Here is a 69,675-nt window from a genome sequence, read left to right as displayed (position 1 = left end):
GATGGTGATGGTGGTGATGATGGTGGTAGTGACGACGATGGTGGTGGAGGTGGTGGAGGAGGTGATGGTGATGATGATGATGATGGCAGCAGTGATGATGGTGGAGATGGTGATGGTGGTGTTGATGGTGGTGTTGATTGGTGGAGATGGTGATGGTGGTAGAGATGGTGATGGTGGTGGTGATAATGTTAAAGGTGGTGATGGTGATGATGATAGTGGCAGTGATGATGGTGGAGATGGTGATGGTGGTGTTGATGGTGCTGTTGATGACAGTGGAGATGGTGATGATGGTAGAGATGGTGATGGTGGTGTTGATGACAGTGGTGATGATGGTGGCAGTGATGATGGTAGAGATGGTGATGGTGGTGTTGATGGTGGTGTTGATTAGTGGAGATGGTGATGGTGGTAGAGATGGTGATGGTGGTGGTGATAATGTTAAAGGTGGTGATGGTGATGATGATGGCGGCAGCGATGATGGTGGAGATGGTGATGGTGGTGTTGATGGTGCTGTTGATGACAGTGGAGATGGTGATGGTGGTGATGATGATGTTGATGATGGCAGTGATGGTAGAGGAGGCAGTGGTGATGATAATAATTATTCAAGGACAATTGTCACATGACTAAAAAGAAAAACTTGTTATTTTTCCTTTCCTCATCTTCTTTTTTTAAAAAAAAAAAACATTTTTTTATTTGAGAGGGGTGGGGCAGACGTGGAGAGGGAGAGAGAGAGAATCTCCAGCAGACTCCACACTGAGTGCAGAGCCCAATGGGGGACTCTTTCTCACGACCCTGAGATAACAACCTGAACTGAAACCAAGAGTCAGATGCTCAGCTGACTGTGCCACACAGGTGCCCCTTCCCTTTCTTCATCTTAACATTAAAACACACTTAAATCTTCAGGGTCTTCTGCTCAACCTGTTCTGGTCACCCATTCCTGAGTGGGAATACCTCCTAGAGGGAGCTGGGTGGCCTTTGAGGATAGGCAGGGTAAATAGCAGAGGGTCCCTGGAGTGGGACAAGGGCAGAAAACGGGGCTCTGGGTGCGAAGATGAAATTCCCTCCCTTGGTCTGCCCTCCACTACATTCATTCATTCATTCATTCATTCATCCACTGGCAAGTTTTTACTGACCGTGTCTGTGTGCCTGGCCCTGTGTTAGGCTCAGAGAATTCCCACAGGCTGCCAGCAATCTGGTTCCCCCTAGGGGAGGGACAGTGGCACCACCTGCTCGCATCTGGACTTCAGAGAAATGCCTGGAAGGCATCTGTAGTTCTGCTCTGCCAGTCTGCTGATCTAGATAGTTAAGTCCCCACTCCAAAAATTTAACAAAAGGAAAACAGGCATAATTCCTCCACTGCATGCTGCTGGAGCTTGGCAAAGGAATAGAGATGTCAGTCCAGGGTGACCAAGTCTTGGGACAATTTTGGGCTTCAGACTTGGGCCTGGGATAAGGAGTGAGGGAGGAGAGATCAGGCGGGTGTAGCCAGGGGTCCAAGAGGGCAGTGGTCCTGGGGGGCTGGAGTGCCCCCTGCTGGCAGGGCCCCACGGCTTGGCACAGGCACGCCCCAAGGATTGGCACAGGCACCTTCCTCTTCCCTGCAGTGTTTGGCCCTGTTTGGAGGTGCAAGGCATGGCCGCTGGGTCTCCAGCCTTCCCGACTTACTCTCTTTCTCTCTCTCTCTCTGTTGGAAGGGATAAAATGTGTCAGCAGCTCTCATCTGCTACCCTGGAGGGTGACAGCGACAGCCATCAGCACTTTTTCAGAAGATGAAAACAATCGGCCTCTGGGGGATTGTGATCGAAAGCAGTTTTTTTTTCTGTCACTTTTTGGGCCACTTGTGATCCTGTTTCTATTCTGTCCTTCCTGGCAGTTTTTAGAACAATGCCCTGAGCCTACGTGTACTTGAACTTCTCTTTTCTTCCAAAGGGGTCTGGGTGCTGGAGTGTTGCATAATGTCCCATTCTGCTGGGCTGAGCCCACCACCTGCACACCTGTCTTGCCACCCACACATCTGCCCCACCGACCTGGTCCCGTTCCCCAAGCAGCCCCTCGGCACACTGGTTCCCTTCCCAAAAGAGAAGCAAAGGCAGCTTGCACCGCAAGCTAAGTGCTTATCTCCCAGCCCGCAGCCCACCATCCAGCACACCCCCCACTCCGTGTGTGGCTCCACCCACATCTCTACAAGCATTCCGGCCCCACGAACATCCACGCTCCCCACTCTAGGCCTGCCCTTTCTCTTGGAAGCCCCTCCCCTTCAGCCTCCCCACACATAAGCCCTTCAAGTCAAATTCTGCCGCCTCCTGGAAGGCTCCCTGATTCCTTGATTGGAAAAGGCTGCACCCTCCTCTTCCCTGCAGTGTTTGGCCTGCAGGTCTCTGGGCACAGATCACAGGCTGTCTGGGGCTCATCATTTCCTCCAGGTTTCAGCACCGTCTTCACCCTATGAATGTGCATGTCTAGTCCGGGTCGTGGAGATGCACTGCCTTCAGCCCGGGGGAAGGTGACAGCAGACGGCATCCAGCTGTTGACTCCTTTGGGGACCACTGCTCCGCAGGCAGGCAGCATCCTGTGCCTGAGTGAGGTGAGATTGAAAAGCCCGGCTGTTTGAACCCAAGAGGGGCCAAGCCCATTGGTCAGTGTTCCTTCTCCAGCTTGCGAACTGGTCAAAGCCGCGTCGGCCGGCACTGCTGTTCCACATTCCCCTCTGCCCTTCCTGTCTCCTCCCACTTCCATTCCCAGGGGCTGATCCCCACCAAGCCTCTTGTACCCCAAACTCGCCCTCAGTGTCTGCTTCAGAGAGACCAGCCGACAACACCAGGCCTTCTCCCGGACTCCCTCATTCAGCCTTCCAGTCTGCACATCTGGATGGAGCCCTGTGCGCAGACACTGGCCTGGGCAGTTGAAATCTGGCAGCCAACAGCACAGGGACCCAGACCAGAAATGAGCACATGCAAATGCCGTGTGAATGCACAAGGGGGGGAGTCAGAGAGTAACCTGGGGGTAACCGTCCCAGACAAAGAGGGGGAAAGCTTCTCTAGGGAGAAGATGTTGGCGTGGAGTGCTGAAGGAGGGGAGGAAGCCAGCCATGGAGAAGCGGGTTCTTTTTGTCCGACAGCCTCTGGATAGCTCACCAAACAGTCCCAGGCCCCGGGTGGCCCAGGGGGCCTCCCCCATCCCCAGTCCCTCTTCTGTTTGTGTGCCCGATCCCAGCCCTGTCCACCAGCCACCCAGCCCAGAAGCCTACAGTCACACCGCCCCCTCCTGCTCCCACATCACCAGGTCCCAATGCCACCAATCTCTTGGGCTGACCGCACTCCGAAGCCAAAGGGCTTCTGTGCCACATTCTGGCACATTCTGGCAGGCCCTTGGCACGGCCGTCCGCTGTAGACTCTCACCTGGCAGATGGCCCTTCTCCATCGGGAAGCACTGTCCTCGCTCTCGGGATCCAGACCCAGTGTGCCTGTCTACCCAGCCCCGTGACTGGAGTCCCCCCGACTCCTGGAACACACAGCACCCGGTATGTCCGTGTGCTGGGGCCACCGTAACAGAACCACAGACTGGGCCGTCACACAACAGAAACGGGTTCCCTCACAGTTCTGGAAGCTGGAGGTTGGAAATCAAGGGGTCAGTGGGGCCAGGCTCCCTCTGAGACTCTGGAGAGATCTCTTTTGTTCCTCTTCCCAGCTTCCCAGCCCCAGGAAGTCCTTGGCGGAGGGGGGGGGGGGAGTCCCTTGGCTTGTGGCTTCCACACGCCAGCCACTGCCTCTGTCATCCCGTGCTGCGTCCCCCATGTCTGCTCACGTCCGCTCCCCTCTGTGCCTGTCTGCCTCTGTGTTCCAATTTCCCCTGTTTTGGAAGGACACCAGTTACACTACGACCCACTCTAATCATGTCTTTTCAACATGATTACCTCCGTAAAGATCCCATTTCCAATTAAGACCACATCCTGAGATGCGAGGGGTTAAGCCTTTGATGTGTCTTTTTCAACCCAGGACACCTGTCACGCCTCTTCCTTAGTCTGACTCACACCCTGGCATAATATCCTTCCCCTGGGGCCACTCCCCTCCCTGTCCTCATTCTGACACCCAGGTCAATGGTCTTCAACTTTCTTGGATTTTGTAGCACATTTATTTTTTAACAACATAATTTATACACTCCTCTGACATCACAAACACAGAGCGGAGGTGTTCTCTGATTCAAAGGGACGGGGGTGAAAATTGGAGGTGACAGCCCCTGCTATGGCACCTTCACTCTCTGGCCCCTGAGGAAGTTTGGGGAGCCATGGAACATGCTGGAGAAACACTAGCTGGACAGCAAGATCTTTGGTGATGAGCCTGGACCTTGGCTGAGTGGAGCCCTAGGACCCCAGGTCTGTGTCCTCCTTCCTTGAGCTTCTGGCCAAATACCAGCTTTAGCGCTGTGTCCCCTGGTGACCCAGTAACAAATCTTAATGCCCTACTTTTACCTTCTGTTCCTGCTTTACTTTCCTCCCTGGCACATGCTACCCTATTTCTTCGTTTGTTGTCTGTCTCCCCTCCCCTCACTGTCTGCAAGGACAGGCCTCTCCGTGCCATTCCTCCAGGGCTGGAACGATGCTGGTGGGTGGGTCGTAGACGCCCAACAGATATTTATTGGATGGGTGGATGCGTGACTTTTTCTTTTAACGGCTTTATAGAGAAATCATTAACATTCTATGCAACTTCGACACTCAGTGTGCACCATCCTGTGGCTTCCAGCATATTCATGGAGGCTGGGAAACTCCACGGGTCATTATCATGGGGTGTCTTCCTCTGAATGACACGAGAAAGAAAAAGAACCTTCTTATTACTGGCATAACAATCAATTACACATATTAGTGCGTAGAAAAGAGAAAATTGGGGGTTTAGGCTGTGAGACAAACATGAACAGGGAGGCTTTTGTAGGTCATAATTTTCTTTTCTTTTGTGAGAAAATCTAGGTGTTATACAGAGAAATGGAAGAATATATATAAGTGGAAAACTTATGCATAGATATGAAAAGTTGTTATTTAATTAAATGCTGCAGCCTCATTAACTTTAAAATAATTAGATAGCCATCGTTGACATCTATGGTTTCTGTCTGCTGAGAACCCCCTGTTCCAGAAACTTCCCAATCCCCATCTCTGGGTCTCTATCATTACCCTGGCAGCTGTTACGTGATACAGCATGACCCCAAATTCAGTTTATTGAATTAGCTGGTCCCAGAGGAGCTCCAGATGCAAGCTGGGCCCCTCAGCCTCCTTCCCCTGGGATGTGGAGTCCAAACTGATTCCTGCTCAGTCTGATGCACTCTGGAATAAAGAGCCCGGAGCTCTTGGTGGCTTTGCTCCGCCCTGTGGACAAAGAAGGGGGATAAACCTGTCGTTGGTAAGAGAGAAAAAGAAAGCAGCACAATCTGAGGGGTTTGAAGTGGCGGGGGGGTGGGAGGTTGGGGTACCAGGTGGTGGGTATTATAAAGGGCACGGCTTGCATGGAGCACTGGGTATGGTGAAAAAATAACGAATAATGTTTTTCTGAAAATAAATAAATTGGAAAAAAAAAAAGAAAGCAGCGGAAGGAGGAAAAGGAGGTGGGGAGAAGGAGGAGGAGGGAAGGAAGAAGAAGGGGGAGAGGGCACGATGGGAGGAGGGCATGGATGCAGGCGGCTCAGCCTGGGGCTGCTACTAGCCACGTGTTCTGCGAGCCGCCCAGAGCTGGCCTCTTGCGGTCCTCCCTCGGGACCCCATGGGAACGTGGAAGGTCTGGGCTGAGAACTCGAACACCATCTCTTCTGCCTCAATCTGTCGGCCACACCTGAAATCAGGATCGGGTGTGAGGACATGGCAAATCTATGTGCTGAGGGTATGCACTGCGTGGGGTGGGGCTGGTGTGGAACAGGGGCTGTGTTTGCGGGCTATCGCGCAGATGCTTCACTGAGCCGTGGACCTCTGTGAATGGAGGACTAATGGCACCGATCCTGGAGGAGGGGCTTATTTTACCTGGCATCATGATCCTTGCCATCCATGGGAAGTAGTTTACAGAGCCCGGGACGTCGTAAAGGGGGTCGAAGCTACTGTGTTTACTGCCACAGACAGACAGACTGCTGCAGGACGTCACAGATCACAGATTTCCACTTCTGCCCGGCTCCCAGATGTAAGCACCCCTCCACACACTGTCACAATCCCATCCAACGTGCCTCGGTTCTCCACTGCGTCGATGGGGGTGATGTGCTAACCACTCTCTGGGTGGAGCTCTGGGCTGGCCTCCCAGGCTCACAGCCCCGCTGGGATCCTCAGGGACTCCACAACTAGTGCACCCTTCTCCCCTGCACCATGACCGTCCCTTTCCATGCCTTCCCAACCTGTTGTTCTAGTCTCATCTCTCAATTTTCTGCCATTTCTCCCCGGTGGCTCTGTCAAACCAGATCACTAGCCCTTCCCTCCCGCACTGGCCAGGCTCTACCACCCCCCATGTGAGCCTCTGGCTGGCTGCTGGTTTGGCTGCACACTGTCTTCACTCTGAGACCCAGAGGCCTTCCCAGATACCGCTGGTAAAGGAAAAGAAAGGAGAGGAAAAGAAAGGACTTTGCATTTAAGCGGAGACCCGCATGCCAAGAAAGATTCACTTTGGAAGGGTGCTTCTGTCAGGAGGAATAAGATGGTTGTGCAAAGGTCCTGAGGTGTGACTAAGCTTAGCATTTTTGGAGGAACACAGAGAAGAGTAGTGAGGCTGGAGGGATGAAGTAGAGCGAAGGGCAGTAGGAGGCAAAGCAGGAAAGTAGGTAGAAGCCTGGTCATCCTATGCCTTCCCGGGCATTGTAAGGACTCTGGGGAGCATCTTAAGTGAAACAAGAGGCCATTGGACATTGGCGTGGCAGAGCCTACTCCTTCCTAAACACCTGTTGGAGGTTAGCAACCTCACTGGCTCTGACCCCCTTGGCTGTCTCCCTGTCCGGGGTTTCTATGGTGAGTGAGGAAGAGAGACATCGCGGTCTTTTCAAGGTTTCCTTGGCAACATGTAACTCAGATGCCGCGCCCCATGCGTCTTGGCTACTGGTGCTCTTTCCTCAACCACACTTGTGTCTAGGGTGTGTCCGTGACTTTCTCGGGTGAACTGCCCCCCTCCTCGGGGCGGATCCTGACTCACATCCCGGATCAGTCTCTACCTCCTCTCTCCTCATCGTATTTCTTCTGGCGCTGACCCCTCTCTGAAATTCTCTTGTTTGTTTATGTGGCTACTGTCCATCACTCTGGCAAGAACGTACGTTGCATGAGGGTGAGGACCTTGTCCCGCTCAAGCCTCAGTCCCCAGAGCCTTGCGCGGTGCCTACACACAACAGATGCTACCCGGAGGGCTGAGGAGCAAACTCGGGCACTCACGCTCGCTCTCCAGACCTCCCCTTCCCCATCACGAGAACGTCGTCTGTCCAGGAGTGGTGTCGGGCTGTGGCCTGGAGCTTCCGTAAAGGAGGTGAGCTGTGTCTGTCAGGTGAGCTGTGCTTCGGAGTTTCCAAAAAGAAGAAGGAAAAAGAGCAAATATTTAAAAAGCCTCGAGTCTGGGACTGTTCGAACCATCTATGGCACATGTAAGAAACGACCCCAAACCTCAGTGGCTGAAAACAACAATCGCTTGATCTGCTTGGGATCCTGTGCGTTGGGAATTCAGGCAGGGGTCAGCCCGGGGGGTCTCCTGGTCTGTGGGTTGCTGGCCAGGGTCAGTCACTCAGAGGCACTGAACCATGTCTGGCCTGGACCGGAAGGTCCTTGGAAGCTCCATCACATGCCCGGTGCCTCCGTCATGCGACCTCTCTCTCCGTTGGTTAGCGTGGGCTTCCTGACCGCACGGCGGTCCCGGGGAGTCTCCTATGGCCGCTGGTTTCCAAGAAGGGACGTTCAGCACGTGAAAGCAGAAGCTGCCAGTCTTGAGGCTCAACCTCAGGAAGTCACACAGCACAACTGCAGCCTCCATATTATTCAGACAAGTCACAAGGGAAGCCCTGACTCAGAGGGAGGGGCTGTAGCTTGACCTCTGGACAAGAGGAGCAGCGAGACGTGGAAACCATATTCACCACAGAGACGGATCCCTTCCCAGGCCCTGATCGAAGGACCTGGATTGTTCTGCTCCAGGCACATGGGGTAGGGCCTCACCCAGTGCCACTACCTTGATGATTATGATTATTCACACGGAACATAAGCCAAATGATGGCTAAGCTATAAAGGATGGGCTTATTGAGCAAACTCACACGCAGGACAAAACTGACAGGGAACGTCGGCCCGACTTAAAAGAAAATCATCTCCTTATTTGTAAAAGAGTTTAATAACTGGGCTAGCTACACCCCTTTTGGCTGCCAAGAGACTCAGGACACATCCACAAAGGAGAATTGACTGGAAGGACTGGAAGACTGTCAGAGAACCTCATGGAATCCAAGATAAGGCAGAGCCACCAGATCACGGGAGGCACAACCCTAGGACTCAGCCATGGCGGTCTGGGGACTGCTTTTCTAGCTTTTGCCACAACCGAAACATCACTCAAGACTCCGGGTCCTTGTTACTCCATTTTCGGGAGAAGAACCCATTGCCCTCTGACCAGTGACACGATCGGTCCCAGCCTGAGGGGCAGAGGCACAGAAGACAGCCCGGTGTGTTGGGGGAGGAAGGGTCATTGGGAACCAGAGGCCGGTGAGACTCTGTCCTCGTCAGCTCAGGCTGCTTGAGCAAAGCACCACAGCCTGCGGGCTTAAACCACAGACGTTTATTTTCTCATTGCTCTGGAGGCTAGAAGGCCAAGGTCAACGTGTCCATAGAGTTGGTTTTTTCTGAGGGCCCTAAGGAATCGATTCATTCAAGGCCTCTCTCTTTGGCTTGTAGATGGTTATCTCCTCTCTGTGTCTTCACGTGGCCTCTCCATCTGTGCGTGTCTGTCCCAGTTCCTCTTCTTATAAGAACACCGCTCGCACTGGATTAGAGCGATCCTAATGACCTCGGATTAACTTAATTACCTCTTTTAAGATCCTGTCTCGAAATCTAGTTCCATTCTGAGCACTGGGGGATGTGGGTAGGACTTCAGTAGGCGACGGCGGGGAAGCGGTGGGGGTGCCACACAGTTCAGCCTCTAACCCATCCCCACCTGACATTTAGTGTGGACGTTGAGTGGGGACGCCACATATCCACTCAGGGCACGAACAGGTTAACTACTTGCATAATGAGGCTTTCTGGGGAGACTAGGGCAGGCTCCCAAGATGGCCCAAAAGCAGCTTGAGAAAGGATGGAAGGCTGACTTGGGGTTTTGACGGTTCTTGTTGGGTGGGGCTGGCTGAGGATTCCCAAGCACGGTATGAACTACTGCCAATGGGAGTTTTTTCATCGACTTGCCCAGAAAGGAGCAGAAAAGGCAAGATGGAGGGACAACACTTAAAAACCGTCAGCAGCCAAACATCATCTATCACAAGGGCCTGCTGTAAATCCTCCACACCCACACAGTCATTTATAAAACCCAGTCCTTCCCATTATCCCACAATGCTCATCAGCCCTAAAGTGCTGAGATCCAGGGGGCTCTGGGCTAAGGGATGCCTGGGTTCATGGGCAGGGGTCTCAAAGCCTAAACTTTGCTCTGGGGTTTACAGAACTGGCCTTGCTTGCAGAAGAACCTAGAGTGGGCCGGAGCCATGCTGGGGAGAGAGAGTTTGGAGGGCAAACTGTCCCTTAAAGAGCAGAAAGTCCTCATCCCTTCCCTTCCCTCTCCAATCAAAATGATTTTTCCCTTCTAGAATAATTTGCTCAGGGTCAGATAGAAAATCCTCCTAGCTAAGATGATAGCAGCTCTGCAAAATCAGAGAAAGGAGCCAAACATCCTTAAATCAAACCAAAGTGGGTTCAACCTAGATGTCATCTCCTCCATGAGCTTGCCCTGGTGTCACCCTTCCAATCCCTTGCCCTATGGCTTATGACCTTGCCTGGGGCTATTCTCGTGTTATTGTCGTTCCTGGTCAGACCTTATCTCCTGCCCCCTAGGGTCAAGGTTTTATCTTAAGCACCTGTGTGTCCCTGATTCCCACCTGTCCCTGTCCTTTCCCACTGGCCTGCCTTTCATGTCGTGGCCCCAGGGACACTGCCAACTTTGCATCTCTCGTCATTCCATGCCTCATTCTTCTGCAAGACACTGCAGTGCCGCTCTCCTTTCTAGAACCCTGTACTCCACCGCAACCCCTTGCTTTACCTTGGAGTCATCTGCTTAGCTCCTGTCCATTCCTCAGGAAACCCCTCCTAATCTCCACCTCCTTCCCCTGGTGACAGCAAATCCCTGTACGGTCAATGCCAACTCCTGACTTTCCCCTTCAGAACTGCATCCTCGTGTGGCTGTAGCTGAGTGTTTGCCTACCCTCCCCCGGGTCTGCAAGGGATGCCACAATAATGTTGCTCACGATGATGGAGCTCAGTAAATAGCTAGAATGATTGAGCAAGTCAATAAAGGAATGCAAGGACCAGTGGGTCTTTCTATTTCTCCTTCAGCCTGCAGTCAAGTCTGAGCTCGGAGGGGAACGAGGTCTGTGGTAGTGTGTGCAGGGCTGTGCCTTGTTTTCTGAGACCAATTCTGCTAGCTGAACTGAGACCATTTACTTGCTTTAGACACGTGCCGTCCCTCCCTGAAAGAGGAGGCGTTTGGCTAAATGAGCTAGCTTTAATGCTTTTTCAGAATAGCAGAGGAACAGCTGTGCTTTCCTAAACACAAACCCCTTTTTTTTTCAACCAAAGCCCTTAGTTAAGCATTACAGGAATGTCTGACAGTAGAGACGCCTGTGCGATTAAGCAGTGGTGGCGCGCCCTCTCGTGGTGAAATGTCAAACCGCAGGGACTACACCCCGCAAAGTCCTTGCTTCCAGTATTGGGTGATTTTTTTTTTTCAGGACTCATTTGGGGGAACTCATGAAAATGCAATTCCTGAACCAACTCTACACCGGCCCCAAGATCCTTATTCAAGAAACTTGAGGGAAAGCCTGTGGTCCTTCGCTTTTAGCAAGTACCCACTTATGGAGGAACCCAGCCCACATATCGAGGAATGTCAGTCTTAGGCACAAAGAAGTGAATCCTTCAGTTTCCCAGCCTCTTGTGTGGTCTTACCAGGGAGATGTCTCCATCCTGTGACCTTGAGTGTGACTTCAGGAATCAGCAAGGTCAGGGTCACACACGGTGTCTCCCCCAGTGTCTGTCAGTTCCCAGCATCGCCAAGTTAAAGAAAACTGTGGGCACTGGCTGACCGCTATGCAAAGGTTAATCACCCCATTTCTATCAATAAGAGTCAAAACTGGAGGCTATCATCTTGGGCTTTGGAATCAGTTATCCCTGGGCTCAACCCCAGCTCTCCTGTGTACCAGCATTGTGACCACAAGCAAGATATTTAATCTCTCTTGGCCTTAACTTGCTCTTTCAGTTAGTAGGAGAAAGCATACCTTGTAGGATCCCGTGAGAGCATAACATGGTTAACCCACCCAACACAAGACCCTCACACAGGGCTTGTTCTGGGCTGAGCATCGAACATTAGAGGGAAGAGGACAGACACAGAGGGGAAAATGAATAAAATCCCAACCCTGTTTCCAAAGAGCCCAGAGTCCAGTAGGGACATAAGATGTGGTGGTTTGAATGCCTGCTGTTCTTTTATGCCCCGAAATTTGGGGTGGTTTGTTATTGGTGCTACATAACATGGGTGCATGCGTATCCACCTGGCTCAAAGCCAGGCAGGAAGTGATGAGGCAGAGAGGAACAGGAAGTAGACGTTGTGAGTCCCCAGAAGTTGGACCAGCCCAGCGGCACCTGGCGGATGTTTCAGACAAGTAACAGGCCCCAGCGCACTGGGCCCCTCTTAACCATAAGGGTGCACGTTGTGTTTATGATTGCCCCCACGGAAGGCCCTTTTTGTGGTCTAAAGGTTTGTGCCCTCCCCTAGTTCACAGGTTGAAATCCTGGCCTCCAAAGATGATGATGTCAGGAAATGAGGCCTGTGGGAGGTGATTAGGTCAGGACGGTAGAGCCCCTGTGAATGGGATTAGTGCCCTTAAAAGTAAGGCTCTGGAGAGCTCCCTTGTCTTTCATCATGTGCGGGCACGGCAAGAAGCTGCTGTCTGCAAACCAAGAAGCGGGCCCTCACCAGGATGGGACCAAGCTAGCCTTGAGACCGTGACCCCACTGGTATTGACAGGGTGGAGGCAGGGGGTCTCCCCTGTAATCCCTCTCCTGGTTGCACCTTCTCCCCACTTCTAACTCTTCATTCAAGCCAATAAAGGATTTAAGCATCAGGAGACCAGTTCTTGACCCCTTTTTGAGAAATTTCTGCATGGTAGGAAGTCCTCTGGACTGTATCACTAATAGTGATAATGAGGAAGGGCCTCATTGTTGATATTCTGTATGTGCACACACCCATTTTTTTAAAAAGACTAGAAGTAAATAAGGTAAATCTAACTGTGACAGCTTTAGAAATGATTTTTTTTTCTTCTTTAGACTTCGTAAGTTCCCAATTTTTCCTAGCAACCATTATTACATTGACCGTCCATTGAAAAATAATGACAGCCTCTTTTGAGGGTAAGAACCTGGCTCCCACTGGAGTCCAGGAAATAAGAAAGGAGTCGGGAATGGTGAGGAGGAAGGACAGCTTACATTGTACACCTGTGATGGTTTGGGAGACCAGGACATCCACAAAGGACTGGGTCTCAAGCTGCAAAATGACAGAGGAAGGGTCCCAAGGGAGTGAGACTCTTGACTGTGGGACAGCTCAGGCCACTGTTCAGATGCTGGGAAAGCAGCTACCCCTCAGGGACCTCGACGCTGCCTCTGCAGCATCCCCACATGGAGCAGTGAAATCCACTAGCATTTCTGGGGGCAGAGATAAATGGTCTACCCCCTGCTTCTCCACTTCCACCTTGGACTTCCAGGTCAGGGAGCTTTTCTTCTATTTAAACAGGTACTTGCTGAGATCATTGCTGTTTTCAGGTGCGCACCCCTACCCAAGCTTTGAGCAGAGTCTCTGCTGTCCATTCAATCATTCCTTCACTCATTCATTCCCTGACTTTTATGAGGCATCTTCTATAGGCCAGTCCTATTCAGATAGAGAGATGCAAATTTGACTGTAACATGATCTGTGGCCCTCTTGGACCTCACAGACAATGAATGAGAAACTCCTGGCATTCCGGGATATACCTTGCAAAGTTTTCACACTCATTATGCTCATGCAGAGGCCTGGGGATAAGGAGCCAGATGCTGGGCGAGAGTGAGCTCTGAGCTAGTGGCCGATCCCGGCCTGCCGCCAGTGCTGCCAGCCATCGGTCCCTATTTTCCAGGCTCTCAGGCAGTGACTCCTTTAAGGATCTCAAGGTCATTTTTATACTTGCATTTTGTGGGATGCTTCCTGTGGGAGAAAAGGGCTCCTAGCACACAGGGAACCCACAGGCTTTGTGCAATTCAAGAAACTCCCAAACTTGTAAAATTTGAGAGTATGTGCATGTTTTAGAGAGAGAGTCCAGGGCTTTCTTGAGATGTCAGGACCACAATGCAAAAAAAGTTAAAAACACAGATTTAGCTATATTTACACATTTAGGGATAAATGAACAGTGTACAAACTGTTAAAGTAAGACAACAATAACTCCCACTTACATGACACCCTTGTTGCCGACACTTTACTCTAAGCACTTTGCAGACACGAATTTGTTGACTTCTCATGACAAGCCTGAGATTTGGAACAATTTTTGCCCTCGGCTTACAGAGGAGAAGCGGAGGAAGCTAACGCAGCTGGTGGCGGGGCCAGGACTGAGGGCCTGCAGTCCCTACGCTTCGCCTCTGCAAGAATCCAGGAGGAAAGAAGGAAACAAACGCCACTGAGCACGAGGGGGAACCCAGCACATTTGGGGATGCCCGGTCCCCTCACATCTGCCTTTCCAATTAGTGATTGCTCCTGATTTGAAGGGAGAGGGAAGTGAGTTTCAGAGAGTGGAGTACTTGCCCCGGGTTCACCAGCTCAGCAGAGCCGTGTCTGTCTGACTTCGGAGCCCAGCTCCGTCCAGAGCATTGCAGGGGCAGAGTCCAGGAGCCAAAGGGCAGTCACCATGAGCTCACACTGGGTTCAGGGCACCTGTCCTTCCAGCTGTCCCAAGCACAAACTGTCCCCCCGGAATCTGCTTCATCAAGCTGAAACTCACTGCAGAAGCCAGGCTAAGGAAGGAAAACCCAAGTTGCAGATTCCGGAAAGGGAATAATTGACTTTCACGCTCAAGAACCCATCACCATCTTGCCTTCATTCGTTTACTCAGTGACTATTGTTGGAGCCCCTACTGTGTGCCACATGTATTCTAGCAAGTGGGTTTCTGCTGAGAACAAAACCAGAGCTGTTATTCAAGAAGAACGGCAGATTTCTCCAAGCAGAGAAAGAACACGGGCTTTGCTCTAACCCTGGAATCTGAGCTGGCAATTTCTCTGGGCTTTTGTTTTCTTATCTGTAAAACGGGATAAAGACAGTCCTCCTGGGGTGTGTGTGCATGTGTGTGGTGACAGAGGAGGACGCAAATGGGCAATGGGTTTTCACTCTTACCTGGCATGGCACGTTCCTCTCTTGCACTGGTATTGACGCATATCTGTCGTGTGAACTTGGACGTGGCCCCTGAACGTCTTGGAGCCCAACTACAGGCTAGGATGGAGACCTCAGGCCAGCTGCCTCCAAGCCTGTGCTTGTACTTCCCCTGCCACTGCTCTGCCCAGCTCTGGGCTCCCAGCCCATCTTGGTGCTCAGTGGTACACATTCCAATGAAGTCAAAGCCCCAAGCTCCTGCAGACACATTCAGAAAAGCCAACTAACAGAATCCTGAATGCCAAGGGCATCTCATTCAGGACATCAAGGGCCACATCTCTTCCATCCCCATCAGGCTTAAGAAACAGCTATATGTCACCCCATATTCAACTGCCCCCGAATGGTCCAAGGGTGCCAGGCTCACCAATCACTGTACATAAAGCAGCTTCAAGATCCATAATTAAAAAGGAAGTGTGCAGTTGGGTTCCTGGCCCATGGAGGGTTTTGCTCCTACCCCATGCCACCCCTGCTCCTGGGTTGCATTGTCCTCGAAGGCCAAAATGTGGCATCTCAGAGGGTTCTGTCACTGACTCATGTACCTTTAAAGCTGGAAGGTGTCTGGGCAATCACATAGTCCAGGATTGCAAACTGAAGGCCCAGGGCAGGATCCAGCCCCTCCTAATGGGTCCTGATGGTTGCAGAGAGCTAACCCTCTCTAGTTCCTCATGCCCACCATTCCTCATTATGTCACCCTGGAAGCAGCCTTGCCAGGTTTGTGAAGGCACTGGGGTTCACTGCCCCTAGTCTGGTCCAACTCTTCATTTTATAAGAGGTGGTGGTGGATGGGATAGGAGGCCCAACAAACCCAGAGAAGGGAATAGGTGTGCCTGAGTTCACATGGCCAATGACGGGCAACATGCAGACTACATCTACTAATGAGCCCCCTGGGCCTCAGGGAGAAGGATGTGCCAGGTAAACCTCAGTGCATGACATAAACAGCAAGGGGCGAACTCTGTTGGAGTCCCCCTGGAGGGAAGGGGGGGTCATCCCTGAGAGGGTTGAGCCAGCTTTCAGGGGAGTTTCTCTGTGTTGAGACTCCATGCTGCACCCGTAGGTCTGTTCATTAATAATTACCTAATAGGGGAGGTGGCAGGCAGTGCTGGTGGAGCTGACAGGTTCTGCCAACCTTCCTGGGCTTCATAAAGCCAGGCCACGTTCCTCGGATTCCTGTAGCACTCAGACAGCTGCCTCGGGGGCCATACCAGGACTGACCGTGAGTAACGCTCTGAGGGCCACAGTTGAGACTTGAAAGGGAGGGTGATAATCATCCCAGTTTGCCCAGGACTGGGGCTTCTGGAGCATAAGAACTCCAGTGCTAAGACCAGGAATGACCCAGAGGTGACACCTCCTGGCTGGAAAGACCCTTACACGTGACTGCACAACCTTCTCATCGCACCAGTGGGGGAACTGGAACCCAGGCCCAGAAACAGCCTCATGCAAGGCCACACCTGACTTAGGACCCAGGTCTTCTGGCTCCTGATCCAGGTGCTTTCGGAGGGTGCCTGGCAGAGTGGAATTCTGGGTAGCTTGCTGCAAAGCCAGAGAAATACACGTGTTAAGGTTAGGGCGGGAGAAGGTATTATAGCTTGGTAGGAAGTCATGCTTTGGGGACGGGTGTGAAGTTGGTGCGTGAAGTGGTCACTCCAACTCTTGGGTGGGAAACAGAAGAGAAAGACCAGGTAGGAAGCAACAGTGGTCTAAGTCAGGGCTCAGCAAACAGTGGCTTGTGGGTCAAATCTTGCCCACTGCCTGTTTTTGTCTTGCCCCTGAGCTAAGAATGCAAGATATAACATAAATATAAGATATAAACATAAATACAAAATTTGTTTTTTTTCTTTTTAAAGATTTTATTTATTTATTTGTCAGAGAGAGAGGGAGAGAGAGCGAGCACAGGCAGACAGAGAGGCAGGCAGAGGCAGAGGGAGAAGCAGGCTCCTCGCCGAGCAAGGAGCCCGATGCGGGACTCGATCCCAGGACGCTGAGATCATGACCTGAGCCGAAGGCAGCTGCTTAACCAACTGAGCCACCCAGGCGTCCCAAAATTTGTAAATGGTAGGAAAAAATTAAAAGGAGGACAATATTTTGTGACCCATGAAAATCATATGAAATTCACACTTTATTGTCCATAAATAAAGTTTCACCAGAACCCAGCCACACACAAGCATGCCTTGTGGGTGACCTCTTCTCAGCCAACACAGCCAAGCTGGACAACTGTAACATGACTGTATGGCCCGCAGAGCCAAAGACGTTTAGTCTCTGGCCCTTTGCAGGAAAAGCTTTCTGACCCCTGGTCTGGGTGAATGACACTGGAGGTCTGAGTGAGGGTCATAGCAGTGGAGAGGCTCAGGGGTCATGGGAAGACCCTGCCAGACATACAGAAAGATTGAACGAGGTGGGGAGGTGGAGAGCCAGACACAGGTTAGGGATGACAACTGGGTTTGGGGCTGAAAACCAGGGAAGCAGGGCAGATTTGGTGTGGAAAATTGAGCACCCTATTTTGGGCAGGTGAAATTTACTAGGAGAAGAGACCAGTCCTTTTTCTGGGACTTTGGGCAGATCAGTTTTTGAACATCAGAGATCTTATCTGCATGGAGCGATGGTAGGAATGCCCATTCTACTGACCTTTACCAAGATAAGAGGGTCAAACAAAATGGCATTAAAATGATGTTGTAAACTGTAAAGCACACAACGGGTGTTGGTGGAGTAGAAGTTAAAATAACCTTTGGTGTTTTGCTGCAGTGGGTCCCTGGGCTGAAGGAATAAGTATGAATGGTAACAAGAGCTCCAGGCTGAGTCTGGAGACTTTGTGCTGTAGCTCAGACACTTACTAGTTAGGTAATCTGATGAAGTCATTTTTGGAGTCTCTGGGATGAGAAAAGAGGCAAGTGCCTTGCAGAGCTGAGGAGGATGGGAAATGCAGGGGGTGGTCATGAGGAGCAGGCTTTGTTCATCTAAAACACTGCTGCAGAATATGATCTTTGCCACACTCTGGGAAAGTGCCAGGTGTTTGCTAGCCTTCTGCAGGGTCATCTGCACAAGTTCATGGTGTCACTTATCACCCTGCTCTTGCCCGACTTCTCAGTAGGGTTGAGTATTCTGTAGGGGAATTGCCTGGGTACTCTCTTTCCTCCTATAGTTGGGAAAGCTCAGAAGATGCATCTTGCCGATCTCCTGCCCTTCCTTCTGGCCGGACTGTTGGTCCTTTGTCATGGTCAAGTGAACCCTGAGCGCTATCGCCAGGATCATACGGGCATCCCCCATCAGGAGGCTTCAAGCACAGGTGAGGGCTCCCCCAGCCTCAAGATTGCCCCAGGCAATACAGCCTTTGCTCTCCATTTCTACCACCTGATGGCTTCCCAAAGTCCTGGGAGCAACATCTTCTTCTCCCCACTGAGCATCTCTGCCTCCTATGCCATGCTGTCCCTGGGGGCCCGCTCCCACAGCCAGACCCAGATCCTTGAGGGTCTGGGCTTCAACCTTACGGAGCTGTCTGAGCAGGACATCCACCGGGGCTTCCAGCACCTCCTGCACACTCTTCACCTCCCGGGCAACGGGCTGGAGATGCACATGGGCAACGCCCTGTTCCTGAGCCAGGACCTGCCGATCCTTCCGGGATTTCTTAATGACAGCATGGCCTTCTATGAATCCAAACTCTTCCTCACTGACTTCCACAATTCTGTGGGTACGACCCAGCTCATCAATGACCACGTCAAAGAGGAAACTCAAGGAAAGATTGTGGATTTGGTCAGCCACCTGAGCACGGACATCACAATGGTGCTGGTGAATTACATTTACTTCAAAGGTAAGACTCGGTTTGTTGGTAGATCCTCTAGCTTCTCTCTTCTTCTGATTTGTGGATGGATTAAGTATTTAAAAAAGAGAAAGTGGATTAATGGGGTCAGATAGGGTCAAACAATCCTTAGCAGATTCACGTGAGAGCATCAGGTATTTAAGATTGTGTAGTATTGAGGTTCCTCAAGCCTTTAGATATATTTTCTTATTTTCTTTGTAACAGTAATGTATGAAATGCACAAGGTGAACTGCTGGGTTCATAGCGAAGCTCTGTCACTTACCGATGGTGTAAGCAGGGCGGGTTGTTTGCTTGAAGTAAGGATAATAAGAGTCCTTCCTTCAAAGTTTTGTTTTGAGGATCAAATTATGTGACATTTTTGTGTACTCCTTAGAAGAGGATCTAAAGGGATAGGCAAACTACCGCCCCCAACCACATCTGATGGGCCATTTGTTTTAGTCAATAAAGTTTTATTGGCACACAGCCATGCCCACTCATTTATGTATTGTCTCTGGTTGCTTTCACACAGCCACAGAGATAAACAGTTGCCATACAACCTAAAATATTTGCCTTCTGGCCCTTTGCAAAAGAGGTTTGTCAATCTCTGACAATTATATATTCTCAATAAATAATTAGAGTAATTGTAATTTATCTAATGATAACAGTGCTCATTTCAAAGACCCTTGAAAACACATAAAGGGGGAGCCTGGGTGGCACAGTCAGTTAAGAGTCTGCCTTCAGCTCAGGTCATGATCTCAGGGTCCTGGGATTGAGTCCTGCATTGGGCTCCCTTCTCGCTGGGGAGCCTGCTTCTCCTTCTTCTCCCCACTTGTGCTCTTTCTCACTATCTCTGTCCCTATCTCTGTCTCTCTCAAATAAATAAAATCTTTAAAAATAAAAAAATTTAAAAACAACATAAAGATATAAAAGAGAAATAGAAATTACCCATAATCCTACCACCCTGAGGCAACCAATGGTAACATTTTCACCTAATTCATTCTCGTCTTCTGTTCACACACATATATTAACCAGTTGAAATCACAGCATGGGGACAGATTTGTACAGTGTGTATCATCAGTGTTCCATCAGAGGATCAAAGACACCATGATTATTAAGAGAAAGGGGATTGTTATAGGAATTGGACCTCACTCAACTCTAGGCAAATGAAGACCTAGAGGAAACAACGTTGGATGGACAGAGTAAAGTCCTTGGTGCAGGTGAAAGTTTGGACCTTATTAAGGATCTATATGCCAGGCACATCCCACCACCACAGTGGGTCCATGTAGGGGGAACTTTGGAGAGGCCCATGATAGGCACCTGGTGGTGGCTTAGGGACACATTGCTCTGCAGGGCTAATGTTGGACAATGAACTTGGAGGACAGCATGGACAACCTGGAGGACAGAGAGCTCCACTAGGTCTGTCCATCATCCAATCTTCCTGGAAAGACCTTCAGCATGTGAGGGTTGTTTTCACATCTACCTCCCAATCTCACAACTGTAACCACCTTGAACCCAGAATCTATAGGGAACAGATTCTGGAAAACAGTCCCAGACTAACAATTCAGTCAAATCAGTCATTGCTTGCATTCTACACATGGAATTATTTATGTACCACTGAAAATTTTTTCAAAACCCTTTTTAATTCTGCAATGACCATAAACTTCTAAAAAGTTGCAAAAATAGTCCAGAGAGATCCTGTGTACCTTTCATCCAGGTTAGATAACATCTCACATAACTGTCATACAAAAACAAAACCAGGAAATTGACATTGGTGCAATCTACAGACTTTATTCAGATTTACCAGGTTTTACATGCATTTGTGGGTGCGTGTGTGTGTGTGTGCACGCACAGCTTTATGCTATTGAAAACTTTATTTAGATCTTACTTTAATGGCTTCACAATATTTTATAGAGCCATTTCAATGTAGAGTACACACCATCAATGTAATTTAAATGTATAGTATACACCATCAACCTACCCAAACCTCTGAATATAAAGAAGGGTTTGGGTGCTCTCTTCCTGAAAGAGACTTAGCTCCAGTTGGGTTAGTGTTGTTGGCCTGAGAGTGAGAGGTTCCCCAGAAATAGGAAGGAGATAGAGACATCTTACCCAGCACTTTGGGATGTAAATTTAGCCCCAGGCCTCACTCTCTTACTCTCACATGGTAAAGGGGAGAACAACTGTGGCTTACCTTCAAAACTGAAAAGTACCTAGAAGAAGACAAACAAAAGATGCATAGGATCTCTGTAGAGAAGATTATCTTGAGAGATATTAGACTTAAATTTTCAAAAGTACAGATATACTAGTTCATGAAAAGGAAGACTTAATATGTAAAGATGTCAGTTCTCTCATGAATTAATCTAAATATTTAATGCAATCCCAATCAAAAGCCTAACAGATTTTTTTTTTGGTGGCAGTTAATAAGCTGATTCTAATCTGTATATGGAGGTGCAAAAGGCCAAGAATAGCTAAGATGGGAAAATTTACCTAACAGAGGGTGAGACTTATCATAAATCTATATTAAGTTAGGCTGTGAAGTACAAATAGACTAATGGGACAGAATAGTGAGGCCAGAATAGAGTCCAGAAGTGGTCCCATGGATAGATACAGATAGATACAGAGACATATGGTATTTGTCAAAGCTGGCAATCCCCCCCCGCCACTGCCATGATGGAACACTGGTGCTGGGACAGCTAGGTACCCACAAGGGGAACAAAATGGGTTTGGACCCCTCCTTTCAATCAACAATAAGTATTTATTCTAGGTGGAGTATAGTCCTTTTTGCAAAAGGGAAGACTAAATCTCCTAGAATATCATGTAGAAGAGTATCTTCATGATCTTGAAGGGAAAGTTGTCTTAAACAAGACACAGAAGTCCTAACCACAAAGAAAAAGATTAATATGTTCACTGCATTTAAGTTAAGAATTTCAATCACCAAAACACACCATTACTAGAGTGAAAAGGCAAGTCAGAGAGAGAGACAAGGGATTTACAACTCACACAACTGATAGACAACTAGTGTTCAGAAAGGACTCCTGCAAACCCCTAAGAAACAACCCTACACAAATACAGGGGAGGAACATGAACTAGCACTGATGTAACAAAAAAAAAAAAAAAAAAAAAGAGAGAGAGAGAGAGAGGGACATTTTGTTGGTCAATAAACATACAAAAGATTGCTCAACCTTGTTTTTAACCAAGAAAGTACACTACAAAGTCATAATAAGCTACTACTACATAAACTTCAGGTTGGCAATGTAAATTAAATGGTGAAGACCTGAGGTGCCTGGGTGACTCAGTTGGTTAAGTGTCTGACTCTTGGTTTCAGCTCAGGTCACGATCTCAGGGTCATGGCGCCGAGTACTGTGTCTGGCTCCATGCTCAGTGCAGAGTCTGCTTGAGATTCTTTTCCCATCTTTCTCCCCCATCCCTCCCTGTTCTTGAGCTCTCTCTCGCTCTCTCTCTAAAACAAATAAGTAAATAAAATTTTTTTTTAAAAATGGTGAAGATATGAAACAACGTTGCTGATAGCCTTTTGTATCTCAATGAGCCCTGAGAGAATCCATTTCATAGGCAGGTCAGGTTTTGATGGACCTAAGGGGTACACCGTGATGAAATAGTAAGGGGGGGCATCTCCACAGCTGTGGGAGAGACACTCCCTTGGCTAGATGGTTGGCCTGCTGGTCCCCAGGTGCCCTGTGCCTTCTTTCCATCTTCCTTTCAGCTCTGTGGGAGAAACCATTTGTTCCCTCGATGACCACTACCCAAGACTTCCACGTCGATGAGAATACTGTCGTCAAGGTACCTATGATGCTGCAGGACACACAGCATCACTGGTATCTTCATGACCGATTCTTGCCCTGCTCGGTGCTGCGGATGGATTACCAAGGAAACATGGTGGCCTTTTTCATCCTTCCGGACCAAGGGAAAATGGCTCATGTGGAGGAGGTCTTGACTCCAGAGATGCTAACAAGGTGGAACAACTTGCTTCAGAAGAGGTGATCAATGTGACCTGTGGTGCTGAGTCTATAGCATTGCCCTTCAGATGGACCCTTCTAAGGAAGGCCAGTGCCCTACATGGGGGTGTTGTCAAATTATGAAAGAATTCTTATTTGCTTTAAGACTTTCCATGGGTTTCCCTCGCCGATGAACTCTCTTATTACATCGAAAATACAATTTTTGCCCCATTAGTGAAAAGAGAACCAGGCTAGGAGTTAAGATTCCTGGTTCTAGATGTAGCCCTTACAACACACAAGACTTGGGTGAGGTGACACTGGCTCTCCGAGGGTCTGCCCAACTGTGCAGTGAGTGGATGGACCTCCCGTCAAGGTTCCTAGCACAGAGGGACTTCAAAAGATTCCATCCACCCATCCAGGGAAGTAGTTTTCTATCACCCTGGGGCTATAAATGGGAAAAATTTACAGATAAAGTTCGCAGATTTATAGATGAGGGCCCATAGATAAGGGCCTCAGTCTAAGGCCACATGTGGATGGAGAATTCACACAGCTCATGTGACAGAGGAATTCTAGCCAAAGAAATCATCTGGTCCCATGTAAGTGAAAACCACAGGACCCCAACAGAGGTGAAGGGAAAGCTACCACACAGGAAGACTTTATCTCCCTAGGCACCTGGCCTGCCCACAGAAAGCCCCCTCTGCTGAAGATGATCCCCCAAGGGAGTTTCTGCAGAGAGCAGTCTCGAGAGTGAAGGGCCTGGCCTTAAGTCCTTGGGGACACTGGAGCAAAGTCAGATTCAGTGAGTGGGTGCAGTCAAGAGGAGCATAGTTCGCTGGGGTCCCTCACTTGTGTAACTCCATGCCTCCTTCAGGTATTTTTATAAGAAGCTTGAGCTACATTTCCCCAAGTTCTCCATTTCTGGCTCCTATCAGTTAGATCAGATTTTGCCGAAGATGGGCTTCATGGACCTGTTCTCAAAGGAGGTTGACCTCTCTGGCATCACTGAAGAGCAGAGACTGCAGGTGTCCAAGGTAAGTCATCGTGGCCCTCCATGCCTGGACACTTGGTAGGGAACTTCTGCCCCTTGGGGACTGCTGGGCTGTGGGTATCCTCTCTGTCCCACGTGAAATCTCAGATCCTGGGTTTCATTCAGCCATCTGCAGACGTGGACATCCTCGAACCAGCCCACTCCCATGCTGGCATGGTACTTGGCTCTGGGGATCCCACGTTCATCCCCCCGCTGTCCTCAGGGAGTTGTCACAGCAAAGTGGGCTTCACAGATCACAATGCATAGACAAACACATTGATAAAATAGAGGGAGGATACCGATGAGGTTGGCGGGGGTGTGTGTATCAGAGATCGCTTCGATAGGAGAAAGAGACCTATAACTTTAGTTAAGAAGAAAGAAGTGCACACCAGGGTAGAGCCTTGGGTTGCAGAGTTGAATTCCAGGTCTTCCTCTTATGGCATTGAAGGGTGAGTGAATGTCTGGGTCTGCAAAACAGCCGTAATATATCAACCTTCTAGGATGGCTATGAAGATTTAAAAAGAGCCCTAGGCACATAGTAAGTGTTCAGTTGATGATAGAAATAATTATTCTGAGGGGCACCTGGGTGGCTCAGTCAGTTAGGAGTCTGCCTTCTGCTCAGGTCATGATCCCAGGGTCCTGGGACTGAGCCCTGCATCAGGGTCCCTGCTCAGCGGGGAGTCTGCTTCTCCCTCTCCCTCTGCCTGCAGGTGCTCTCTCTCTGTCAAATAAATAAATAGAATCTTTTTTTTAAAAATGAAATAATTATTCCTATAAATAAGAAGTCATCCAGCTCACAGATCTCCCCAGTGTAGACGTTCTTGCTGTGGGATCCCCAGGAAGTGGCCTGCAGTGTTGATCTCCAGTGATCTCTGGTTCGTCCAGGCTTCCCTAAGTTCTGATTCATGTTCTCTTAGAGGTAACCCTTGTGATTTCCTTCCCAGAGTTTTCACAAAGCCATTCTGGAGGTGGATGAGGTTGGCACCCAGGCAGCAGCGGCCACTGGCAGCTTTGTGACCTTTCTGTCTGCCCGGCACAATCGCAGAGTCCTTCGGTTCAACCGGCCCTTCCTCGTGGTGATCTTTTCCACCAATACCCAGAGCATCGTCTTCCTGGGCAAGGTTGTCAACCCCACGAAACCATAGCCCTCCCAGGGCTGGCTCTTCGGTTACACGCAGGATGATGTGGCCCAGGGGGGACTCGGTGTGAGCAGCTCTGTGTTTGGAGCGGAGGACACAGAAGATCCTGAGATCCTGGACAGAAGCTGTTGGTGAGGGTGAGAGACACAGGTGGTACGAGATAAGTGTGGACTAGCACCCAGCTCTCAGGGAAGATCATCTCACCTCTCTGAGCACCGCCCTGGATAGTGGGAGAAACTCTGCTAGGTGGTTGAAGGGATTAAATACAATGATGGCTATGAGGAAACTGTTTTGGTGCCTTGCACATAGTAGATGCTCAATAAATGCATCCCTGTTCTCCATCCCTTTGGGGTTTGCTCTGCCCTGCCCTGGACATGGGGCTGAGACGTCCCAAGTTCCAGTGGTTTGGCAAGGTGTATATGGAAGGTGGGGGAGCAATGTCGGCAGTTGGCTGTCCCCAGCAGAGTGGACGCCTTATTTCTAGAGCGGGGGCTCTGAAGGCTTTCACTGGGAAAGCACCAAAGTAGTCGCCATAGCAACCTAGTGAGGAAGGCTCAGCAAGGCAGGCAGCTCCCCTCTCCCCTGGGGTGGCACAGGCACTGTCCCTTCCTTTGGCTTTGGAGATGGGGCCAGTCCCCCACGATCAACAGCCAAGGTCACAACAGATCAACACAAGGTCACAACGGCCAAGATGCACAACAGAAAGAAGGAAGAACATGAGATGGGAGCCTGGGGGCCCGCGCTTCCATCCTACTCTTCTGTTGATCAGCTCTGGGCCTCGGGCCAATTTCTTCCCTTCTTGGGTCTGCTTCCTCACCTGGCTGATATGGACTGACCCAGATGCCCCCACTCAGATGTCTGTACTATGTGGGGTGAATTCTCTGAGCCAGGGTTTACACAGAGTCTTAGAGAAGAAAGCTCTATTCTTCCCACAGGAGGAGTCAGGCCGGCTGCCCCTGGCTGTGTTTGTCCTGAATCTCGGGAATGTGTGGCAAACGCATTTCCCCAGCCGGGCCCTGGGGTGTTCTTGTCGGCCAGTGTGTCAGAGGCCAAGAGTCTTGCAGTCATGAACCCTGATTTCCCCTGGCACCTGGAGAGACAGGCTATGCATCATCTCTAGCATTGAGACGACTGATCCAGAGTCACAATGGTCCGGGCTTTATGGGAGGTGGTCCCCAGCCCACATTATGCTACAGATACAAGAATAAGATCCTGGGAAACCAGGAAACCAATATCTAGGGCAAGAGCTTATGGTGGGAACGCTGTTGTGGAAGGAAGTTAGAGAGGATGGGAAGGGGAGATATTGAGGTTCTCCCCCTTGACTTCTAAAGCACAACCCTGAACTGGACAGGACAGCCTGGAAACAACACTGGTAAAGGAAAGTCCCAGAGGAGGAAAGTGCTGAGCTCGTTGTACCAGCCCCGAGCTACACCAACAAGGTACTGGAAATGCTACAGGACCCTGTGCCCTCCCAGGCTCAGAGGAGTGCCGACCCTCCTTTCTATTCCCTGGTTTGGTTGGCTGAAAAGCAGCTACATTACTGAAAATATTGGTCTATTTTCCCTGCACTTGCTGGGAAGTTGAATTCTGGTTTTTGAGAGCCAGGCAGGAGCTGAAGTTTGGCCCAGGCTGACACTGCCCACTCTGTCCCTATGGAGGCAGAGGGGTGGGTGGATTCAAGCCCGTCGGGTGAAAGGGTCTGGTCCTGGTGTGGGCCAGGGGCATGGGAACATGAAGCCTGGGTGTGATGAAGGGGAGGAAAGCGGAGCCGTCACCTCAGTCCAGCCTCAAGAGGGATGCTTCCGTATTCTGAAGTCTGTCCCTCTCCAGCTCGGAAGCCCTCAGTGGCTCCCTATTGCCAACAAGATAAAGCTCGCGGTCCAATACCCACAGGCAATGCCCTCCCGACCGGGTCCCCACCTGCCTCTCCTACCTCAGCCCCTCCTCCTGCGCTCTCACGTCCGGTGACATCAGCCACGGAAACATGCTGTTTCCCCAGGCTGTCCGTATAGCCTCCAGGCCTTTGCTCCCTGCAAGCTCCCAGTCTCCAGAGAGCCCCCTTCCCCATCTCTGAGAATCTGCCAGGATTTCCTACAAATGCCTCACGCCCTCCCCAAGGCGGACTGCCATCTTACCATCCAGCGTGGTGGGTGGACAGTAGTCTCTGCTCCCCGGCCCTGATTAGACAGAACACCTGGAAGGCAGGGCTCTGTTCAACCTGCGTTCCCTTCACTCACCCCAGAACCGGGCCCCTGGGTGGATTGTATGGTCTGGTGTGTGGCTGAGGCTCAGCTGCTATTTGGTGAATGAATGAATGAATGTAAAATGTTGTGCCCTGAACAAGAGCTGAACGAGCCCTGAACAGCTGTTTGTTCTGCACCACCCCCTTGACTCATCCCTGGCATTGATTGGGTAAATATTTATGCCAACTTCTCAGATTTCTAAATGCCCTTTTGGAACATTAAACCCAGAAATCAATTTTAAAAAAAAGACTCTAGGCAGGGCAACTTATCCCCCCAGAGTGGTGCCCTGGCCTCCTTCTCTTCTCCTTTGCTGCTCCCCTATGGGGTCCCCTCCTTGGGTAGCACTTGTTACGCCCCTTGGGGAACCCGCTTCCCGGGGACCAGCGTTCAGTGCTCCGAGGGCCCACATGCATTTGTGATTTCAGTAGGTCTCTTCCAGGGGAAAAATGGAACCTCCCTGCACTTAGCAGCAGGAGGGTAGAGGGCAGAGATGGGAGCACTATGAGCATTAGGGCCCCCAGATGCCAGGGGATGCGTGTGCATGGCTCTCTTAAGTGGGTGTGGAGATGCCGCGTGGGCCCTCTCCGTTATTCTTTCTGCCATTCAGCACATAGTGACGAGGTGGGGGCTGGCCGGGAAAACAGGGGATCTCCCCAGTGGAGGGGGAGGCACTTGAAATCTGGGTGGAAACAAGGCAGGATGCAGCCCCAGCTTCCCCTCTAACCCTGTGCCATGGGGCAGGCACTTGACCTCTCCGGATCTCATTTCCCACTCCCCACCCCATAAGTAGGCACAGAGCCCCACCCCCAGCAGCCGTAGCAGCAGAGAGGGGAGGGTGGACATGGGGTCCCATGGAGCTATAGATCTAGGAGCCCCTGGCTTGGACTCAGTGTGGCAGGTGAGGGGCAGGAAGGAGCCCGTTTCATCCCTGGCTGCCTGGGAAGGGGAGGTGCCTCTTTCATAAGTGGCAGAGCAAAGGCCAGTGGCTGCCATGCTCCCTGCTCTGCACCTGTGGGGAGAGGGGCCTGGTGCGCATGTTCCTGGGAGGTATCAAGAAGCCACAGAATTCCCAGGTATGGAACTCAGACTTTGGAGCCAGAATGTCTGGGTTTTAATCTGGCCACCACCAATGTCTGCGTGTATTAGCTTCTTAGGTCTGTTGGTACGAATCACCACAAACTGGGTGCTTTAACCAACAGAAATGTATTATGTTGGAGTTCAGGAGGCTGGAAGTCCCAGACCAAGGCGTTGGCAGGGCAATTCTTTCTGAGGGCTGTAAGCGAGCATGTGTTCTGGACCTCCCTCCCAGCTTCCAGCGGTTTGCCGGCCCTCTGTGGCATTCTCTGTGTGTGTCTGTGCCCAGATTGCCCCTTTCTATAAGGACACTGGTCATGGGGATCAAGGGTCCATCCCCTTCAGGATGATTTCATCTTAACTGATTCTGTCTGCAATGACCCTATATTCAAATAAGGTTAACCTTATGGTTATGATGGAGGTTAGGACTTCAATTTGGGGGGGACACAGTTCAACCCATAATAGTATGGAGCACAGGGTATTCTGTGCCTCAGTTCCCTTATCTAAAATGGCGATGATGCCACCTAACACGGAAGCCCGTTTCGAGCTTTGGGTGAGTTATTATATGTAAAGCACATGTCTTTGGTGCCCCACAGATGCTAACTAGTCTCACATTTCATCTTTTGTCACAACCCTCTCCTCTAGAGCAAGTCACAGCTTCATACACCGCAGGTCTCCTGAACAGGTGAAGTGGCCTGATGGTGTCAGGGTCCAGGCAGGTGGGTCAGTAATGGCCCCCGTTTCATTAAAGGCATTTCTGCTCAGCATTGTAGCCCTCAGTGGGCTGAACAGGACCCACCTATGCCCAGAGAAAAACCCAACTATTGAGATGGCACTCTCTGCCGCTCTTGGTGTTAATGGAAAAATAAATCTATCATGACCTATTGAGTCCTTTAATTTCCCATTTTATGGCCCCCAGCCCATCCTACTCTCTCACTGTGGCTGTTATGGACGTAAGTGTGTCCCCTCAAAATTCACATGTTGAAGTCCTAACCGTTAATGTGACTGTATTTGGAGATGGGGACTTTTGGGAAGGTGATTACAGTTAGATGAGTCCTCAGGGCTGGGCTTTAATCCCACAGGAACAGTGTTCTTATACAATGAGGATTTTCTTATAAAGACACCAGAGCTGCCTTTTGCCCTCTCTCTCTCCTTATGCCCAAAGAGCCCATGTGATCACACAGTCAGAAGGTGCCATCTACAAGCCAGGAAGAGACATCTCACCAGAAACCAAATCTGATGTCACCTTGATCTCAGACTTCTAGCCTCCAGAAATGTGAGAAAATAAATTCTGCTGTTTAAGTCCCCCAGTCTATGGCATTTTGTTATGGGGGCCCCAGTGGGCTAATACATGGATCACCGTGTACTGAGACCTCACCCCCCCAAATCTTTCTCTTTGGAATCTACCCAGTCTCTGACCCCTTCCTCCAGAGCCCTTTCTGAGCAGCAAGGGAAAGTAGGGGTAGCCGCAGACTTTCTCCAAATTCTCAAGATATTCTTTATAACACAGGCTTAGATGCAGGCCATGGGTTGTCTCCAGGAGCAGCACACAGAGCCGGAGAAGTCCTCCCTATCGTGGTCTGTCGCGTCTTCCCAATATCCACTTATATCCAATATCCACTTGGGGAATATTGCACTCGCTTCCTATTCTTGCTATAACTAATTAATACAAACATAGTGACTTAAAACAGCACACATTTATTCTCCTACAATTCCTAAGGGTCCAAAGTCCAAAACAGGTCTCACTGGGTCAACATCAAGAGTTAGCAGGGCTTCCTTCTGGAGATCCTTGCCCACCACACCTCCTCAGCATCCCCGCATCGCATGGTCTTCTCCTGCTTCCATGATCACTTTGCTTCTTCTGATTCTGGTTTTCCACGGCCTTCACTTAGAAGGACCCCTGTGATTATGTTTAAGACTTACTTGGGTAAGCTGTGCTACCCCCCCCCACTTCAAGATCCTTAACTTTGTCCCATCTGCGAAGTCCCTTTTTTCATATAAGGGAAGATGCACAGATCCTGGGCATTAGGATGTGGCTATCTTTGGGGGGAGGATTACCCACCCCCGCACAGGTGTGTAGTATGATTTCCACCCTACAGAGCATAGTTTAGGAATCTCTAGGTTCTGAAGAAAGGGACTTTTGCAACATCACATAGCACAATGGACAGAAAAGACCTAGCTTTCTCCTTGCTAATGCTTCTCTTTATTAGCTGTGTGACATTGGGCTGATTACCTAACTTCTCTGTGCTTCTGCCTGCCCACTGATTCAATGGGTATACTAGTACCCACCTTCCTGCGCATTGGGAGGGCAGTGAACACAAAGCAAGTGCTCAATATCTGGCAGCGACTGTGTTAGGCTCTAGACTAAAGCTGAGTTCAGTCTCTCCCTGGTCTTAGAGGCAGTAGAGGGACCGTTTGCCAAGCACCAAGACTACAATGTCCAGCCCCTGTCTCCTCTGCCAACTCCACACCCCAGCTCACCCACACAACATCTGGGTTATGGCCACACACGGGTCACCTAATACCGGGGCATGGGGACCTTAGGAATGAGACAAGGGTTGAGCCAGCACACTGTACCAGCATTTGGAAATGCTCTTGGAATCATGGGGCTGAGTGCCAGAGCCCCCGTTTCAAGGTTGGAAAGGGGAGTCCAGATGAGCCTACCAAAATCCTAGATGCGGGTAGAGAGCCCTGACCTTGAAGTTGGTGATCTGGACACTTGGCCCCACATTGTCCCTACTTTTCTGCATGAGTCTGAAAAGTCCCTCCATCTTTCTGAGCCTCAATTAAGTTATGCGTACAGCCAAGGGACTGGAAACAATGGTCCCTTCATCCAGCTGTGGTGACACGCAGTCCCTCTAGTTTCCACCAGACTCTTACTGGTAAATGAATCCAGCAAGCACACAGGGCTGCGGCGATCATGGGCTCACACCGCACTTCCCCAGATGTATAGCCGAGTGGCTGCAGGAGATATGGAATCAGCCTGGAGAAAGGGAGGCTGACCAGAGAATATCCCTTTTTCTGTGTCTGGAATGCCAGCAGCCGGTGCCCAACCTGGGGCACCGGTGCCATTACAAGCAAACAGGGGTGTGTGTTGGGCTGGCGGCGGCAGGGCAGTGAGCTGGTAGCCTGGGTTAGACTCTGGTGGCTATGCCGGCAGCCCGTGGGTTGGCTAGAAGCCTGCAGGACAGGCAGGGCAGGGCCAGGGGGGGTGGAGTCAGGGCCCAACCAAGGTCAGTGGCAAATGCTGGTTCCAGTTCCAACACTCGGCTTCTCACTGAGCAGGAGGGACTGTGACCTCCACTGCGTGCACACTTGGCTGTGGGACAGAGTAAGTACAGGTACTGAAGATGGACAGGGGGTCCATGGGCTTAAGGGTATGTGGGGAACCGTGAAGACAGGACTCGGGTTATGCGATCTGGGGGGCTTCAAAGCTCTGCTGTTGTCCTAGAGTGACCAGGAAAACTCTCTGCGGTGATGGGGAAGGAGCCAGGGCCTTGGAAGCAGCAGCGTCCCCCTGACCCCACCCCTGGCTGTGTGAACTTGGGCACGACCCTCTACCTGGCTGTACCTCAGTGTTCTTATAGGCAAGATGCACTGCTGCTTCGAAGATTCAGTACGTGCTAGCTGTCACCCAGGAGGGACTTGATCCCCGGGGCCCATCTGGCAGCAGCCGGAGACATTAGTAGTTGGTGCAGCTGGAGACAGGGCTGCTCTGGCATCCAGTGAGTAGACCCCCGGCAAGGCACCGGACAGTCCCTGCGACAAAGATCAGGGAGGAGGCGGACAAACCCCAAAGTAAGATTGTGGGGACGAAGCGTCTGGTCCCCAAGGCCGGGCTCCGTAACCCAGAGCGCTTCTGTATTGTTTTCTGTGCCTGCCGTCTTGGACCTTGAGAAACCAGGAGAAGGTATGGAACATCTCCGTTTCCCTGAGTGAGGGCTGCCCGGCCTAGAGGCTGGCTGCTCGAGCTCCAGACGCTGTTTGGCGATTTGGGTTTTGTTTATTTGTTTTGTTTTTAAAGCTTTGACTTATTTAATGAGAGAGAGTGTGTGTGTGCACCAGCAGCGGGGACGGGCAGAGGGAGGAGGGAGAAGCAAGCTCCATTCTGAGCAGGGAGCCCGATGTGGAGCTCTATCCCCTGCCATCTTGACCTGAGCTGAAGGCAGACGCTTAAACCGACTGAACCACCCAGGCGGCCCAGGCATTTTGTCAAATAAGCAAAATGTCGACATAAAATAAGTGTACTGTTCAGTTTTCCTGAGGCTGGGGCCCTTGGCAAAAAATACAACAATAGAATGGGGAGTTCTCCCCTGGCCAACATCCTTGGTCACAGATCAAGAAGCTGCCGTGTGAAGAATAAGGCGGAGGGCCGAGGAGGCCGGGAGGCGAGGGATGTGCTGTTGGGGGTGGTGGTTTCGCGGGTGTACATGAGAAAGATGTCTGGCTTTTGGTATGTCAGTCAGACCTCAATAAAATAGTTTTTAAGAAAGAAACGGGAAAGGGGAGCCAGGCAGCAGGACAGGAGCTGGCAAGTCCTGGGAGCCCAGCCTGGCTCCATGTCCAGCATGGGGTCTAAAACCCCTGAGCCACAGAGAAGGCCTTCCTTCCTTCCTTCATTCCAAAAAGGGGTCTGAGGGAGTATAGCTCAGTGGTAGAGCATTTGACTGCAAAAATCTCCAGCCCTTGACTGCAAATCTCACAGGGAGAGCAGGGTTGGTGCCGGTCCTCTCTGTTGGGAGCACATGTTTTTGTCGGGGAGAGAGGCCGGAATGCTGGAAGGCCCCAGCAAGCCCGTGTGGGCTCACGCTTACATCACAACAGAGCAGCGAGACAATCAAGGGGCCGTTACAGAGCATAACAACACAGAGGGAGGGGCCAGGTGCAGGCAAGGGATCACCAGCAGTGGGACTCAAGCAGGGGCCCGAGGGCCAGGGAGAAGCTGGTCCTGCCCCCCAACACCTTGGGGGCCACAATGACCTTCTTAGGTGGTGCGGCGCTGTGACCCGGGGTGGGTGACAAAGGGAGATGTCTTCAGAGAGGCTCTGGGGGCAGGAGGAGAAGGGGAACGGGTGGGTGGAAGGTGACAGGACCTCTGAAGGACATGGCAGCTGGAATGGGGAGGGGCTGGCAGATGTCAGAGTCGCTCTGGAGCTAGAAACCCACAAACCTCGCGGATGGTCTGGAGGTGGGGAGGAAGGCTTAGAAAGTTCGCTGAGTCACTGCTGCCAGGAAGCTCTCCCAGATCTTCAGGATCGAGGAAACAGGGATTTTGTTTTTCCCTCTCTGCCTGTGTCCCAAGGCTCACATCTCCTTTTGCAATCAGTGGACAGACCTCCGCCACCCACCTCGCCCAGCTGAGTCCAAAGTTGACCCAGTAGAGCTTTGTTGCCCAACATTTGGAATAAATGAAGCAGATTCTGAGTCCATGGGTAGTGGGGATCCGTGGGAGGATTGCCCCAGCGCCTGCCCGCACCCGCCTGCACCAGCCGGCTCACGTCACCTTGGCCTGATGCCAGAGGAACCTGAATGATCTGCTCTCCTCCCTTGGACCTTGGGCCCATCTGCAGAAACGCTGGAATCAGGGGTCTAGAGAGTCATTTGGGCCAGGCTCCGATCTCCTGCCTGAGAGCCGGTCTCCCAAGGGCCAGGCTCCCAGGGCCTGGAGCAGACTCGCCCCAGCTTCAAATTGGCACAAAACTCTGTCAAAGCTGCATATTTCCACCAGAGACCAGGGATGTGATGGCACAGGCTGGGAACCTGGGAAACCTGAACCGAGGTCCCTGAGGCCCCATTTTCTCAGAAGAGATCTCTCTGACCCTCTGTTTCCTCCTCTGTACCGTGGTGACGATACCAACTCCGAGTTGCTGTGGAGGAGGGAAAAATGAGCTCATACCGGTGAACAGCTTGAGTGACACCCAGGGATGCTCCCCAGGAGCTACAGGAGAGGAGGAACGAGGTATCATGTCTCAGAACCATGAGAGGAAGACAAGAGGCAGTGTGTACACCAGTCCCAGGAATCTGGATTTCAATCCTGGTTCCATCACACATTAGTTGGGACAAGCTGTGCTGTTCTGTTCACCCTCAGTTTATCCATCTGTGAAATGGTCTTCATGATGCAGACTCTCGTGGATGGTTCAATGTTGTAATGTCTGTAGAGTGACTGGCTTTCTTAAGAGATAAAGTGGGCCCCAAAGGAGTGAGAGTTCTAGGTCCCAAGCCTGCAGCCCAGGGGAGAGTGGATGAAGCTGGGGTCCCCTCCACAGAGACCCAGCTGTCCAGGAAGACTCAGCGGACGCCAGGAAAGCGGCCGCGGCCCATCAGACCTCTGCTGTTTGGCGGGGTACGGGGTGGGGAACTGGTGGAGAGAAAGGTTACTGGCCACAGCTCATGACAGACCTTGAGTTGATTATGAACACAGTTAGGCCTGTAGAGGGACAGGGACTGGCCCAAGGCCACCGGGCATCTGCAAGGACAGGCGGCCAGAACTCTCTCTCCTGCCTGAGCCCTGGGTTCCATCCAAGCAGGACACTCCCTTGTGTCTGCAACTCCTCCTGGAAAGCATTTCCTTTGAAGTAAGTATCAGCTGGGTGTTAATCTGTGATAACGGGGGCGGGGGGGTGTGGAGCTGAATGTTTGCTCAGCTCCATCCCGCTGCCCTGATGCCTGGCCACATTGCGGGAGGGACCATACTGTGCTGTAAAATTAACAAGTTCAAAGGACACAGAGATTAAACCACCCCGCCACGTTTTTTAAAGACCCACACTCTCAAGGTGCACACAGAAAGGGGGTGTCAGCCTGGGAAGCCCGGACCCTGTTGCAGAATCATCTGCAGATTCACAGCTACGGTGCTGGCTGCCAGGGTGGGGGACAACAAGACCGGGGGGCTGTCGCACGGAAGGAGGGCCAGGCATCCAGGGAAGCCACAGGGCGCAGGGGTTTAGGGCACATCACATTATCACATTATCACGGTGTCAGAGCTGGGTCTGAGCCCAAGCTGAGCCCCCACCAGCCAGTGGCTCGGCCTCTCTGAGCTTCAGAGGACGCCCGTAGAACAGTGCCAGTAGCAGAACCCGCCTCTGCCGGTGGGTGTGAGGTCCACGGAGGCGGGTACGAGGAACCTCCGTAACCGTGGAGGCTGCTGTGTGGGGCTCTGGGGGGTCCGGAGTGTCTGCAGACAGAACATTCTAGATGAGCCTCCTTTGTGAGCTCAGGTGCAATGTGGAGGCCAGGGTGGGTGGGCGTGGCCTGCTCAGGTCATTCAAGGAATGACAGGACTGCAGCCCAGGTCTGCCTGACCCCCAGGGTCACTGGCATTCCCCCACCCCCTACAGTGGGCCACTTTGCATGCAATGTCCAATGCAGCTATTTGGGGCCCTTTGGCGTTGGGGTTTGGGGGAGTCATGTGACTCTGGGAGGACCCTGAGGCCAGGGACCTGATGACAGATGGGAGAAGAAGACCCAGCCGCGGAGAAGTTCTCACCACCGAGAGCTTTCCTCAGCAGACAGGCCGCCAGCTCCCCCACAAGAGCAAGGGTGCAGTGAGAGCCTGTACCCCAAGCATAGCTGAGGAACTGGGGGATCTCGGTGGGGCTTTGACCCTGAAACTGCAGCAGCCATGGCTGACCGACCCGTGCACCAGATCTGCGCCAGGCCCAACCACAACGCTTGCCCTATACTGACCCCTTAAGGGAGCTTTAAAGCTCCTGGCCACGCTCTGGCCCAGGTACAGCATCACCTCCATTGTACAGACAGGTGGGGGACAGGGCATGGGGCATGACTGACTTGCCCCAAACTGCACTAGTAGGAAGTAACAGGGCCGAGCTTTGAACCCAGGAGGCTGGGCTGCAGAGTCTGGGCTGATCACAGGGGACCAGGAGCACAGGGGACTTTGGCAGGCCTGGGCACAGGAAGGATTCTGGTTGGAGAGGAGGGACTAGGGAGGTGGGCGGGAAGAACGAAGGAGAAGAGGGGTTGAAGACCCCCCAGGGCCCACCTAGTTGGCCCCCTCACCCGGGGGATGGGAGGAAGAGGAGACGTGTTGGCTCAGGCCTCCGTGACAAAGCATCACCGAACAGAAAATTGGTCTCGGCTCAAGGTTTTGGCAAAACTGTTTCCTCGACGCCCAGATGCTGGTCTCCTCCCCGGGTCCCCACACGGCCGCCCCTCTGTGTGTGTGTCTGGGTCCTAATCTCTTCTCACAAGGAAACAGGCCGGATTGGATCAAGGCCCCCCAGGAAGACCTCATTTTGACTTCATGACCTTTTTAAAGACCTTGTTTCCAAATACAGTCACATTCTGAGGGGCTAGGGGTTGAGACCTCAACACAGGAGTCTGGGGGACACAATTCAGCACTCATAGAATAGGAGGGAAGTTGGAGTGTTTACATTAAGAGGGCAGAATCTCCTCCCGGGGTTGCGGGGGAGGCGTGCACCTCTGATGAGGCTTGAGGATGGCCCTGGGGTCCTAGCAGAGCCCCCCAGGGGAGAGGAAGAAAGAACCAGCTGGCATCTGCCTGTTCAACGAGTCTCTATAGCTTGGCACCCTGCGTGCCACGAGGGAGATGCGCAGTACGTATTTGCTGAGTAAACAAGGGTAGACCAACAGTCTGAGGGGCCCGTGGGGTGGGTAGTTGGTCTGAGTTCATAAAAGGGCCACCAGGCCTTGCAAATTCTTTCCCCAGGGGTCGAAGTGAAAGTCAGAGGCCACTTGGGAGGCAGGCTTCTTGTTCCATGGGGACCTCAGAGATGCTGATCAGGCAAAAGGAGGGATAGCCCTGCCCTCCCCTACCCCATAGCATGTGCCCTGATGTGGATGAGAGGATTCTTGTCCCTGGGGGGCCAGCCCCCACCTCAGGACTGCACGCTCTGCCTTCTCCTCCCTTTCCGACCCTTAGATGCCCAAGTCCCCCGAGTCTCAGTCCTGGAGCCCCCATGCTCTCCTCAAAAGCTCTCTCCCCACCGCACAGGCTCATCATCTCCCTTAGGTTCCGCCACTCAGGGGGTCACCTCTCTGGGACCTGCGCCTGACGCACTTCCCCCCAGCAGTGCACCCTTCCAGAGGACCCCTTCCCACCTGCCTTTCAGAACAAGGAGCGGCCACGATGCAGTTCTGCCTCCTCCTGTGCCTGATGCTCTTTACCCCTTCGGGTGCCAGCCTGCTCCGCCCCCGCTCGCGGGAGACGAAGAAGAGAGCCAAGGAGCTACCCGTGCTCAGCACCGCGGCCCCCGCCAGCAGGGACTTTGCCTTTGACCTCTACAGGGCCTTGGCTACGGCTGGCCCTGACCAGAACATCTTCTTCTCCCCTCTGAGCATCTCCACCACCCTGGCCATGCTGTCCCTGGGGGCGCGATCCCACACGAAGGAGCAGATCCTGGAAGGCCTGGGCGTCCGTCCCCAGGAGGGCTCGGAGGAGGAGCTCCACAACACCTTCCACCAGCTGCTGCGGGAGTTTGCCCAGCCCAGGGAGGACGTCCAGCTGAGCCTCGGCAACGCCCTGTTCATCAGCCCCGAGGTGCACCTCCAGGACACCTTCCTGAGTGCCATGAAGACGCTGTACCTGGCAGACACCTTCCCCACTGACTTTGGGGACCCCGCAGAGGCCCAGAAGCAGATCAATGATTACGTGGCAAAGCAAACTCAAGGCAAGATTGCGGACTTGGCAAAGGACCTGGATAGCACGGAGGTCATGATTATGGTGAATTACATCTTCTTTAAAGGTAAGACCCTTGCACACCAGCCCGAATGTTCTCCTTCCTGCTGCTTTTGTCAAAAGAGCACCCAATCCCCACACGCATCAAGGAGTGGGAGTGGATTTAGTCCCTTCTGGGGCCTGTTGACAGAGTGAGGCCAACAAGCAGCCGAGGGTAAGCAGGCATCTTCTGAGGGTGTAAAGGGAGGTCAGTGACCCCCGGTTGCTGTCTCCCCCACCGGGGAAGAGCTGGGTCCTCTCCGTGGGCCCTGGAGTCACAGCTTCCATGCTGGATCTAAAGCGCGAGACCGCCATGGCCACCGTGCGACCACTCAGGGCAGGATTGCGGGTCTAAGAGAGACCTTGGAGGGCCTTCCCTTACCCCCACATCCTTGCTCCCGTGCCCTCCTAGGGGCTGATCCCTCAGCGAGAAACACCTTGACAAGCCCCTGTCCCCTCTGGAGAGTCCTCCCCCGCTCTCTCACGACGAATGATCTCTCCATCTTCGTTCCCTTGACGTTTCTTGTGGTTACCCCTACTCTCCTTGGCTCTCATGTCTGTTTATCCTTCTAGATACTGAGCCCCTCGGTGCCCATATGGCGTCTGGCCAAGGGTGGGAAGGCAGGAGTGGGTAAAGGCAGGGAGGGAAAGGAAGGAGGAAAGAGGAAGATAGTTGGCTTGTTAACTCCTCCCCCTTCCTAGGAGCACAGAAGGGAGCAAACATCCAGCTTGGAATCCATGATTTCTTGTCCCCCAGGGCAGGGCTCTCTCTAGGACACCAGGCTGCAGGGGACAACTGTGACATAGGCTACAAGGGGCCCTGGGATAGGTTCCAAATCTGATGACCACTAATTAGATGGAAAGAACTACTTGTATCTCGCTGATGGTAGGGACGCAGCAGGAATCAGACGGAGCAGCAAGGCAAACAGTGGGTTTCTCCGTAACAAGAATCCTGTGTGTCCAGGAACCTTATACACCTCTCTCCCAAACATAGATCAAAATCCAAAAGTGGGAAAAGAGTGAAAAACAGAATAACTCCCCCAGGTGTAGTGTCGATTTGTCCGTCGTCTGTATTGTTGACCTTTTTCCCGAGGGTGTTTGACCTTGAGTGAACAGTAGAGAATCAAACTCCCATTAAGCAGTTGAGGGCCTCCAAAGACATGAAAAGCATCCTCCTTGCTTGGCCCACGTCAGAGGAAAAGGCCCACAGGAAGTTCGGGCACATCCCCAAAGTTAGAAAAAGACTCGCCTTCCTATTCCAGGAGTTCCGCGGTCCCTGCCCCCGAGGAGACTGTGCTGGGGAGGACAAGCTCTGCTTGATGGGTTTACTGTCTTGACACTGTTCGTTTGCAGCTAAGAATTTCTAATGTCATTCCCATTTTGATATTTAGCTAAGTGGAGGACAAGTTTTGACTACAAAAACACCCGAAAGCAGGATTTCCATGTGACCTCGGAGACCGTGGTGCGGGTGCCCATGATGAAAGGGGAAGACCATTATTACTACTTCCTGGACCGAAATCTCTCCTGCAAGGTGGTGGGTGTCCCCTACCAAGGGAATGCCACCGCTTTCTTCATCCTCCCCAGCGAGGGCAGGATGGAACAGCTGGAGAACGGACTGAATGAGAAAACACTGAGGAAGTGGCTCAGGATGTTCACAAAGAGGTATTCTGCAGGTGACATGGGACCAGTCTGGCCCTGCTCACCTCTGGGGAGACACAGCCATGGTGGGAAGGTCTCACCCAGCCCAGGAGCGGCCTCCAAGCCTGGAGCTGTCACATGAGATTCCGGGCCCCAGGCCCTGGCCCAGCCTGAGGGAGCACGGCTGGACGCCCATCCGCTTTCCTGCTGGAGCCATGAGAATAGGCAGTGACCTCTGGAGCAGCCCAGGTCCAAGACCAGAGTGGGGTGGGCTCTAGATGAGGGGCTGGAGGATGCTTACGAAGCCGAGGGGAGAGAGCGGGGATATGAGCTCGGGGAGCCGACACCCTGGGAAGAGTCTCAGAATGTTCTTGTCCTCTTTCCAGGCAGTTTGAGCTCTACCTTCCCAAGTTCTCCATCGAGGGCTCCTACCAGCTGGAGAAGGTCCTCCCCATGCTGGGCATCAATGACGTCTTCACCAGCCATGCTGACTTGACTGGCATCACCAACCACTCCGGCATCCAGGTCTCTGAGGTGAGCTCGGGAGCTCCTGAGCTCCTGCTTTCAGAGGTATCTGTTCTTTTCTACTACTCTGCTATGCTATGCCATGCTATTCTATTCCATTCTACCCCACTCCACTCTGCTCCTTCCATTCCATTCCATTCCATTCCATTCCATTCCAATTCTACATTCTCTTCCTCTCTCTCTCACTCTCCTCTTTTCCCTTAAGAAGCAAAAAATCTCACACTGTGTCTTATCCTATGCGCCATGGGAAACCATATGCAGCTCCGTGTCTCAGGAGGAGCTCTCATTCAGCAATCAAAACTAAGAATTAAGTGCTAGCTCCTTCACTCGCTAGGTGTGTCCTCCAACGATTACTTGACCTCTCTGTGCCACCTTCCTCTCTATAAAATTGGAGGGTCGCAGCCTTGCTGTGGGATGCCATGACACTTCAATGGACAGCACAGGCACAGTCGGTCACCTCCTGGCACAGATCCCGGTGCACGATAGCCACACAGCTGTGTCATTAGCTACCTGCTTGGTGTCACGGAGACTTGGACAGGGATGTCACAGGCAGAAGCTCTGCTGTCTCCTGGGATGACATCTTCCAGCCCCTGGTGGCTCAGTGACTCCTGATGTCTCCTCTGCAGATGGTGCACAAGGCTGTGGTGGAGGTGGACGAGTCGGGGACCAAAGCGGCTGCAGCCACAGAGACCATCTTCATGTTCAAGTCAGCTCCGATGAGCTCCCAAAGGGTCATATTCAACAGGCCCTTTTTGATGGTCATTGTGGAGAACTCCACGAATATCCTCTTCGTTGGCAAAGTGACCCACCCCTGAGGTGGGTGTGTCTCCTGGAAGGTCACAGGTGGTGGAAGTTGAAGGCACACCGTGGCATCTGTCTGCTGGGAGCTGGTGATTGACACAGGTTTCCTGGACTAATGAGGCTTTTACAAGTAATAATAGTCATAGTATTGATATACTAATGGTTGCTTCTTCTCACACAATGCACGTGGGCACCTTAAAGATCCTTCAGGAGCATTTGGTCATGCCTTTACCCTTCCTCGGTGGAGTCTAGCGCTGAGGCCCAGAGAGGTTGGTTGACTTGCCCAAGGTCACACAGCATGTTAGTGGTAGAGAGAAGCCCAGAATCCAGGCCCCTGACCTCCAGCCCAGTGACACAGAGCTCTGTAGGAGGCTTGTTCTGGTAGATATTTCTACCAAGAAATGTATTTCTAAGCTGAGCCCTCATCTTGCCAACCATGCCAACCATCAGTTCATCATGATGTGGAGAGAACGCTGAAATGAGAGTCTGTAATGGGGCTTCTGTCCCAGCTAACCAGCTAGGGGACATTGGGATAATTCTGCCCCTCTCTGGACCTCTATTTCCCCCATGCATACCATGAAGGATCAGGTGAAGGACTGAAGGCTCCTTGACGTTGTGTAAGGAAGCTGAATGTTCCCTGCCAGTCACGGTAGATTTTAAGATATTCCAGCGCTACTTGTCCTTGAAGAAAAGCAAGTGGACAGCAGCGTGGAAATGGTCCATCACAGCATTGAGCCATCGTGTGGTTTCAGTAACAACCTCCTGGCCTTGGCCGAGGGGGAGCCCAGAGGCCCATTGCAAATACTACCATATCTACTGAAGACGTTGATGACTAACTGTGAATTTTAGTGTCCACAATAACAATACAGCATATTGCAAACACTGGGTGTCATTGTCCTTACTTACAGAAATAACACTGGGAAAGGCGACATCAATAGCTTTCCATGTGCCAGGCTTGGTGCTAGGATCTTTAGCTGGATGGCTGCATTTATCTGCCCTGAGGCCGGTACCACAGCTCTTCCTATTTTACAGATGGAGAAGGCAAGGCTTGCAGAGAGCGGGCTGTTAACCCAGTCATGTGGCTTCTAAGGGGGGGGAGGCAGGATTTGACCCTGGGAGTGTGGCCCCCCAGACGCATATTTTCAACCCTGTGCTCTGCTGCAGAAAGACATGACTATGTCCCAGAGGCCTGGGTCAGGGACCTCTCAGTCATCTGCCCCCATGGGATGCAGGTAAGCTTATCCTCTCTCCTCTTTTATGAAAGCCTCTACAGACAGGTTCTCATCTATCAAATGAACGGGATCAGACACTTTAAAGAATCAATGATTGAGTGAACGAGCCCTTCACTCACATTGTCCCCTAATTAGCTGCCTCCTTAAATCTGATTGCTTGCCCCTCAACTTGCCCCCCATCCCCATGAGACTGCCTCTACCACTCTGTTCCCAGAGTCTGCACTGTGTTGCCCAAGGATAACCCCTAGACCAAACGATGTCAGAACCCCAAGCTTTGGCCACAAAGTACTGAGCACATACTTTGGCCCAGCCCTCTGGGGACACTTTGCATCTGTCATCTCCAGAATCCCCCAGCACAGTCTATCAGTGTACCTGTCTCACAGAGGGGACATAAGTGCCTGCCCAGAGGCTGAGGTCAGGGAGAGGCTCAGGCTCTGGGACCCGGGTGGTGCCTGTGCTGGCGTATGGCCAGGTGGATGGCCGTGACTGGAACTGGACAGCTCGTCTGCGTCTGTTGATTTCTGCTCAGGTCAGCGTTCCAGGATTGGGCCTCCTTGCGGGGTCAGATCGGCTCCTGTGTGCCTTTCCCTTGCAAAATGCCTAGATCTTTCTCTTACTGTTTGCTCAGCCAGCCCAAGGTCAAGGGGAGGTCCAGTTGGTGTGCTGTGTGTCAGAACAAGGTCCAGCGTTGTCTGAAGGTCACTGGGTACATGGTCACATGGTCACATGGCCACAAAACAGCTACCAGGTGTGAGGGCAGGCTGGGCTCCACAACACCTCATGCCACACACAGAAGCTCCTTGCTGGTGTCATTGCAGGCCATGTAACTCAATTGTCACACAATCCTGGGATGAACCAAATGATATAGCCCCTGGGAGAGAGAGAGGGAGAGATCAGCAAAGCTTTCTTGGAAAAGATGGTACTCAGCTGGTCTAAGGAGTAAGTAAGCCTTCCATAGACAGCAGGTTTGGGAACAGGGAAGGGACTCCAGCAGAGGGAAGGGCTGGAGAATGGTGTTGAGTGAGCTGGTGTGTGCGGGAACCATGGAGACCTTATTCTCGGCCAGGATAGGGGGTGTGAAGGGGAGCAAAGGGGAGGAGGTGCCTGCGTTGCCGTCTGGGACAGGGACCCTGAACACAAGGCTGGCATTTCTGTTCTCTTTCCTCCCCATATTAGGATGGTTTGGTGGTCCGCATCCCACCCTGAGCACCCCTGAGTGTGTGCCTCACTCTCCCATTGGCACGCGAGCAGACACCTCCACTCAGGCCTGTAGGGGGTGCTCGCTCGCACCGCGTGCCCCTGCTCCCCCAGCGCCCCACCGGCCCTTCCTCCCCTTGACCTCGGCCGTCCTATCCAGTAACAGGGCAGCTTAACAGCAGAAACTGTGTGATGTCACAGTCCTGGAGGCTGGAGTCTGAGACCCAGGCGTCAGCGGGGTTGGGTGGTCCCGAGGCCCTCTGCTTGGCGGGGCTCCCGGATGGTCTCCTCTCTTTCTGCCCTCACGTGGCCGTCTCTCGGGGTGTTAACCTCCTCTTCGGTCTCCCAGTCTCCCCTGGTCCGACTAGACCAGAGCCCACCCTACTGACCTTATTTTAACTGAATCACCCCTTTAAAGGCTCAGTCTCCAAATACAGCATCGTCCTGAGGTGCTGGGGGTTAGGACTTCAACAGATAGACGGGGTGGGGGACACAACTTAGCCCATAGGAGCCACTTCCCTTCGAGTTCCTGCTGCTGTTGCCAACCCCCAGTTTGTTCTTGGGAACCCACAACATTTCCTTCTCTGACCACATGGACTCTCAGGACCTCCCCTAGCAAACCCACCGCCTCCAGAGCTCAGAGGACAATGCTAGGGCCGAGGACTCCTGCCCCCTGCCTCTTCTGCTGAGACCTGGGCTAAGAAAACGACCCTAGACTCCCAAGAGGAAACGCTTCACACCGCAGCGAGCACGCCCTGCCCACTATTGCTTATTTACATTATTTCAGCCATTGTGTGGGGGCAGCCGACGGGGCCTCGGGCCTGGAATTCATACAAGGGTACAAGGGTGGCCCAGCAGACACGGGCTCTGGCCACAGCCAGCTAACCGAAGAGATAAATCGGGAGTGCTAACGGTAGCGAGGGCCATGGGCTCCTCCGCGGAGTTTATCCAACGCCCACTCTGTGTCTGGAACTGTCCCGGGTGCTGGAGATAAAGGAAGGAAATCCCCCAAGTCCTTGCCCTGGTGAAGCTACTATCTTGCCTGGAGAGACAGTGAAATAAAGAAATAACAAGGAATAAAAGAAGTAAAATCAACGCATGTCGGTTGATGACAAGAGCTGTGGCCAGTGAGCTCGACGGGGCACCTCGCTTCTATAAACAGAGCCCAGGGAGGGAAGGACACGGCGCCCATCACGTTAACTAAGTGGTCGAAACCCTAACACCCCTCACCCCCCACCCCGCCAAGGTGGTGTAGGAGGAGGGGCCCTTGAGAGGTGGGTAGGTCATGAGGGTGGAGCCCCCATCCGTAAAATTCCTGACCTTGGGAAAGACACCGCAGACAGCTCCCTGGCTCCTTCCTGTGGCAGGGCACAGACCTGTGACCAAAGGGGGCTCTGCACCCACCACTGGCCCTGACCTCGTACTTCCAGCCCCTGGATCGCTGCGAAATACATTTCTGCTGCTCATAAGGCACCTGTCTGTGATGTCCCCAGACACCTGGGGAGCTGCCACCCCCCAGGGGAGATGGATGAGACGAGGAATTAAACGTAATGGGCTTTTCTGGATGGGATCCAGGAAGAGCAGAAGGACGGTCGTGGAAAACCTGTTAAAGTACAAGTAAGTCTGCATCGTACGCACATCCACGTCTCCGTTTCGATAAATACGCCGCAGAGACCTCAGATGTTTATGTCATGGGAACTCCCGGCACTGTTTTTACTGCTTTTTGGTCTGTCACAACCTGTTTTAAAATAAAAAGCTGTTTTCTTTAGAAAAAATGCTAAGGAAGAGAAAAAGCAAAGCAGAGGAGGGGATGGGGCGGGAGTGGGGTGTCAAGGCAGAGCTGGAGGCCAGTAAAGGAGAAGCATGGGGTGCCAGAGGGACAGTTGGGGAGACCTCCTGCAGTCTGGGGTCCAGAGGGAGCCCTGAGGCGGCGGCATGGAAGCTGCTGTCTGAGGGACAAGCAGGGCTGAACCGGGTGAAGATCACGAGCAAAGACTCAGACGGCAGAGAGTCTGTCCCGCTCAGGGGAATGAAAGAGGACAGACGTGGCTGGAGCCCGGAGTCTCCCTCGTCATCTGCACCCGTGTCACCGTGTAGGGTGTCAGGGCGGGGAGTGACCGCCGGATGCCACCTGTGTACCCGGCACGGGATGCCACCGCTGACGCCTGGCACTGCCCTCTGCTTCTGCACGTACGTCTCAGTTTTCAAAGAGTCAGAGAGCCTCCTGCTGCGAGGGATCGGGGACGGCGAGCAGTGACATCTGTGTCCTTCTCCAGTTTCCTGCAGAGCCGCACCCCTGAATGGATTATCTGTCACCTTTCTGCAAGGAATGAGGTAGGAGGGGGGTGGCTCCAAGATGGCCAGGTCCTTTCGGCACTTGGGAGAGCCCAGTGTGTGTCCATACTCCACTCCTCATGATGACTGTCCATGAAGACATACAGGCAGGGTACAGATAGCAAAACACTCCTACACACAGCCACGCTGCAGCCCCCCCCCCCCCACACACACACGCATGTGCCTACGCCCCGCCTGCTGGAGAGCAGGGGCTGCTCTGTGGCTAATCCCACCACAGCCTTCTCGGTGGTTCTAAGAGCTGAGAATCCACTGGATGCTTGGGGGCGGGGGGTCCTCCAGAGTCTTCTCTGGGAGCCCCTCCTTCTGCCTCAGACTCCCAGAGAGGCTGCCACAAACCGTCTGAGGACTTGATCGGGTCCCTGCGCCTTTGCAAATTATTAAGGGCCCTGGGGCCGGGCTGGGGTGGGAACAGGAAGGTGGGTCTGGTAGGCCTGGGAAGGGGGGTGAGGGAGTATGAGAGGGGGCTGGGGTGTGTGGGCCTGAGCCTGGGCTCCCGGGTGTGCCCATGAGCTGACACACAAGGTGTCCATTCGTCCCCAGATTCAGATGCACACGCAGAACTGGTGTCTCCACTGGTCGGGGGGTAGGGCTGTCTCACTGGGCCCAGGCCCCAGGCCCTCGGCACCGCCTCCTCCCTGCAGCTGCCACCCACGCACGCTCAGGGCCCGATGACCCTCATCCTGCGGGGGCCCAGATGCTCTCTGCTTTCAGGTGTTTTTCCAGCTAATTTTTTCAGGCCAACTGCCAGGGAGCAAACCCACAAAACCCACGTGCACCTTGGAGCTCATGCCCATCTGAGCACTGAGAGCCCTTCCTTGGGGCTCTGCTCAGAGGTCCCTGCCCGGGGAGCTGCCCTGACTCCCCAGCCCGGCCCTGGCATCCCAGCTCCCAGTGCCTCTCTCTAGCACTTTCCACCATAGTTAGCTTCTTTCTACGTGTCTGTGTCTCTCAAAGACCGTGAAGTCCGTGAGGGCCCTAAGTTGCCTCTCCACTCCAGTGCCCGGCACAGGGCTTGGCCCACAGTGGGTTCTCGTTGGAGGAATGAATGAAGGGACAACCAGCTGGTTCCAGAGGATTCTATGCCTCTGCAAGTCCTCAGGTCACTGCCTAAGACTTCCCTCTTCCTTGGGTGGGACCCCCAACACACCCTGCAGGTGGGCTGCTGACGCCATACAGGACACCCAGCTGAATGAGAACTCCAGGTAATAAATCACTTTTTAGTAGAAGTATGGCCCAGCCATTGTGAGCATTTTTGCTTGCTAATTCTGGCCACTCTCTCTGTAGGGAGCAAGGATGAGCGAGAAGCACATGCCCATTGGCCAGAAGCCAACAGTCTCACTGTAGAGATGGGGGAAGTGACAATCATGGGGACAGCATAGGAAGAGGAGTGGAGACACATTTGGCCTAGTCAAAGGAGGGTTGGTTCTACCAGAAAGGACCATGGGAGGCCTCCTGCCACACGATGTGCAGCCCAAAGTATAACAAAGGTGTTGACTCACCCATGATTATCAAACCGAAGCCTGAGACAGAATGTTCCAGTAGGTTTCCTTGCCTGTAAAGGAAGCCGAAACCCTCCCTTCTCCTGGTCCAAGCTGGGGGGCCGTGGGTTCTGCAGAGATAGCTCTGCTCTGTGGAGTGTATTTCAGGCCCCTGAGGTCTGGTGTCCCAGCTGTAGGGGTGGGGTGGGGAGTTGAGAACATGTAGGGGCTTCTGGACCAGGGGAGGCTGCCAGGGTTCCAAGTGGGACAGGGCCCTGGGGGACCCATATTCTTTTTTAATTATTATTAATTTTTTTCATTTTTAAATTTTTATTTTTTATAAACACATAATGTATTATTAGCCCTAGGGGTACAGGTCTGTGAATCTCCAGGTTTACACACTTCACAGCACTCACCATAGCACATACCCTCCCCAATGTCCATCACTCCACCCCCCTCTCCCAAACCCCCTCCCCCTAGCAACCCTCAGTTTGTTTTGTGACATTAAGAGTCTTTTATAGTTTGTCTCCCTCCCGATCCCATCTTGTTTCATTTATTCTTTTCCTACCCCCCAACCCCCCCACGTTGCATCTCCACTTCCTCGTATCAGGGAGATCATATGATAATTGTCTTTCTCTGATTGACTTATTTCGCTCAGCATAATACCCTCTAGTTCCATCCACGTTGTTGCAAATGGCAAGATTTCATTTCTTTGGATGGCTGCATAGTATTCCATTGTATATATATACCACATCTTCTTTATCCATTCATCTGTTGATGGACATCTAGGTTCTTTCCATAGTTTGGCTATTGTGGACATTGCTGCTATGAACATTCGGGTGCACATGCCCCTTCGGATCACCACGTTTGTATCTTTGGGGTAAATACCCAGTAGTGCAATTGCTGGGTCTTAGGGTAACTCTATTTTCAACTTTTTGAGGAAACTCCATACTGTTTTCCAGAGTGGTTGCACCAGCTTGCATTCCCACCAACAGTGTGGGAGGGTTCCCCTTTCTCCACATAGAGGACCCATATTCTTAAAGTGATTCTGTAGCAAATGGGCTGGAGGGTGCTGGTGGGGACGAGGGCACACAGTTCGAGGGTCCCTGCTGCGGGGAGCGGAGTGGGGTCCTCAGAACTGGACCTGGAGGAGGGAGACCCCGCCCCACACTGAAGGGGCTGGGGGAAGGCCCGCAGTCTGGGAGAGAGAGAGGCACCACTCACTGGGAGGCAGGAAGGAACAGGCAGATTGGGGGCGGGCAGGGAAGAGCAAGGGGTTCGATTTACAGTGTGATCCTTTTCAGGGATCACTAAGGAGAGACGCCAAGGAGACAGTGGTGTCCACATTCTTTTTACCAGAAATCTCTGGAGCTTGGAAAGAGCCACATCCCCCCAGGTGAGATGTGGGAGGTGACTGATGGGACACCCTCCTGCCTGGGGGACTGGAAAGGGCCTCGGCCTGGGAGAGGGTCTGAGGCCAGCCCAGAGTGCTGGAGGGGGTGTGGGACGAAGTGGGGGCTCACAAGGGCTTCCCCTCAACCATACCTGGGTTTACCAAGAGCTCTGCAGCCTATGGTCCCCCTCCCGTCCCGCGACCCTAACATCAGAAACTCTCACCCACTGCCAGGCCACCAGCCGTGTTTTCCAGACCAAATGCGAGGACCCGGCTATGGGCTGGCACAGAGCGAGGACAAAGCTGCCTTCAGCAGGGCTGTCGGGTCTGAGGTTGGTGGGCCACCACCGTGGGGCTGGGCCTAGGCCAGCCAGGATGGACACCATGTCTCTCAGAGAGGGCAGGGGCGTGGGCTCCCTGCCGCCCGGAACCTGCTCCATCTCTCTGTGCCTCCGTTTCCCTCAGATGTAAAACTCAGGGTACATCAGGGTGTCAGGGGTAGGTCGGGGACAGGGCTGCTCTGAACCCAAAGTCCCTGCTCACCAGGAGTTCTCAGATGCCGCCTAGAACAGGAAATGAAAGCAGATGATGGCGAGCGGCTCCCTCCGTAAAGGGACAGATGACCAAGCTGCAAGCAAAACAGAGGTGGGAAGTGTCCCTGCTCCTGTTCGGCCAGATCCTCCCACGGGCACCCGGAATTCACGGGGGCACAGTCAGGGCGGTGCTGAGGGGAACTGGCAAACACGCCTCCGATCCGCAGCCGGCATCTCCAGCCACAGGAAACCAGGTCAGCGCAAACACAGCCAGAGAGAGGACTGAGTGTCAGGGACAGCGGGCCGCTCTGTCCTTTTCCAGCCAGGAGCTGAGTCCACTCACTGGCCTGGAGGAGAGAAGGCACGACCCGCTCTGGGGCCTGGGCAGTCATCGGGGTCTCATTTCTGCTTCCTAAGAATTATTTAAGGGGCGATGATTGACAAAGGAGTTTCACAGAGGTGAAAGGACGAGCCTCAAGTCACCAGCTGGTAGGGGGTGGCAGAGCTGTGACGTGGGAGGAGCCTGGCTGGGTGGGGCCCTTCCCATGACCTCCGCCTCCCCAGCCTCCAGGAAGAAGCTCTCTGGAAGGATCTGTCCCTCCCAGCCTCACCTGCTCTGTGGAGGTGGGACACCTTCTTACTCGGGTTCCTGGCACCCACCCCTGCCCTGGTCGCGCCCCAGAAGTACACTCTTTTCCACATGCGACCGCAGCCCATATGGGGTGCCCAACTCTTTTCCTAAGGCTTCCTGGAGCCTGCCTGTGCCCAGCTGGCATTTGGAAATCGGTGGTAACAACGGGAAGGCGAGAACTATGGAAGATGGTCATCAGAGCACAATGGTCACGTTTGCAAGACCCAAGTCAGTCCAGTCTTGATGGATGCCATAGGTGGCTGGGGACAGTAGGAGTGACTGTCCTACAGACAGAGCACCTGCCAGCTTCAGGTCTGGGGCTGAGCCCCTGTGGTCTGACTTTCCCATCTTCCCCTTTGAGGCAGGTGCAACAGACACACCCAAACGGACCCCAAAGGCCAGTGCCCCTCTGGCCGCTGCCTGTCTCTCTCTGCACTGCCAGGTGCCCTGAGCCCCAGCAGTAGGCTGCTGGAGACCTTGGCCCTGACCCCACCAAAGCCAAGTGGAACTTTCCAGCTCCCTTTGGGCTGCTCACCTCGGTTCATTTCAAGTCTGAGAAAAATGCCCATCTGTTGTCCCAGGTAGGACATGGGGACAGGCAAGGACAGCCCCTGTTCAGCTGGGACCCCAATCCACATTAAAGAGGCAGCCTTCCCTACTCAGACCTACAGACAAGCCACACCTTATAAAAATAGTGTCCTCTGGGTCACCTGGGAGGCTCAGTGGGTTAAAGCGTCTGCCTTCAGCTGAGGCCATGATCCCAGGGTCCTGGGATCGAGCGCCGCATCGGGCTCTCTGCTCATCGGGAAGCCTGCTTCCCCCTCTTTCTCTGCCTGCCTCTCTGCCTACTCGTGATCTCTGTCTGCCAAATAAATAAATAAAATCTTTTTTTTTTTAAAGTGTCTTCATGCATTGGAAACCAGTCTTCTTTAACACGGTGGCCTTATTGTTTAATTTACGTAACATAGATATATATGAAAATAAACTGCTGTTTACTATGTAAATAGTTTCATGGATTTGCTATAATGTTTGGGGCCTTATATGATGCTAAAGTTGTTCTATCTAGGATCAATAGCAAAAGGTTTTAAGTCTTAAAGAATCATTAAACTCACTTTCAACTTCTAAAAAAAAAAGGTGTCCTCAACACCCGTATAAGAATTATATTCCCGGGGTACCTGGGTGACTCAGTTGCTTGGGCAACTGTCTTCAGCTCAGGTCATGGTCCCGGAGTCCTGAGATCGAGTCCCATAGTGGGGCTCCCAGCTCCATGGGGATTCTGCTTCTCCCTCTAACCTTCACCCCTCATGCTGTCTCTCACTGTTCTCTCTCTCAAATAAATAAATAAAATCTTTAAAAGAAAATTATATTTCCAAGGGGTGCCTGGGTGGCTCGGTCAGTGAAGTGTCTGACTCTTGGTTTTGGCTCAGGTCATGATCTCGAGGTCATGGGATCAAGTCCCATGGGGCTGGGCCCTATACTCAGTGTGGATTCTGCTTCAGATTATTTTTCTCTCCCACTCCCCCGATATCCCTCCCTGCTCTCACTTTCTCTAAAATAGATACATAAAATCTTAAGAGAATTGTACTCCTAAGATTGGCATTTTCTGTCATAAGTTCAAGGATGGAAACGCTTTTCTTTTTTTTCTTTTTTTGAGCATGGGAAGACAGGGAGAGCCTGGATTTGACATTGGGTTGATTTTGCCCAAACCCCACCAGCTCCACCATTTAACAGCGAAGGGTCCTTGGGCAAGTCATACACTCCCTTTTCGGGAGGTTGGCACAGCCCAAGGTTTGGTGACAATGCTTGAGATGGAAAAGGGACAGAGATCTATTCAACAAAACGAGGGACTGGGGCTATACAAAGAGGCATCAGTCCAGGAACGGCAGGCACTGATGTTCTAGTAGATGTGCTGCTTGCGGACGAGGCACCCCTACCTGGCCTCACTCACAGAGCCACCTGATAGCCCTGAACGAATGAATGATGATTTCAGGTCTCGGGGAGAAGTAGAGGGCTCAGGATTGGGAGGCTTTGGGAACAAGAAAGAGAAGGAGAGGGAGAGAGAGAGAGAGAGAGAGAGAGAAGATTCTACTGGGGAAGGGCTTCTCTGTAACTGGTAGGATAGAGTGAGAGGAGGAGGAGGGGGAGGACCCAGCAAACATACCCCAGGAATGGCAGAGCAACAAAAGAGAAGGAGCCTGAGCCCCCAAGCAAGTGTAGCTGCCGAATCAACCCACGTCCACACCTGAACGGATGTGAGTGAGAAATAAACTGTAGCCTTGTTTTAACCACTATTTTTGTGGGGTTCTGTGTAATTTTTTTATTATGTTATGTTAGTCAGCATATAGTGTATCATTAGTTTTTGATGGAGTGTTCCATGATTCATTATTTGCATACAAGGGATCTGAGTAATTTTTTTAAAATATCTTGTTTATTTATATGACAGTGAGAGAGCATACGCAGGGGGAGGGGCAGAGGGAGAGGGAGAAGGAGGCTCTTCACGGAGCAGGGAGCCTGACGTGGGACTCAATCCCAGGACCCAGGGATCATGACCTGAGCTGAAGGCAGACACTTCACCGACTGAGCCACCCAGGAGACCCTGGGATTCTGTGTAAGATTATAATATGCATTCAATTCTGAAAATATTTGGAAACTAAAAGGACATTAAGCCACCATTTGAGGAAGGAGGGGACCCGAACTCTCCTTAGTCACCTCAGGGCTTATCGGCCAGCATGTACTTGGTAAGGACCCCAGGACACAGCACAGCACGAACAGACCTATCAGAAGGAAGCTTAGGATCTGTGTTATGTCATTTTCCCTTTGCATCACCCTGCCAGGAAAATGTCACTATCTGCTTTGTAGAGATGGGGAGGTTAAGCCTGAGGGATTTCCAGTCGCTTGAGGCCGCCCAGCTGGCGACATTCCCGGCAGGCCACAGCCACACCCTTACGGACAACCTGGTGGTTTCCCAGCTGTGCTCTGTGGCACCCTACGTCTGTCCAAGTTTGTCATGGATGGAGGGTAGTGACCATGAGGGTCAAGGAGAAGGTTTTCTCAGGAGCCCAAGGCAGGCCTGGGAGAAAGCCCAAGGAGACCTCAAGGTCACCACATCTCTGAGTGCGAATCAAGAGTGGAAGGGCCCTCGGATGAAAAGAAAGCCGCCCAGGACGGTGGGTGCCTGAGACCAGAGGCCCCCAACCCCTGTGCTCCCCTATGTTCGAGCTCCTCAGACTGACGCCCTCAATCTGGGAACGGGGGAGGGGAGCCTCAAAACGCAAATCCATCTACAGGCAAATACAGAGTGCTGCATTTTTAAAAATATATCTGAGTGTGTGGATGAAGTTTCACACCACATGCACACACATGTCAAAGAAAGTGACTTGTAACAGAAATTGCGAGATGTTAGCTGGGGGATGAAATTTGGGGGACCATTATCAACATCCTTCTGTGTATTTTCTCAGTTTTCACATGCTCCTCAATGACTATTTCATAAACATAAGACAAAAATGAAAGGGGAAAGTTGCTTTTTGTTTTGTTCTAAGAAGCCAGTTGGGGGCTGTTCCTGTAACTGGCTGATTCCACTAGCTCTGATGAATTCATGTTACCAGAAATGATTATTTGGCCACTCCAGGTGAAAACAGACACTTGGGTGTCCTTGCCAACATTTCCCAAGCAAGGGGAGGAGCTCTTCGCACGGGTAAATAGGAGTCAGCGCCCATGAAAATCTAGCACTCTGGGCAGGCGGTGGCTTTGGAATCTGCTGAGGACAGCCAGCAGCAAAGGCAGGTAATCCGTGATATCCTGGAAACAAAGGAACCCATTTTTCTAGAGAGGTTCTAGGCCTTGGTCTGGAGCCTCTGAGGCAGGAGGGAGCCTGGCAAGGGCGTCCCGGAGCGCTGGGGACAGCTCTAGGGCTGGACCCAAAGGCCATGCCCTGTGAAGACATGTCTTCCATCTGGGTCTGAGTTTTCCCACCTGCAAAAGGGGGCATACCCCCAAGGGCCTCTTTGGTGGTTTCTGCCTCACACACTATGGGATTCTGAGTTTAGCCACCTCTGTACCCCCCGGCAGCGGACACTCTGGAAGGCAACTCCCTCCCGGGGACACGAGGCCCCCCCTCCCCTTTTCTGGGACCAGGCACTGGTCTCACAGCGAGATGCACACCAGATTGATGTGGGGGTCCCTCTGGGCAGAGTCCAGGGGGTCTCTAGGGAGGACTGTCCCTCGGCTCCTCTCCCCTCCAAGGCCGCTGGCCAAGCAGACAGGCAGACAGACAGGCTGGCAGTGTCTGTCCAGCAACTGAAAAACAGGCTGCTCAGAAACAGAGCCAGCCTGCCAACTTGCCCAAACAAAGTTCTTTTTCTCCAGAAATGATGTGGGGGTGGGGCGGGGGGATGTTTAACTCTTTCAAAGATTCAGTTGCATTAGCCCCAGGGTAAGCAGACCAAGGAGGCAATTCCAGAAGCTACAGCTCCTGGGCTCCTCCTCCCACCGGCCTGTTGATGGAAGGCAGCTCACTCAGCTCCCCTCCCCTTCCCGGACTCCCCTCCCTACCTCTGAAGCTGACCTTTTCTCTTCTGCACTCTGGGCCTGAGTAGACCAAGGCTGAAGGTAAACAACCCTGTTGGCTGCTATCACCAGCTTTGAACTCAGCCCCTCTCTCCGGCTCTTCCCTGCAGTACCTCCATCCTCTCTCCCCACGGACCCACAACTCTGGCCTGGTGGGCAGTTTCAGAGAGTGGGTGGCCTGTGGGAGGAGGGACACCTCGGCAGCCCCGTTAGGAGCCCAGAACCTTCATGGTTTGTCTCATGGGAGCTACTCAGCGTGTTGTACGGAGGTGGGAACCAAGGCTCAGAGAGGGTCAGTCAGTTACTTGTCAGCACACAGCAATGGCAAGTAGCCCAAATGAAATCCCAGTCCAGGTCTCTGCAGCTCTGAAGCCCACCCCGGTCTCCCCCAACCAGGAGTCAGGAGCCAGGCTGACCACTTTCCTCCCTCTGCTCCCCCACTTGCTGGGGCGACTGTGAGTGAGCCCCTTTCTGCTCTGCGCCCAGTTTCTTCCTTGGGGAAAATGGCAAAATTACAGTATGTACAGTACATACAGCACGTACCTTGAGGGTCACGTAATTGTGTATGTTGGGTGCCTATGAGCGTGCCTACCCAGGAAAGTCACAAAGCTAACAGAAGCAGAGGCTGGAACACAGGCCACACGGTGGGGGAGGAGGGAGCAGTGGGAGGCAGTTGGGGCACCACCTGGCCCCCAACACTTAAAGGAGCTTTGTTTTTCAGATTGAGGACAGAGGGGATGTGGCTCCTCTTGGCTCTGGGGCTCCTGGTGGCTGGGCTCTGCCCCCCTGTCCACTGCGCCCCGGGGGGCGTGCTTGACCCTCCAAATGTGACCCAGGAGGACCTACACAATGAGACTCCTGTGGACAGCCTCCGATTAGCCTCCAGCAACACTGACTTCGCCCTCAGCCTCTATAAGCAACTGGCTTCGAGGACCCCCAACAAGAATGTCATCTTCTCCCCACTAAGCATCTCTATCGCCTTGGCCTTCCTATCCCTGGGGGCCCAAAACACCACCCTGACGGAGATCCTCGAAGGCCTCAAGTTCAACCTCACAGAGACCCCAGACACTGAAATCCACCGGGGTTTCCAGCACCTGCTTCAAACCCTCCGCCAACCCAGCAATGAGCTGCAGCTGAGCGTGGGCAATGCCATGTTCATCAGTGAGTCACTCAAGCTGCTGGAGAAGTTCGTGGAAGATGCCAGGGCGCTCTACGCCTCGGAGGCCTTCTCCACCAACTTCCAGGAATCTGCCGCCGCCAAGAAGCTCATCAATGACTATGTGAAGAATCAGACCCAGGGGAGAATTGTGGATCTGGTCAAGGACCTTGACCTGAACACAGCCATGGTCTTGGTGAACTACATCTTCCTTAAAGGTGAGTGCCTGGCTTAGGGTTTGGAAGCAGAGTTTTAGTTCTGAGCCTTTGGGGCCCTATTCTGGCCTGGTATAGCCAACCGTGTTATTAGGGAAACCACCATGGAGCAGGTGCCTCTGGTCTGGGGTGGGGGAGGAGAGGAGGCAGGTCCCTGAGGCCCCGCCCTGCCTGTAGGCATTGTTTTCTCTTAGGATTTTTTAAATTTATTTTATTTTATTTACATTTTTTCTATTACGTTCAGTTAGCCACTGTAGAGTACATCATTGGTTTTTGATGCAGTGTTCAGTGATTCATTAGTTGCATATAACCCCAGCACTCATTAGAACACGTGCCCTCGTTAGTACCCAACACCAGACTACCCCATTCCCCCACAACCCGCGCTCTGAAACCCTCAAATTGTTTTCCAGAGTTCATAGTCTCTCATGGTTCATCACCCCTCTGATATCCCTCCTTTCAGCTTCCCCTTCTTTCCCCTAATGTCCTCCATGCTAACCCTTATGTTCTACATATGAGTGAAACCATATGACAAATGACTCTCTCTGCTTGACTTATTTCACTCAGCATAATCTCCTCAAGTTCCATCAGTGTTGATACAAATGGTGGGTATTCATTCTTTCTGATGGCTGAGTAATCTTCCATTGTATGTATGGACCACATCTTCTTTATCCATTCGTCTGCCGAAGGGCATCTCAGCTCCTTCCATAGTTTGGCTATGGTGGACATTGCTGCTATGGACATTGGGGTGTATGTGCCCCTTCTTTTCACTACGTCTGTATCTTTGGGGTAAATACCCAGTGGTGCAATGGCAGGGTCATAGGGAAGCTCTATTTTTAATTTCTTAAGGAATCTCCGCACTGTTCTCCAAATTGGCTGCACCAACTTGCATTCCCACCAACAGTGTAAGAGGTTTCCCCTTTCTCCACATCCTTGCCAACACTTGTTGTTTCTTGTCTTGTTAATCTTTGCCATTCTAACTGGTGTAAGGTGGTGTCTCCATGTGGTTTTGATTTGAATCTCCCTGATGGCTGGTGATGATGAACATTTTTTCATGTGTCTGTTGGCCATCTGTATGTCTTCTTCGGAGAAGTGTCTGTTCATGTCTTCTGCCCATTTTTTGACTGGGTTATTTGGTTTTTGGGTGCTGATTTTGAGACATTCTTTTTAGATCTTGGATGTCAGCCCTTTATCTGTCCTGTCATTTGCAAATATCTTTTCCCATTCCATGGGTTCCCTCTTAGTCTTAGGGTTTTCCAAATGATGTTCTGCCACTGTAGGAAGTCCCTGCAGAGGGGCCCAGCAACCCTTTGTCTGAGGGAGACTGGCGCTTTTTACTCTGACTCAAACGTGCCTGGCTCCCAGGAGGAAGGAGTGGCCCCTTACATCCCTCCAGGCTGGGCATGAACCTCAGCTTCCTCCCTGAAGAGGGGCCTGTGCATAGGCTCAGGAAGCCCTCTGCCTGGGCACTGCTGGGCCATTCTGACCTGGGCTGTCCTAGCCAGGGACTCAGCCTGGGGCAGGTGGGGGGGGAGGGAGGTCCCGTCTACATGGGAAGATAGCATTTAAGGAACCTGGCCATCCCAGGGTTCTGCAATAGTGCCCCCCATCATCTTGGGGGTGGTATCAGCTGGGTCACCATCAGGAGAAGGACCTTGGGGGAGGGCAGGATCCCCGACAGGGCCCATTCTCAAGTTCCAGTTGGTCCAGCGCCTGGTCCCATAGGTCAGAACTTGACAAACACAAGCCTCCCCAGCCCATGAGTTCTGAAGAGGCGGGGCGTGCACAGACAGAGTTGGCCCTGTGGAGCCCCAGTCCCCATGGGCACCAAAAATAGACAGAGACCCATAGAAGCGTCATGGAGTCCGTGGGTGATCAGGAACTGGGTGGAGTCACCGAAAGCCTGCACTGGGGGTTCTGGTTGAGTCCTGGGGCAAATCCTCCCAGGGCCTGTGTTTCCGGCTGCGGATGAAGGCCCGAAACAAGATTTCTCTATAAAGCTAATCCAGGCCCGATGTGCTGCTTGTTCTATGTGTCTCCTGATTTGCCCCTCCTAACACCCTGCCTGCCCTAGGGACACACCAGCTGGCCTGGCTTTCCCCTCCTCTCCTGCCTCCAACAGTGGTGTGTGGGTTGGGGGGTGAGGAGGTATGCACATTCCACAGCAAGCCCCCCCCCCCCCCCCCCCCGTCTCTAGTCTCCCCAGGAGCTCTCCCCACCCCCGCCACACTGAAGGCTCCAGTCTTCCTGGGGATGCCCTATGCCCTTCCTGGGGAGCCCTATGGCCTCCCCCCTCAGTCAAGCTCTGTCCCACCGTCAAATTTCCCATTTGCCCCTTGTATCGCCGTGTTTGACCAGGCTGTGGGCATGTGTGTACATTATAACGCCGACGACTACCAGTGAGTTACTAGTATTGTCCCTTTTAGAGAGTGAGGGATTCCCCATTCCTCCCCCTGCTCCCCCTGCTGCCACCCCTCACAGTGCTCGGGGTCCCCTCTCCCGTCTCTCCCCTCTCCTGCCTCTCCCCCACCTCTGCTTTGCACCCACTATTCCCAAACTCCTGTCAGTCTCTCACTCACCACAATTAACCAGGTCTTTGTCTCACTGTCACATCCCAACCAGACCTGTGTGGCTTATCACTCCTGTCCCCAGTGGCCTACCCACTTGCCAGCGTGTTCCGCAGACCCAGGTGGGGCCAGTGGCAGGGCCGTGGCGCTCGGAGTGTATCCATCACCCAGAGAACCCGGGCGGAGGAGGGGTCGGAGCAGGGCAGCCCTTGTGTTCACGGAGTTCTCTGACCTTCAGCCAAATGGAAGACACCCTTTGACCCCCGAGACACTTTCAAGTCCAAGTTCTACGTGAGCAAGAGCAGGTCGGTAAAGGTGCCCATGATGAACCTGGAGGACGTGTGGGCACCTTACTTCCGAGACGAGGCGCTGGGCTGCACGATGGTGCAGCTCCCGTACACCAGTACCGACAGCGCGCTCTTCATCCTCCCCGACCGGGGCAGCATGGGGGCGGTGGAGGCCAGCCTGCTCCCGGACACACTGAGGCGGTGGACAGACTCATTGCAGATGAGGTGACGACCTGGGGATGAGGCCATCCCTCCTTCCTCCCTTCTCAGGCGCTCCCGCTTCCCCCTGCTCCCGGACTCCCTGCACCCCCAGCACCCAGGGCCTCCTTCCTCCCTGGGGAAGCCATCCCAACACAGGTGGAGCTTGGAGACACCCTGCCCTGGCTGTCTGTGTGGCTTTGAGCCTGAAAATGTTTGTTCTATGAGACAGGATGACCTTGAATGGGACAGGGGTGATGCTGCCTCTGACGTCGACATGTTCAGGTCCCAGGGACTCCTCAACTCAACCCAGTCCTCATGCCTGCCCTCTCCTTGTCTCGACCTCTTGAAGCCAGAAGGGACAGATGGTTCCGCGATCAGCTGAAGGCCAAAGCCAGAGGGGCTCCGAGCACCAGCTCTGCGCTGGCTGTTAACATTCATTCATTAATCTGTTCATCCATTTGGCACAGGTCACGTAGGTTAATGGAGCTCCTAGTAGGCACCAGGCACTGGTTTAGACCCGGATGACATGTCTGCAATTACACCAAAAATCTCCTGCCCTCATGGAGCTTACTTTGTCACTGAAAAATGAGAAAATAGAGGGATATAACAAATAGGTCAGTTATTTAGTATATTGGACATTAAGAAATGAGGGCGTGTGGGTAGATGATAGAGTGGGGTAAAATGACAAGGAAAACTGGACCAACCAGGAGGTAGTTCGTGATTTTAAATAGGATCACCATTACGTGATATTTGAGCATTGATATGAAAGGGGTGAGGGCCCGAGCCCTGTGGGTAGGTTGGGGAAAAGCATTCTTGGCAGAGGGAACAGTCAATGCAAAGCCTCTGTGCAAAGTCTGGTGAGTTTGAGGGTTAGTGAGGTGAGAGAGAGGCTGGAGCAGCCCAAGAGTCAGGAGAAGTCAGGGGGCCCAGCGGGACGGCTCGGGTTCAGGAGCGCCCTGCAGACCCCTGGGAACCTTGCCTCTTCCTCCTCTAAGTGAAACAGGGAGTCATCCCAAGGTCTTGGGCCATAGGGTGGATGTTCTGAGTATTGTTTTTAAAAAGATCACCCAGGAGGCTGAGTGGAGAATAGACCACAAGGGCAAGCAGGGAGGCAGGACGACCGGCGAGGAGCCCAGGGCAGCGATCCACGTGAGACATGTCAGAGGTGGTCAAGTTTCAGATGAACCTGAGGTTAGAGACAGGCTAGGATATGGAATTGGGAAGCCTGAAGTCAAGGAGGACCCACAAAGCAGAGTGAATTCTGGGCCTGGTCCTTGAGGGTGGGGCCACGGGGAGGCGGTGTCTAGCTCCCACCTGGCCGGGGCTGATGATTCGTTGTGAATGGCTAGAACATTCTTCACACACCTCTGATTCACAAAGCACTGAGGACTTAACACAGCTCTAGCCCTTTGTGGGTGCTCAGTGGATGTGTGTTGAGTGAATGGAGGGGGTGGTGAATGAATGAATATGGAGAGAAACTGACACCTTCCCTGTTCGTGGGACTCAGGGTTTGCTGGGAGTCACAGCCTCCTCGGATCTGATACGTGTCAAAGCAGGCAGACCAGGACAGAAGTCTTAGAGGTATAAACAGAGAGAGAGAGAGAGAGAGAGAGAGAGAGAAAGGCTTGTAGATGGAAGGTATCTGCTCTTGCTCTAAGAACTCACTAGCAGCTCTGCCCCGAAGCAGAAATTTTACTGCTCTCACGGAGCTCACCAGACAGCCAAGATGGGGACCTTCCTTTGCTAGCTTCAGGATCCCTCCAGGCCCTTCGAACGCAGTCACTTCAGCAAGAGAGATCAAGAAACTGAGGAAATGAGCTCTTCTTTCCAGCAAGAAGGGGGTGGTCAGAAAGGAAACCAGGGAAGACCATGCCTCGAGGTGGGAGAAGGCGAGCCTTGAGGCGACCAGGTGTTCACATTCTTGTTTCTCCCTTCCTAGGAAGATAGACGACCTCTACCTGCCGAAGTTTTCCATCTCCAGCAGCTATAATCTGGAAGAGATACTTCCCCAGCTGGGCGTGAGGGAAGTCTTCACCCCCCAGGCTGACCTGTCAGGAGTCACAGGGGAGAAGAACCTGGCAGTTTCCCAGGTGAGTGTTAAGACATTGGATCATTTGTCCTCTGTATCTGAGCTTGAATGGTAAAGGCAAGGCGGACAACTGGATGACCTTGAATTTGCGTGAATAACAGCATCTCTCATTACCCTGTCCCCCTCGTAGGTCTGCCCCAAGCTCAGGAGAGCTGAGTGGCAAGCATGTTGGGAGCTGGTCCCCACCTCCCCTGTAATATACTGTGACCCAGAAACCATTCATGGGGAAGAGCCTGGTGTGAACTGGGGATGGACCCCATCCCATCCACACTGCCCCTTTGACTGCCTACAGCAGCCAATAGTTCAAGTGCTGGATGCCTCAGTTTTCCTGTAAAATGAGGGTGTGAATGGCAGGTGTGAGGGGTGTGAAAGAAAGACAGAGGGCCCCTTGCATTGTGCTCCGAGAAACAAGGTCCTCGGAATGAGGCAAGGTGTCTGAGCCACACTCTGCCTTCCTCTGCACCCCACCTTCCAAAAGACATGGTGTGTAGAGGGGCCTATGGGGTTCAGGGATATGAAGCCACATCTACACAAAGTAGCCAAGGGCACCAAGGTCATTGCAGACAGGGCTAAGAGCAGGGAGGCCCGTGGGTCCCCAGGGACATCCGCAGCAGCTGCTTTAGGTGGAGAGGCTGCTAGAAAGTCACTTGCAATTGTTGCCTTCCCAATAGTGAGTGTTTGGGGGGCAGCACAGTCTCTGCATTCAGACAGAGGGGCTTCCAGATCAGGGGGCCCCTCCCCTTTATCTTCACGATCCTGGGCTGACCTCTCACAGCCTGGGAGCCTCAGTTTGTGTATCTGTGCATCAGAACCACTCAGAACCAGGGACAGGGCTGTCAGGAGGAACACCACCCCCCACCCCCGCCCCGCCAATCCGTGATGGGCCAGGGTCAAGGCTGCGTGAATGTCTGTCCCCTCCAGGCTCTCAGGCGAGCCCCTCACCCCTCACCCACCAGACCTACAGTGCATTATGCTCTCGTGTTCCCACAGGTGGTCCACAAGGCCCTACTCGATGTGGCGGAGGAAGGCACGGAAGCCGCTGCCGCCACGGGAAGTAAAATTATTTTGTTGTCCGGAAAAATGGGTCCACTGATGACTGTGCATTTCAACAGACCCTTTCTTGTGTCCATACTTCACAGAGATACCAAGAACATCCTCTTCTGGGGCAAAGTCACCAACCCCAACCAAGCCTAGGGCTGCCCCTCCTTCTCAGGTGCCAGGTCTCTGATGCAGCCTGGGCCGCCATGCACCAAAGAGCCGCAGGCCAGGCCCATCCTTGCTCATCTCTTAGAAGGTGACAATGATTCTGGTGGCTTCCATGTGCCCTGGGAGCCTTGGGACTTTTTGATCGGAGGCTCTGAGACCTCCAGATGGCAATAAACTCTCTTTCTCAGACCGGACACTTTCTTTGTGTCTTTCTACTCTGATCTGCCTGACTCCAGGCCCCTATAGCTGCCTGTGCCTGGAGCCTAAGCCCCAGGACCTCCCACTGGGCTTAGTCTCACTCAGGCTCGGGGTCCCTCTGCCTTCAGCTGCAAAAGCCTGGCCGGAAGCAGGCTTTGTGCCTGTGGCCAAGCCCACCTGGACCTCAGGCCTGGGAGGGGAGGGGAGAGTGTTATCCGGTTCCTTCTTCTGTGGGCTTCCTTGTCCCCAGTTCTAGTCTCACTCTTTCCCTCCCCTGGGTCCAGGATGTGGCCACGTGCTGACCCCCGACCCTGACCCCATCTGGTAGAGCCCCTAGACTCCTCGGTCTTGGACCTTCTCTCTTCCAGGATCCCTCCTTTTTACCCCCCCCGACTCCCCCAACCTGGGGAGAGTAGCTACTTTGTAAGTTTCTGGCCAGAGCTTGACACACGCCTCATGAGTTCCGACTGCTCCCCAAGAAACGAACCCCTCAGAAGTTGGCATGGAGGGCGGGAGAAAATGAGCGAACTGTGGACAGCAGCTGCTAAAGCCACGCAGTCATCCCTCTGCTGGAGTTACCAGGAACTGGGTGATGGTGGGGGCAGGGGGTGGGCTGGGGGAGATGAGGGGCAGCAGAACGGCCTGAGCCAGGGAACTGGGCAGGTGTGCAGAGAAAGGGGCACTTACGGGAGATGCCAACAGGTACAAGCGGCAGGATTTGGTGGTTGATTGTGCAGAGGACAGGAAGGAGTCAAGGATGATGTCCAGGTTGCTGGGCTGGGGGTTCAGGAGACTAGAACTGATGTACTGCTCTGTGCTGTGAGTTCTCGATTACAAAAAGAACGATTTTCTGCAGGAAGATGAACAGCTCTGATGTGCTCATGTGGGGGTGGAGTTGTCTGTGGGATTTGTAGCTCAGTGAGAAAATCTGGGTCAGAGAGATGGATGTCATGGTCATCATGAGTTGGTGGTTCAGCGAGACCATGAGAGGAGACAGGTATCTCTGTGTGCATGGTGCCGAGAGCCTAGGGCCACCCTTACCAAACACCAACACGGAAGGAGACAAGCAGACCGCAGGGAGACTGGAACAGAGCAGGAGAAGACACAGGAGGAAAAAGGTGGTCTTGTGAAGAGTCCCCGGAAAGAAGACGGCGTGGAATGGGCTGGACCCTTCTGGAGGAGAAGGACGAAGAACGTCCTCTGGGAGAGTCCAACGCTGGTCCCTTGGTGACGTTGGCCGGAAGGATCCCGGGGGAGGGTGAGAGCAGGAACCGGGAGTTGGGGGCGGGTTGGGCTGAAGAGCAGACGGCTCAGGGAGTCTACGACTGTCAACACCACTCCGTAGCTGTTTGGCATCGAAAGGCAGGAAAGACGGGAGCTTGAGAGTCGTTTCGACTAAAGGAAGGATTTTCTTTCCGTATTTTTTAATAATGAGAGACTTGAGAGTGTTTACAAAGTAAAAGTCAGCAAGAGTGATTGAAGATAGAAAATAAAAGGAGTTAATCCTCAGCAGGGAGTGTGCTAAGACTTCTCTCCCTCAGCCCTCCCCCTGCCCTCCCTCTCTCTCTCCAATAATAAATAAATTTTAAAAAGAAAAAGTAACTCTTCATGGACTCACGGGTTCTAAAGCTAAAACCACTCACTCCTGGCCCTTTTGTCAATTCCGACCGTGCTTTCTATCACCCTAAAGCCACCATGAACTCATTGCAGCCCAGGAAACCCCGTACATACTTGCCCTAAATTCCCCTATTGAGGCAGACTGAGATGCTGACAAGGTGATGCTCCCCCTTGCTCAGTGGGTTTATGAACCCCAGATCTGCATGATCCACCGAGTCCCCTGGTGACCTCTGGGGTTGGGAGGGGGGGACTGCAACCTTAAGAAAACTCTGGATTCCCAGCGGAGAGGGGAGGTGCCCAGCTAAGGTTCAGAGAGCGCAAAAGTCTGGATCTCAGGGCCCTAAGCCCTGCTGAGGTCCTAAAGGCTGAGTGATCTGGCGTGGTGGGGGAGGGGATTGCCCTGCACTGTGCTCCCTGAACCTCCATGATCTGTGTGTGAGGCTCTCTGAAAACACGGGAGCCAGAAACATGATCAGCACTGAGGTCCCCTGGTTATAATACACTCACTTCCTTTGCCGTATTCTACCCCGCTCTGCCCCCTCCATGGTTAGAACGCGGTAGGAGGAATTAAAGTGAAAGGTGACAGGACACTGAGCAGAGGATGGAGGCGTGAAGATAGAGAAAAAGGGACATTTTGAGACATACTTAGGAAATGTCACTGATTGGACCGAGCGAAAAGAGGTGACACTCAGACTGCCACACAGGAGCTTGGGAAACCAGAAGACATCATTTGGTAAGATGGGTCACATTAAACAAAGCTTCGTGAGGAAGGTGATAGAGACCAGAGATGCCTGATCATCACCCACGAAGGAACGAGCAGAGGCTGGTGCGGTACCTTCACACATGGGAATAGGACTTAGCCCTAGAGAGGAATGGGGTGCTGACCCAGCCCACAGCATGGGTGAACCTTGAACATGTGGTGCTCAGTGGAAGAAGCCAGACACGAAAGGTCACAGACTGCATCATTCCATTTACAGAAAACGCCTAGCTTAGGCGGGTCCATAGACACAGAGGGCACATCAGTGGCTGGCAGGTGCCGGAGAGGGGGAGAATGGGGATGGGGTCTCTGCTGGGGATGCCTGACACCGTCTGAACAGAGAGGGAAGTCACGGTTACACAACAGCGCGCATGTACACAACACTGCTGAATTGTACACTTTACGATGGTTGATTTCATGTTACGTGAATTTCACCTCACTAGACAGAAAGGGAGACTTGCAGACATGAACTCAAGGACACATGAGATCCCAGTTCCAACCAACTAACTATAAAAAGAAACCTCGAGGAACCAGTGAGGGAAACAATGGCTTGATGCTAAGGAATTATGGTTTTTCAAAGGTGTGATGCATGGCTGTGGCTATAATTTTTTTTTTTAATTCTTGCAGGTAAAAAGAAATGATCTGTAGGATTTGCTCAAAACAACCTGAGGGGGAAAAGGGACTGGAAGGAGGAGAAAAAAGGGTACTGGCCTCACATTAACAGTAATTGAAGCTGTTGGAGGTAGGTGAGGTTCATTATGCCATTCTCTCTGGTTTGTTTTTTTTTTTTGTATTTATTTGAATTCTTCTATACCAAAGATTTGAAACAAAAAAAATCCATGAAGACAGAACCCTGTCTTATTCCCCAGTACTCAATGCATCCTCAGCATGCTGGGGTACTCCGTAGTGGAGGGATGGTTGGATGAATGGACAGACAGATGGATGGATGGATACAAGGAATCTTGTGCCCACATAAACCCTGTCTCCGCACTCAGTACGCAGGCCACCTTTGTACCATCCCTGCCACCAAGCCAGCTCAGGAAGGACAAGGCATTGGAATCGCAAAAGTGTTACAAAGACATTTTCTGCTGAGTACACATTAACTTTTCTGTTGATGCTGCATGAAAGCAGAAAGTTCTGTTGGCTTTCCAGAAGTGGTCATTACCATTTAAAAAACACTATAGCCCAAGTGTCTAAGGAATAGAGCATCTTGAAGTTTCATAACGCAAGCTCCCTGCATGCAAAAGCTATGACTCAGGCATCCGCACTCCCGGGCACAGCGCCCGGCAGGAAGCAGGTGTCCTCAGGGGGAGGAATGAAGCCGGAGTGGGTGGAGAGTTGGTCCAATCAGGTCAGCCCTTTACCAGTTTTAGAGACTGCATCCTCTGTCTCTCAATGTGGTCTTCAGGACCTCATCTTGAGTAGTGAGGAGGGTGAAGGAGGAAATGGGCACTCAGGAGAGTGTGCGGTGGTGGGGTCACGCCTCAACCCCAGGACACCAGCCCTGAGGGCAGGCATCACGCCTGTTGCATTACTCCTTCTTCTCTCTGCATGAATCTCTACACAACCTGAACTGAGGCGTGGGTTGTTTTTCTCACAACTGGTTGTGCTGAGAGTGAACATTGGGCCGAGGGCAGCATAGTACCCTCTGGGTTAACCCCGGAGGCCCAACCTGTCACCATCCTCCCGAAGGGACAGACTTCTGTGTCCAGGGTCAGGCAGACACACTGAATCTCCCCAGTGCCTTGGAAAGCAGTCGATTCTAGGTGAGTGTGGGGCTGTGGGTAGGTAGGGCTGGAGTCCCACCACTGCCACCACCCCCACCCCCCGCCAGCTTGATGAGCCTGCCAAGGGGGTCTCATCATGACACATGCATCCACACACCCTCACGCCCCAAAAGCAGCAGGGGTAGGCAGCTGCCTGGAGTGGTGTTGGCTCGCCCAGCCTCCATGACCTTGAACATACTCTTCCCTCTGCTGAAACTCCTTTCTTCACTCTCTTAACCAATCCGTGTTCTAGTCTCAGCTCAGGAACTGCCTCCTCCGGGAAGCCCTCCAGAAACTCCTTGCCTTCTATACCTCCTCTATCTAGACTCCCCATTCACGCTGCATAGGCCACCTCTGATGGAGGCTGGGAAGCCTCTTCTAGGTAATCCCTCATGTCCTGGCTCCCAAATTATTTGTTGAATGAGGGAGTGAAGGAACAAGCTTCTCTCTGGGTCTCATTTTTCCTGTCTGCACAATGCTCGGATGGGATCATCCGAGCGGCTCATAGCACTTCGGTTTGGAAGACTTGGCCATGCCACACACACTGCCCTTGTGAATTCCGTGTGTCTCTTCCCAGTGGACCCAAGCCCCCGGAGGGAGCAGCTGCCTCTCATCCATTCTGCTTCCCTGGCATGTAGCTCAGGTCCCAGCACTGACGTCTGGTCCGTGTTTGTGCAGTCGATGAATGAATGAACACGTGAATGAATGCTCAATATAAGAAAGGAATGAACATCTTACAAACTTTTCAACAAAACCAGGATAGCCACCAAAGCAGATTACAGGCAAATAGACAAATGGAGACTTGTCTGTTCTCTGCTGCTACTTGGTAAGGAGCAAAACTTTTCAGATAAAGCTTTCCCCAGCGCCATTTCAATTTCTTCTTCTTTTTCCAGAGAAAGCTCAAGTTTGAAAAGGTTCAGGGATGCCTGAAGACATGGAAAATCAGAGGCAGGACAGAGTGATGTGATGATGATCAAGTCTATCATAATTAACCCAAACCCAGAGGCCAAGTGAGACTGTGGTGGGGGAGCTTGGGATGGTCTGATGATAGGGGCAGAGCCCCAAAGGATGGTGCTTGTGCTGGTAGGGGAAGTGCTGAAACCCTGGAACGGAATTTTCTTTTTATTGGAGAGACAGTGAGCATGAGCAGTGGAGGAGGGGCATAGAGAGAGGGAGAGAGAATCTCAAGCAGTCTCCATGCTCAATGTGGAGCCCAACACAGGGCTCGAACACATGACCCTGAGATCAGAACGTGAGCTGAAATCAAGAGTCAGATGCTTAATCGTCTGAGCCACCCAGTCCCTCCTTAGAGTGGAATTCTAATGGTACCCCATGAGCCATTTGCTCTTCCAACAAATATTGAATATCCGATCTATGCTGAGTATTAAGGACCTAGAAGTAAATGACACAGACAGAATACCTGCCCTCATAGAGCTTACTTTCCAGTAGGGAAGCTAGACAAACATTTCATATCACTTCAGAGGAGCATAAAGAAATAAAGCAGGGCATAGGGTGGAGAGGACAGACATAGGGCCTCCCTAAGAATGTGACCTGTGAGCAGAGAACTGAGTGAAGCAAGGAAGTGTGCAGAAGTAAGGGCTGCCGAAAGGATGTTCACATTCCTGGGCAGCCAATAGCAAGTGCAAAGGTCCTGAGGCAGGAATGAGCTCTCAAGTTCTAGTGTAGCAAGAAGGCCAGAGTAGTGAGAGCAGAGGGAGGGAGGAAAACGATGGTCAGGGGTGAGGTCAGAAGACTGACAAGGGCCTAAGAGGTGGTGAGAAGTGCAGAATTTTTCCTCAGTGTGATGGAGACCACTGGTGATCTTGAACTACAAGGGAATGAATCTGCTTTACCTTTTTTAAAAGGTTAATGTAATTTGTTCACAGAGAGAGAGAGAGTGCAGAGGAAAAAGTAGAGGCTGTCAGGCAGACTCCCCACTGAGTTCAGAGCTCAACACAGGGCCCGATCTCACAACCCTGTGATCCAGACCTGAGCCAAAACCAAGAGCTGGAGGCTCAACCAACTCTGCTGCCCAGGGGCCCTGAATCTGATTTACCTTTTAAAAGTGTCACAGCAGCTCCCTCAGTGGACTAAGAGTCAGCTCACCCTCCTTATTAAAGTGGATTCTAGGCTTCACTGAGATCTCAGAATCACTGGAAGAGAGGCCTCAAGTCTGCTGAGTTCACAGTATCTGTGGGTTTCTGAGAGTCCGTCCTGTGCCAGGTGCTGGGCTGGTTCAGAATGGGACAAAATCACCTTGAACTCCTATAACTCTGTGATGGGGGAATCTTAGTGCCACCCCAGAGAGGGCAAGCAGAGACCCTAAGAGGTGAAGTGACCTGACCACGGTTGCTGGACTCCCACTTAGCAGCAGAGCCCGAGCCAAGCCTGGGCTTCCAGGATGTCTCCCTGCCCCTCTAGATGCCTCCTGCAGCTGCCCTCCTCTGGAGCACTCTGCTAGTCCCAGACCAAGCATGAGCACCAGGGCTTGGACAGGGTCAGTGAGTCTCCCAAGATCACATTCCAGGACATGGTGGAGCAAGGGCTTGAAAGGGGTCACCTGGATGAGGCGCTCTGAGTTGTTGGATGAGACCTGATCTGTGTGTGAGCAGGAAGCAGGAGGGCTGGGAAGGAAGGGACAAAATGGACCCTCTCAAAGGTCAAAGGGGCTGCCTCCCAAACCACGGGAGGCAGCTAGGGAAGACTCCGCTAACTTGAGATCTGTGGCATCTCTGGAACCTAGGGAAGGGCGTGGGGGAAGCAGGGCCACTGCCCTGGGGGTGGAGCCCTCACCTGCACTAGTGCCGGGGCCTCCCAGCAGGTGCTTGGGGTCAGTGTTCTTCTGTTCAGACGAGACATTCACTTTGGAGAGAGGCCCAGAGCCACACACTCAGGAAGAGAATTATAGAAGGAGAAAGCAGAGGGCTGAGGGCAAATCAGGGTGGGTTGGGGGTAGCGTATAGCCCGTGGATGCCATCAGCTCCCTCTCCTATGGTGCTTTCACTGGACATTTGCTGGGTACCACTCAGGCGATGAGGTCAGTGTGGGCCTCCATTTTATAGATGAGGAACATGAGGCTAATCACCTGGTCACCACTGCTAGTTAGCATCCCCACTGCTAGTTAGCATCAAGCCAGGGTTTGAGACCAAGTCAAATCATTTGAAAGGCCTGGATTCTTTCTCAAACAGCACTGGGTCTCTGTGGCCTCCATGTCCTACACATTCCAGGAGAGGCCATGGAGGGTGAGGGAAGGGATGAAGGGTTTGAGGTCAAACAGACTTGAGTCTGAGTCCTCATTTTGTTGCATCCTAGCTGTGTGAGCTTAGACAAGCGACACCACCTCTCTGAACCTCCACACCCTCATCAGATCACTGGGGACCCTGAGCAGTATGTGGGAGAAGCAACTTTCTAAGATCACATCCTGGGGAGGGTGCGGTGGGGTAGGGTGGGACGGGGGTGGCGTGGTGGGAGGGACAAAGAACCAGAGTCCTCTGACTTCAGACCAAGTGACCTTCCACAAGCAGGTGATGATGGAGGGGATATGAGGCCGAGCCAAAAATTTCTATGTCCCAGGTGTAGACCGAGTTCGAGGATGGAGCAGGGACCAGAGCAAACTTGGAATCTGGTGTGTGGACTGAGGGCACAACCACAAACAGACCACATGCACTTGTAGGGTGTGGATGACAGTAAGTCCCACCACCCAAAGGGTGGACAAAAGGTAGGTGACCTGGTCAGTGGAGGGATGTTAAA

At 52.4% G+C, this 69,675-nt stretch overlaps 3 protein-coding genes across 4 annotated transcripts; all 3 read left to right on the top strand.

Moving 5' to 3' along the window:
• The first annotated feature begins 15,786 nt into the window (after positions 1-15,786).
• On the top strand, positions 15,787-24,518 carry SERPINA4 (serpin family A member 4). The gene is made up of 5 exons (XM_044230978.1): positions 15,787-15,816; positions 17,740-18,405; positions 22,115-22,388; positions 23,218-23,377; positions 24,318-24,518. The coding sequence occupies exons 2-5, from the start codon at positions 17,757-17,759 to the stop codon at positions 24,516-24,518; spliced, it is 1,284 nt and encodes a 427-aa protein (XP_044086913.1). The 5' UTR covers positions 15,787-15,816; positions 17,740-17,756.
• Positions 24,519-31,087: 6,569 nt separating this feature from the next.
• Positions 31,088-40,553, top strand: SERPINA5 (serpin family A member 5). Its single transcript, XM_044230516.1, has 5 exons — positions 31,088-31,170; positions 36,916-37,548; positions 38,912-39,182; positions 39,545-39,692; positions 40,310-40,553. The coding sequence occupies exons 2-5, from the start codon at positions 36,933-36,935 to the stop codon at positions 40,496-40,498; spliced, it is 1,224 nt and encodes a 407-aa protein (XP_044086451.1). The 5' UTR covers positions 31,088-31,170; positions 36,916-36,932; the 3' UTR covers positions 40,499-40,553.
• Positions 40,554-53,017: 12,464 nt separating this feature from the next.
• Positions 53,018-61,781, top strand: SERPINA3 (serpin family A member 3). 2 transcript variants are annotated; one of them, XM_044230007.1, is made up of 5 exons: positions 53,018-53,082; positions 54,591-55,243; positions 58,043-58,316; positions 60,232-60,382; positions 61,372-61,781. In XM_044230007.1, the coding sequence occupies exons 2-5, from the start codon at positions 54,607-54,609 to the stop codon at positions 61,573-61,575; spliced, it is 1,266 nt and encodes a 421-aa protein (XP_044085942.1). In that variant the 5' UTR covers positions 53,018-53,082; positions 54,591-54,606; the 3' UTR covers positions 61,576-61,781. The 2 variants fall into 2 exon arrangements, with proteins under 2 accessions (XP_044085942.1, XP_044085941.1); XM_044230006.1 differs by having other exon boundaries at positions 53,040-53,086.
• Positions 61,782-69,675: the final 7,894 nt, after the last annotated feature.

This window comes from Neovison vison, chromosome 13 (genome assembly GCF_020171115.1).
Source record: "Neovison vison isolate M4711 chromosome 13, ASM_NN_V1, whole genome shotgun sequence".
Classification (NCBI taxonomy): domain Eukaryota; kingdom Metazoa; phylum Chordata; class Mammalia; order Carnivora; family Mustelidae; genus Neogale; species Neogale vison.
Note: the sequence above shows the minus strand (reverse complement) of the source record. Positions and strands in the feature narration are given on the sequence as shown.

Coding starts and splice junctions, on each gene's coding strand:
- SERPINA4 (XM_044230978.1), top strand. CDS start 17,757: ATGCATCTTGCCGATCTCCTGCCCTTCCTTCTGGCCGGACTGTTGGTC. Junction 22,389..23,217: donor AACAACTTGCTTCAGAAGAG/GTGATCAATGTG, acceptor TGCCTCCTTCAG/GTATTTTTATAAGAAGCTTG. Junction 23,378..24,317: donor AGAGACTGCAGGTGTCCAAG/GTAAGTCATCGT, acceptor TTTCCTTCCCAG/AGTTTTCACAAAGCCATTCT.
- SERPINA5 (XM_044230516.1), top strand. CDS start 36,933: ATGCAGTTCTGCCTCCTCCTGTGCCTGATGCTCTTTACCCCTTCGGGT. Junction 39,183..39,544: donor CTCAGGATGTTCACAAAGAG/GTATTCTGCAGG, acceptor TCCTCTTTCCAG/GCAGTTTGAGCTCTACCTTC. Junction 39,693..40,309: donor CCGGCATCCAGGTCTCTGAG/GTGAGCTCGGGA, acceptor TCTCCTCTGCAG/ATGGTGCACAAGGCTGTGGT.
- SERPINA3 (XM_044230007.1), top strand. CDS start 54,607: ATGTGGCTCCTCTTGGCTCTGGGGCTCCTGGTGGCTGGGCTCTGCCCC. Junction 55,244..58,042: donor GAACTACATCTTCCTTAAAG/GTGAGTGCCTGG, acceptor TCTGACCTTCAG/CCAAATGGAAGACACCCTTT. Junction 60,383..61,371: donor AGAACCTGGCAGTTTCCCAG/GTGAGTGTTAAG, acceptor GTGTTCCCACAG/GTGGTCCACAAGGCCCTACT.